This window comes from Ixodes scapularis, unplaced genomic scaffold (assembly GCF_016920785.2).
Source record: "Ixodes scapularis isolate PalLabHiFi unplaced genomic scaffold, ASM1692078v2 PGA_scaffold7__128_contigs__length_106722199, whole genome shotgun sequence".
Classification (NCBI taxonomy): Eukaryota; Metazoa; Arthropoda; class Arachnida; order Ixodida; family Ixodidae; genus Ixodes; species Ixodes scapularis.
In genome coordinates, this window is record NW_024609882.1 from 25,035,757 (window position 1) to 25,107,491 (window position 71,735).

The 71,735-nt window shown below is 44.6% G+C and overlaps 3 protein-coding genes across 10 annotated transcripts in view; all 3 read right to left on the reverse strand.

Annotated features, from left to right (window-relative positions):
- Positions 1-14,831: 14,831 nt before the first annotated feature.
- On the reverse strand, positions 14,832-23,133 carry LOC120838380 (putative inorganic phosphate cotransporter). 2 transcript variants are annotated; one of them, XM_040208276.1, is made up of 7 exons: positions 22,976-23,133; positions 22,316-22,446; positions 22,071-22,211; positions 20,779-20,911; positions 19,465-19,620; positions 17,927-18,012; positions 14,958-15,359 (listed from the first exon to the last, which is right to left on the reverse strand). In XM_040208276.1, the coding sequence occupies exons 1-7, from the start codon at positions 23,130-23,132 to the stop codon at positions 15,042-15,044; spliced, it is 1,122 nt and encodes a 373-aa protein (XP_040064210.1). In that variant the 5' UTR covers position 23,133; the 3' UTR covers positions 14,958-15,041. The 2 variants fall into 2 exon arrangements, with proteins under 2 accessions (XP_040064209.1, XP_040064210.1); XM_040208275.1 differs by lacking the exon at positions 17,927-18,012 and having other exon boundaries at positions 14,832-15,359; positions 22,334-22,446.
- A 7,014-nt stretch (positions 23,134-30,147) lies between these two features.
- On the reverse strand, positions 30,148-43,985 carry LOC120838381 (sialin-like). Its single transcript, XM_040208277.1, has 4 exons — positions 43,835-43,985; positions 35,822-35,891; positions 31,142-31,323; positions 30,148-30,411 (listed from the first exon to the last, which is right to left on the reverse strand). Exons 2-4 carry the CDS (start codon positions 35,844-35,846, stop codon positions 30,148-30,150), a joined length of 471 nt encoding a protein of 156 aa, XP_040064211.1. The 5' UTR covers positions 35,847-35,891; positions 43,835-43,985.
- A 5,490-nt stretch (positions 43,986-49,475) lies between these two features.
- LOC8024749 (sialin) overlaps positions 49,476-71,735 on the reverse strand; it is a 57,922-nt gene continuing 35,662 nt past the window's right edge. For all 7 annotated transcript variants that reach the window (XM_040208270.3, XM_029969484.3, XM_040208274.3 and 4 more), the window contains exons 5-11: positions 71,093-71,276; positions 68,277-68,407; positions 66,597-66,746; positions 56,478-56,610; positions 53,970-54,125; positions 52,761-52,846; positions 49,476-51,523 (exon numbers count right to left, since the gene is read on the reverse strand). In XM_040208270.3, coding sequence (XP_040064204.1) covers positions 51,326-51,523; positions 52,761-52,846; positions 53,970-54,125; positions 56,478-56,610; positions 66,597-66,746; positions 68,277-68,407; positions 71,093-71,276 — 1,038 coding nt within the window. In that variant the 3' untranslated portion in view covers positions 49,476-51,325. The remainder of the gene's footprint in view (positions 51,524-52,760; positions 52,847-53,969; positions 54,126-56,477; positions 56,611-66,596; positions 66,747-68,276; positions 68,408-71,092; positions 71,277-71,735) is intronic.

The window sequence follows — 71,735 nt, forward strand, 5'->3', positions numbered from 1 at the left end:
TACGAACTGTCTTTCGACGAACGGCCCGTAGCCCGACGAAACGGCTCAACTACGAAAATGTCGTAGAAAAACTTAACGAAATTCCTGACCAGACAGAAGTACACCAAGGTTAACGACAGATAGCGTGGAGGCAGTTTATCGCATCCCAACCAAAGGAAAGAATGCGCCAGGGGCGATTGTGCGTTTTTTAGTCGCCACAAACACAACGCGTGGCTTGAAAACAAACAAAAGTCGTGGAACGGCACAGATGCCCCCCCCCCCCCCCCCCCCCCACCCCCACAACGTCTATCTACAAGAAAACTAGACCGCGTCGAACCGAAAGTTATTTTTTGATGAGATAGCAAAATCTAAACACTTCAAATACAAGTTTGTGTAGCACTAAGAAGAGTGCTCATTAATGAAAAAAGAAAAAAAAGAAAAGGCGAACCCACTATTAATTTCAAGACGAAAGTGACCTTGAAAAACTTAAATAAAGACAGATCTGCTAGTTGCTGTTCCTACCTGGTTTGTCATGAACTGAAAACAAACGTACTCTTCTTTTGAGAAGTGGTGGGAAAGTCTAGAACATACTGTAAACGAGTTTCGTTTTGTTTTCCTGCACACCAATGTTCGCAGTCTTAGAAAACATTTCAATGACATAAACAGCTTTGGTAATAATCCGTACTAGGGTAATATAGACGTAATTGTATTTTCGGAAACTAATATTAAACCAGATGAAAAAACCTTCTTTTTAAAAAAGAATTTCAAGATGTTTTTACGTAATAATGATGAGAGGATAGGAAAATGAATCATGATTATAATGTACTGCATATGGTAGATAACCAAAAACAATAAAATTAAGTTTTGTTCAACAGGGGCTCTTCATATTGAAATTGAATATGATAATGAAGAAACTTCTATACTGAGCATACACAGAGGACCTCATGGTAATGTAAATGAATTTCTAGATGATATCAAAAACTGGTTAAATAAAACAAAAACTCTGACATGATAGTTGTACGGCACATTAACATAGACACCAAGAAACTGTGTTTACTGACCAATAAATACCTAGATGACACGGCACATACGGGATTGGAATCGGTAATACATCAGTTTACAAGAAATGAAATGGCAGGAGGGAAACTAACACAATCGTGTATAAATCATATAGACATACTATCTTGAGAGGGTAAGTCAAAAGGGCACGTCACTTCCGGAAAAAGTCACCGATCACAACTTCCTAGCAGCAACTACTGCAGATTTTTTTTAAAGATACAAAGAAAAAAATATTTATCGCTCATTTTTTAACAATAGGAAAGTTGATCTATACATTGAAGGAATAGATTGGAACGAAGGTGCTAAAGAACATAACCCAGAAAAATTATACAATATTTTTGTTAATATATTCAATGGTCTTTATGCAAAATCAACTCGAATATGCATAACGACAAAGCGTAAACAAGAAACCAGTGGGTGACTAAAGAAATTGATTCATTGATTAAAGAAAAAAAATCGAAACCTTGGCAATTACTTCAGCATTTTTCTAACAATGACAACTATAAAGAAAACACAGAAAAATTAGGAACCAAGCAACAGCACTGATACGATCCACAAAAATAAACTTTTATTGGACTAAGTTTTTTGAGACAAGGGATACTGCACTACGCTGGACACTAATAAACTGTTAAAAAGATTGAGGACACACTGCATACAAATTTGGACCAGAACAAGACTTACAAGTACTGGCAAACAGCTCCAATACTGAATATGTACAATCAATCAAAACCCTCGATTGCATGATAATAAAAAAAAACAAAAAAAAAGGAATAAAAAATAGGAATTCAGTATTTTTCCCGATATGAATGACGGTGATCTGGTTGAAATTGTTAAACATCTAAGACTAATAAAGCAGTGGGCTTGGACCAAATAAGAGCTCGAGATATTAAATGCCATATTATATTTAAACCTGCACTAGTACAATTATACAATAGTATATTTTCTAGTGGCAATATTCCTAAGAAACTTAAATCATCCATTAATTCGAAAACTACTGGGCAAGCGCCCACTCAAAGTTTAGAGATAATTGCGAAAAAATGGGGGATGTGCGCTTGTCCTGTCATCAATTTTACATATCAATGTACTGTGCATATTTTCTCAGATCTTACAAATTTGCGTATAGGTGCTTAGTGTGGTACGGGCGGATGCGCTGTATTCTACGGTATGTAAATGAAAATGTGGGCAAAAGGTAAATATGTTCTAGCTTTATTCATTTTCTTTAGTAGGGCCTTTGAAACAATAAACCATAATAAATAACTAGATATATTTCACAGTATTGATATTCGGAGACAGATGCATGACTTATTCCAGAATTATCTTAATGACCGGTATCATATAGTGCGACTAGGTTCAATATATACCAGAGAAATCATAGTCAAACAGGGAGTACCGCAAGGTACAGTACTCGGTCCACTATTTTTTTTTTATTTATACGTTAACGAGATAGCTCACGTGAAATGAAAAAGTGAGCTCTTTCAATTCACAGACGATACAGTAATTGTATATGCACGCGAAAATTACGAAGTAGCTGTAACTACCATACAAGACGACATTTATAAATTACCAGAATGCTACCGAAAAAATAAAGATGTTATAAACGTTTCTAAAACACAAGTAATATGCTCCATGGACTTGAGAAAATGGAATTATCAATAAATGTGTAAGAGAAGAATTGCAATAATTTCTCATGCGTTCCGCTGAAATACGCTGATAATATCAAATGTCTAGAGATACACATAGACAGACATATTAAATGGAATATTCTTGTAGAACAAATTCGTAAATAATTAAGGATATTAACGGCACAGATGTGTCACATACAAGATCTGGTCCCTCGATCCATACTAAGAATGATATCAAATTCACTGTGCAAGTCCACACTTCAGTATGGAATAACAGTCTACTCTGCCAAATAAGTACAACTAAAAATAGATTCGACCCAAAAAAGGATAGCCAAAAATACAGGTTACCAAAAAGAAGAAACTGATCTGCAAAATTATGCATAAAGAACTAGGAATGCTGCATTTTAGACACAAGATGAAGTGTGATTTTATAATATAAATTTTTTTGAACTCCAAACATAAGTGGAAAATGCCGAAGGAAGATCGTTGAAACCGAATAGAAAATTTATTTAACCATTTATTTATGCCAAATATGGTGAGCTCACAAGAGATTATTGTGTACCCAAGATTTTCAATGAATTACTTGAAGAATTACTGAAGATAAAATCCCCCACCCCCGCCAAAAAAAAAAAGCCGTTATAAACATGGATGCTTGAATAGAGTAAACAACACCCCCAGAAAATTGGTTCGCTTCGATAACTTGGATTGTAACTAACGACGTGACGTAAGTAATGGCAAAATCCAACATATCTTATACATTAACGCTGTTCAATGGATTAGTGAAATAGACTGTAACTATATAGTTACGGAGATAAAAAAAGCTTCATTTATTTTGCAATGTCGAGCTCCAATGCAAGTTACATGATTCTCTAATTAAAAAAAAAAATACAGAGGAATTTGTCGCGTTCCACGCACAAGCCAGTATCGGCTTTTGTGGGATTTACATTTGAACCGTATTCTAAGAAGCAAATAAAGATTTAATTGGATTGCAGTGTATTAAGAAATAAAGAAAAGTTGAGTTTGCAATCAAATTGAGCAAACTCAATAAACTTTAAACTGAGTGTAGTGCAGTCTTAAAAAGTACGTGAGTCCATTTTCCTGCAGAACACGGAGACAGTCCTTCACGACAAACACAGCAGGATCCCAGGTAATAAAACAGCTCAAAATACGACAATACAAAAAAAAAAAGCTGTCTTAAAAAAGTACGTGAGATCACTTTCCTGGAGAACACGGAGGCAGTCCTTCACGACAAACAACAGCAGGATCCCAGGTAATAACAAAACTCAGAATATGACGTTACAAAAAAAAAAAAATTACAACAAAAATAACGTGCTATATGCTTAGGGACCTTGAGCCTGAATTTCACTTGCTCATTGTCCTTGTGCACATCGCATTTTTCAGATCTAAACATAATCTCAGCTTCGTTATTCGCTACGATCCTTCCGCACCCGCAGCCATATTTTTTTTTTTTCTTTTTGAGGGAGGAGTTGCCAAAGTTACGGAGTTGCCAGTCGGGAGTTGCAATGATTCTGGAATCATTCGGAACTTTCGCGACACCGGAATGGAATGGGAATGAAATGGGCTCAGTTCTTACGCGAGCTGTGTTGATTTTCATCCAGGGCCTACGGGCTGATAGCGCAATTCACTAGCGCATGGTAAGTGGCTCTTGAAACAGTAACATTTCACTGGAGGTGACTGACGGGTTGTCTCCTGGCTTATGCTCCTTCGAGGAAAAAAATGGAGAGCCCTCGGCGAAGCAACCAAAACTGAGTAGTTGCAGACAGACAAGGTGTTGTTCCCGGCGCCGCGAGACGTGACAAATCTGCATTTGTAATCATGCGCGATGAGCATGTAGCTTTTAACCAGAGTGTTTAACCGAACCCGAACAGGTAACCGGAGCAAAATTGTTATTTTTAACTGAACCGGAACAAAACTGTAACCGAACTTAAAAATTTAACATTAAACCCAAATAGGAACGGACCCGTAATCTCATGTTGCGGTTACCGGTTCATTGGAAAGGGTTCGGCATAACGAAATGTGACCCGTGTCTTCTTGCAGGCGGCGGCGTTAAGTCAACTAAACAATCGCGACGGTGGCGTCAGCGGCACAGTTTTGACTAAACAAACGGCAGCGACGACATAGAGACGGCTCAATAATACTGAAGCAAAAAGGTACATTTCATTTATATGTGCAGCACGAATTGGCGTCGGCAAGTCGGCGTGGAGAGGCACACTCGAAGTTGACTTTGCCGATAGGCTAAAGAGCTACTCTTTCTGTGTGTTTGTGTGTGTTTTCTTTTCATGCTACTAGCCATGTACCTCAAGAAAGGAGATAACTTAAATATCAAAATAAAAACAAAAAGTTGACGGCTGTCGGCGCGTTCGATCCGCGGTGGCGAAATCAGGTGCCCCACGGCGTCACCAAGTGAAATTAAGGGACCGAGACAACGCCGTCTGCTGGGATTGGTCAGCGGCGTGGCGCTGACCAATTGCAGCAAACGACGTTGTCCCGGGTCCCTTGGTCCAGAGCCGTGTATTGAGAGAGTTTGGTCCATGGGAGGCGCGGGCGGAGCCAGAACGTGCACCAGACGCAGAAAGTGGGTTTGACATGCTCTCTTGGCCAACCAGAAGCCTAAAAGGATCCCCCTAGCGGAGGTAGCGAGAAACTGTTATATGGTTTTAATAAGCACGTAAGAGTGAAGTGCAGTAACCCTTCACGGTTGAAAATAGGGTGCACGTGATGGTTCGATCATGATCATGCAGAAAGATGTAAGAAACGAATGTGCAGCTCAACTCTGTTCTGCTCGGACCAACATTACTAAAACGCTCAGTTGGGAAACTCACCCTGGAGACCTAGACCTGCGGTGTCCACCGAGACCGAGCTAAACACGATAACAGCGCCACACTTTAGCGCTGAGTTGAAACATGAAAGCTGCTTTATATAGCTACTGCGAGGTGCACCTGCGAGATGGCACCACCGGCCCTTACCCGACTCGACCTGAACCAGTACGTGCAGCCGTGCAGTTCCCGGAGTGGACGCTGAGGGAGAAATGGCGGCGTTGCGATCGCCATTAGCTGGGTTCTCGTGTACGGATAGGAGCCACTATTTCAAAGCATGCTCTATGGCAGTTTCCCAACTGAGTGGTTCCGTTCGCTCGGACAGAGTGTGACCGCTCGGTTGGCAGATTCCCGGCCCTCGGCTCTTGACGTACGGATTATGTCGATCGTTCCGGTAGTTGCGCTCTTCCACGACGATTTTGGATGACCGAGATTGAAAAATCACGTGCACCATATTTTCAGTCACCGAGAGTTACTCCGACGCATTTACCAAGTTTGTTTCCCTCGACCACCGCCAGGGTATTTCCGGCTTCTGGTTGGCCACATTCGAATTTGTCAAGACGCCCTGGAACACGCCCAGCCCGATTTCGGCCAATGGCTCCTCCTCATTTGTCTCCTATACTTCCCAACGAATGGCAAAAATCTACATATACGGCTCTGCCTTGGTCCCGCTTGTGGTCCTGCTGTGTAGTATAGGGCCCCTGGAGGCTCCAAGGGGCGTTGCCGCGACGAGTGCGAGACTGCGGCGCCGGTCGCGGGGACGGCAGTCGTCCAGTGCCCTGGACGCCGTGGACGCTGCTTGAACAAACGTTTTTTTGTGTTTGCGTTTTGTAGAAACAGCAAGTCGCCCTTTGTCTTTTTTTATGTCATTTTTTGTTGTTGTTTTAATTGACTTTAAACCGGCATCGCTGACTTTCTCCTCGTTAACTCGGTCGTTCGAGCAAGTCGTTCGTGCGTGCGGTGTGGGTATAGCTTGCGGTTTCAATCTGGATGAGCGATCGCACTGGCATGCGGTCGTGTATCAGTATCCTGTACTGCGTGATACCCGTTAAAGATCCCAGGCTGTCAGTACACTTCACTGGCAAAATTTGTATTTACAGTGGATAAAAATATCGCGATAATCTGGCAGACAATACTCCTGCTGTCTAAACAATACTCCTGCTGTGTAAACAACTAACGACAATTTTTTTTTTGTGGGTATACTTTGCGAGTACGGTGCGTGCTAGCGTCACGGTGTCACGGTGCGTGCTGGCTGATTGCCTCCACATGTGAGTGCTATACTTAGGTACGGTATCCAAGCGCCCGTATAACCACGTAATTTTCATACAACGGTGTTTGCGTAATAAATTCAAGATTGAAAGAATAAATTAGGCATATATTTGTTTTGCTGTCCTTGTTTCCTGAGCACGGCTTCTGATGATTTCTTGAATGTAGATGATGTCGAGTTGAAATCGCCTTTTCTTGACGACTGGAAGCTGTGGAATTGTTTTTTCTTGAAGAACCGGTTTGAACTGGGTTGCGCTTGGTGGAACCGGTAACTGAACCGTTATTTCAAAATCATCACTGAACCAGAACCGAACGGGAATAAAATGCAAAGCCTGAACCCAATCCCAGCCGATCTTTTAGTGTTTGTGTGGAACACGAATAAAGAATTGGATTGAATATGCTAAGAAATCGCAAGCCCTGTACAGCAAACGTAGAAGTTTATTTTTTAAGGCAAGTTCCAAAGTATGGTGCTATAGTCCCTTTTTGCTGTCGCCGTGTATTGATACCCTTTGTCAGCGGTTTTCTATACTTACTGCAGTGCATGGTGATATTGGGGCTGGTGCAGGTAAAGGTGCAGGCGGCGTCGCACCTAACAGCGGACAAAGGGCGTTGTTGTGAAAGCATTCGAAGCGGAAGGATTGAATATCTTAAGAAATCGCAAGAACCGTACAGCAAACGTCAAAGTTTACTTTTCAAGGCAGTTCCATAATATGGTGCCACAGTCTTCGCGGTATATATCGTTTGCACCTGTCAGCTGTTTTCTGTACTTGCCGCAGTGAATGCGGATTTTGGACCAGGTATACGCGGCGTCGCCCCCCCCCCCCCCCCCCCCCTTCCCCTCCGTCCTAGCTACGGGCTTTAATTCTTCTGTCGTTCCCCGTGATTGTCTGAGTGTTCTGAAGGAAAGTAAAATTGAAGACTTCTGCTACAGTGTTTGTTCCATTTAAAATGAATGAATAAAAATCGGTGCCCTTCAACAACACAGACCAAGTGTATTGATCAGCTCCCTGGATGCAGTCGTAAATGCGTTATACCCCATTTTACAATGCAAAGTGCAAGTTCGTCTGTTTCGTTGCAGGAGTGGTGATGACGTCAGAACGCCTAGTTCTGATTGACTGCGATAGAAGGGTAGTGGGTAGACCTCACCCTTAGCGAAAACTAATACGTTTGAAATATACCACATTCTAATTTGAGTGTATTTGAAATACAGTTCATAATTTTAAGTACACGAAAAATAGGCCGAAAATATAAACTTCTTTTTTTTCACTTAGTACTAAAATATACTTCTAAAAATCATTTTAAAATACCTTTACTTAAACTACATTTGAAGTTCCCTTCATGCGCTTTGAAATATGTAAATACTAAATTAATAGGCACAAAATACCTTTCACGTATATTTCTTGAAATATTTATTTAATTCATGCAAAATATACTCCAACCCTAAAAAAACGGAGCAATCAAAAATACGTGCAGAATACTCTTAACATACCTGAAAATCGTAAATACTGTTGTGTTATACTCTAAGTACCTTTTGACTGCAATACTTTGGTAGTTTGACTTAAACTACCAAAATATTGAAAAGCAATTGCCCTTCTAGAAGTTCACTTCAAGCAGATATGGAGTACACTGAAGCGCCTAAATACAACATTTGATTAGTTTGTCAACTGAATTGCGGAGCATCGCACTGATAAATCAGCCCAGTTTATGTTATTGTTTCCTTTTTTCTATCAAGAACACACCTGATCAGTTCCTTGCACACCAATCACAAACGGGGTTCGGGGAACTACAACCACAACATTTGCTGATGCTGGAAAGCTTCAGCAGGTGCTGTGAACAGATACGTTTGGCGTGGTTTTGTTAGCACAATGTTAGTTCACTGAACGTGTATACTCACCATTGTACGTGATGCGAATAGTGACTTTAATATAGTGATATTAACTACCACATTAAATAGTCAACTACTAAAATGGAAAGGCAAAACAACTACTGTAAAATATTTTTTTTTTCGCGGGCTCAATATTTTGCGATTTAGGTCAAAGTTGGAGTTTTGGCATAATTCGCAAATTCTAATTTTCGCGAAGCGCTGGGATCGCAATATAGATTTTAATGTTTTTACATTTTGCCGGAATTGTTCACGGGACCTATTTTTCGGAATTGTAGGCGATTCGCGAACTTTGCGAGAATTAGGTCCTCACGAAAATAAAGTCGTTTACAGTATTTTAAAGTGAAGATACTGCCTTGATTCGCTTCGTCCTGAGTGGTGCTACGCAGAGAAGCAATAACATGTATTTTATGAGCCGTTTGTGTGGATATTGTTTTAAGGACTGCGCCGAATTGTTATTAGTTGTACCAATGCCTTTTACTAAGAGATATCGTCCACGAACTTCAAAACACTGTTTCCCCTTGGACAGACTCCCGAGGAGAAGATCGAATACTTGGAACCTTAATAAGCGCAGAGGTGGTCACCTAAAAAATGATTACCTTCAATATGTAGGCTATATAAGGCTCTAGAGCAGTCAACGGGACTGTGAATGAGCTGTTCAGTGCGTCATGGTGTTTGTGTTTGTGTTCGTTTCTAATGTACCTTTGTCAGATGTATTTAGTAGTGCCTTCAAATACCACAGGGACACCATTTGCTGACAAAATTGAAAATAAAAAAAAATTGTGTAACTGGTTTTTAATGCACAAATGGCATCTTGAGTGTGAAGGGATAATATTTTTGGTATATTTAAAATATTTTTTGATACATATTTATAATGTATTTTGAATACCTTACGCGCGTATTTCGAATGCGGCCAAAATAATACAGAATAAATACAAAATGAATATTCGTACTAAATATATTTCAACTTCGTTTCAAGTACGGCCTCTTTTTGCTAAGGGCAAGGCAGCTTGCTTTGAGGTCTACCCACTATCCTTCAATTAGAGCCAATCAGAGCTCGGAGTTGTGACGTCATCACCACTCCTGCAAAAGAAGCAGACGAACTCAACACGCGTCACTGACGTCACGCAGCTGCGGTGGCGCTGTCGACGGCACTGCGCATGCGCAGAAGCTTCAGTTCACTCGAATTTGGTTTCTGCGCATGCGCAGTGCCCACACCCGGTGTGGGCAAACGCGGGCTTGTTTGTAAACAGCGTGTCGGTGAGGCGACGTTCAAGAAGCGAGCGCCCGAATTGCCTCGTCATGGCGCTCGTTTCTTTCTGTGTTTATGTATCACCGACTTACCCAATCACGCAAAAAAAAAAAAAAAATAACGCAGGATCGCGACGTATGCGAAGAGCAAATCGTCTGCTTTTTGCGTAGGAGTTGCAGTGACGTCAGAACAAAACCGAGCTCTTATTGGCTTTGTTTGAAAGAATAGTGGGCAGACCTCAATGCTAGATGCCTCAAGGTATACCTTTTTTTTTTTAACGATTGGCCAATAAGAGCTTGGCGTTCTGATATCATCGCACCCCGTGTGCAAGAAGCACACGAACTTGCGCTCCACATTCACTGGGCGTGGTTGGATTTAGTCAGCAAACGCACAAAGAGAAACGAGCTCCGTGACAAGGTAATTTCGGCGCCTTCTTCTTGATTGGCTCTATTGGATGGTAACGTTAGCCGTGGTCCAACCTATAGTGAAACGGAGAGTAGTTGGGAAAACTTAATGAAACGACAGTTTTCTCACGGGATAAGTGCAACGCGTGGAGCAGGGAAACGTTGCCCGACCAGACTGTGCTCGGGAAGTATACTTGCCGCGGCGTCATCGACCCGCGCAGTGTGCGTCGTCTCGCCGCCGTCCCAAGTACGTGACTCGCGTTTTTCATCGTCGAAAAAAAACAAACAAAGAAACTCAGGATTGAGCGCGTTTTTTTTTTTTTGTTTTGTTTTTTGCTTCCTGCTTTCGGTGAGATTTTCGGTCGCACAGAGACCCAGCGATGCAGTGCACTTTTTGGCAGGAGCAGCGCAGTGAACGAGGGTCTTTATTATGTTCTAGCGTACGTTAGCGCCGCTTTCCGGATGGCTGTGTGTCAGAAGTATGCGCTCGATTGGTTCGTTGGCTCGCTCCGACCACACCGGTCGTTTGGTCAAATTACTGTGGGCGGTCCTCTGCCGATTTAATCTGGGCGCTTTTTTGGCGTTCCCGGGACTTTTGCACGCTTGACGGATCGGTCTAACCTTAATTTGCGAGGGTGTGGAGGAGCATTGTCTGCTGCCGGTGCGGCACCGTTGTCCCTGGTGCCTGGGAGGAAACATGATTTGGGCTGAAGTTGGCCGTTGCCACTTCAACGCGTCCGAAGTCTCTCAGCTGTGGAAAAAAAGCAATTCTCTTCTTTTTCTGAATCTTAACCTTTTCTCCGTCTAATTGAAAGCGGAGTTACGTCAACTTGTCTTGTTTCTTTTTTTGCTACTGCGCATCCGACAACTGCGCATAACTTGCTGTTATCGCACTGCCATAGTAGCTTCGTTCGATTTACGGGCACCTTCCGCACCTGTGCAGAAAGGCGTAGGGCGGTGAACTTCCGGTCGTATCTCAATGCGCATACCGGAAGTACAATACACTTTTGTGCATCTGTGCAGGAGCCAGAAAATCGAGTAGTATTGTTGACTTTGAAATGCAGAATGAGCTGATCGAGTGGGCCGAAGATATGCGAGTACAATTGTGCGCTCGAACTCGGGGTATTCTGAATTTTGACTTAAAATGTAACTACAGACGTATTTTGTTTCTTCAAAGGTACTATAGAATTATATGAGCTCAATTTTTACAGTCTTACAGAAGATTACGAACTTGAAAGTGTTACAGGTGATCTGCAACGTCACTCTACTGATCCAGAAGCTTTATTCTCCCTTTGAAGATAGAATAACGGAAGCGAAGTAGGTCTTCACTTTGAGAACGAAAGCTTGGGCGTGTTGGTAAGGCATGATTATTTAAAACGCACAGCGAAACAGAAGGGACGGAAGAAAGAAGACAAACAAATGCTGAACTTACAACTTAAAATGACGACAGCATGCACGATTATTGTGCGGGTTTCAGTGGGGTGTTATTGGCTTTGTGTGTTTCCCTTTGTTTGATCGTATATATAGGCTGCGCCTTGACGATTAAAACTTCAGTTGTAAGTTCAGCGGTTGTTTGTCTCCTTTCTTCCGTCCGGTCTGTTTCGCTGTAAGTTTTAAATAATCTTCACTTTGTTTGGAGGGAGGGGAAGGTAGGGGGGTATTCCTTGGTGCTACATACAGTCTCTCAGTGTACTAAGACAGTTTCAGTCTTATATTTGCAACTAGAACACTTGGCGAGCGATCATTACAGTCTGCGAAAGAAATTGGGCGAATTCGGAGACCGAAAAAAATGCTTCGAGCTATGGGCTGATCGCTCGTCGCTCCAGTCGTTTGTATTATGTAGTAGAGGGCTGTGGTGTTTGAACAATGTGTTTCCTTCAAGCTGGTTATGGTTCGGATGGTATCCAATCACGACCGGCATCACTTTGAGACGAGTGACGTCGTATTGGCGTACTCGATCGCTCGTCGCACAGTGCTCCTATTCTGTTTTATATAGAACTCAAGTAAACGCCACACGGATTACCATTCGTCGTAAAGTACTACGTTTTATTACTTGAGTAGACTTCTCTCAAAGAGGCGACGAAGATCGAAACGTAGACATGAGCGATCATGTCAGCTATGCGATCACGCTCTTCTTAGACCACGACTATTCCTTTCCCGTGCGCCCCGACCTGCTGTGATAGCAGGAAACTCGACGCACACCAAAGAAGCCTTTGACGGCGGTGACTCGTCCGTGCTGCGAAAAGATTGAGCGTGCACGGCGCCTCCTTTCTCGCCCTTCCGGGTGAATGCTTATCGAAAAAGCAGAAGGACGTGCCGCGCAACGCAACTTTTGACATACGCTGATTGGCTCACATCAAACGAAACGCTTCGCCTGGCGAAAACAATCGGTCCCGGACCGATCCAGACTTTCCGCGAGCGGCGAGCGAATTTCGCCTCTCGGCTCCAATTTCTGCTCGTGGCCGGCGCGGATCCGCCCGTAAATTCGCAGGCGTAGACGCACCATGAAGAACGGATGTCTGCTGCGTAACATACGACAACGCTTGGTCAACGCCTCCTGATTGCAAGGCCGTAGCGCTGAACCTTCGGCTTCACCCAAAAGAGGAGAACGGGGGCACAGATCCGGCACAAGCGCTGCGTCAGAGTTCGGCTGAGACTCGGGTACAATCCGTGAGGACACGAGCCCTAGCCGAATGATGACGCAGTGCTCGTGTCCAATCGCTGTCCTGCGCTATCCTGTTTGAGGTGAGGCCGAAAATTCATCACCGACTTGGTCCCGTCGCTTCTTTTTTCAGTCTAGTTTTTACCCACCGGATTTTAACGTGGTTATAAGAACTGCAGGGGATAATCCCTCTACCCCCCCCCCCCCCCCCCTCTTTGTCTCCTGACATTTAAAAGTAAATTAATAAAACATCATGTTTTACTTATTTTATACTGTTGTACTCAATGTGCTGCGGAAAACGGAGCGTTGAGAGTAGTTTTATTTTCGTAAACACAAATGTAGAAAACGACACACTGCTTTTTTGCCACGAAGTAAAAAAAAAAAAATGTGTGCAGTTTCGTTTTTCTTGACTGTATTTGGACCGCAGCCTTTGGAAATTTGTTTTTTTTCTGCTTACGAACGTGGATAATATTCTGCACCAGAAACTTCACTGTGGTCGACAATAAACACCGTTCCCGTCTAAAGTATTTTGCTCCCCTAATTTTTTATTGTTTAGTAACTGCGAATTTTTGTACGTCGTGCTACGCATATTACATCTGCTATCTCCATGAAACAACAAACAAAGGAATAATAAAAAAAAATATTATTTACATTATATGACACTGACACGCTAAAGTACGAGTTCGTATCATACTCCCTCACGTGTCCAATGCCTGCACACTTTCAATTACATCAAAACCGCATAAAAACTCTGAAATACAGTTCTGCCGGCATTGACGTGACGACCTTGTCAAACAATAGACAGCCGCCGCGAAAGTCCCGCGTCAGAAGCAGAACGAATGGCCGTATCTGCTAAAAACCCATCAAGATCACGCGTTACCCGGATCACAAGGAACCGTTGCCCCTGGTACACTCTTAAGCGATGTCACGGCCATTTTGCTTGTAGGTACTGCTCCTCCCTCGGCTCCCCTGCTCTCCCAGTCACGTGACCTAGAATTCCCTCTTCTAGGGACAATAGTTAACTTTAACCCACGGTTCGCGTTTGAGAAAACGGGCCCAGGTGGGAAGTTAAGTGGGACGTTACGTTAAACACCGTTGTGGAATCTGACCTTAATCTCGAAGCTGATTTCCTTGCAAAAAGTTTCGTTTAACCCGGGTGAACCGTGTTCTACGCGTTTCCTCGTTTATACAGAGAGTACGTGTTTCAGGTATCTGATAATCATAAACAATAAATGTGAAAAAGAACAATCCACGGGAAATCTTAGCCTTAGCAGATTGGCCCTTACTAATAGGGTTAGTAGAACGACAATCCACGTAGCCCCTACCTGTTCTCAATAAAAAAAAAAGGCAACAACAACAACAATGAAGCGAACTGGCGTTCCACATATAATTCTCAACTTTAAGCCGAATTGACCCGTCGGCCGAATAAACACTTCAGCCCGAATCGATATGTCACCATAATTGCCTATCTTCATAAAAATTGTGACTTGTTCTGTAAATAATATGTGGAACGCTAATTTAAGTGGAACCCAGTGGCGTAGCCAGAAATTTGTTTTCGGGGGGGGGGGGGGAGGGGGGGAGGGAAGGCTCAGGTGGCTGGAAGGTCTATGACTTATAGACCTTCTCTGTGTACTCTCGTCTCCAGCCACCTAATAGGCGTATCCGGTATGGGCGACGAAAAAATATCAAAACGTTTCAACCTGCAAATAGTAAAAAAATAAAGGGGAAGAAAAACGAGAATCTGTGACGTTTGCGTTTAAGTCCTAAATGCCTTCTATTGGCGTGGCAAAGGCAAAACAATGTTTTCGCCCATACTGGAAGTGACGTCAATTCAAGATGGCGGCGCACTTGCAGAAAAGGTCTATAGGGTGCGGAAAGTGGAAGGGGTGCTCAAAATTCATGTGTATATTACAGGGTCCGCTGGATTCCGTGAGGGAGGGAGGGAAGTGTGTGTGTGTGTTGGGGGGGGGGGGGGGTTGAAACCTTATAAAACTCCCCCCTGGCTACGCCACTGGTGCAACCTATATGTGGAACACAAATTAAGAGTGTACGCATTTTGCCTTCGTAACGCCGTACATCTACTGCGCTGGCCTTGATGAATATTGTCCCGAATAATTTCGTGAGACCTCGTAGATGGGCACGTTCATCGTCGACGACGTAGAATATCCCGACGCGGTGTAAGACGATTCCATCGGACATCCCGTCACGGTGTCGGGCGACGCCATTGGAAGTCCCGACACAGTGTAGGAAGAAGACGTATCGCCTTCCCTCGGCGTGTGGGCTTGGTTGGCCCACTCCTGAGGTTCGGCCGAGCCGAATGCTATAAACAGAACGGCGCCGAGTGTGTAAACGGTGGCCGTTATGTAGAAGACGAGCCTCCAGTTGTCCACGTTGTTCTGCGAGCAGAGATAGCGAAAGCAATGCTTTGCGGTGGCTTGGAGGTATTCTCCCTCGCTAGTCACCAATAACTAGAAAAAAGAATCTCTAAATTTTGCACTTGCTAAGTGAATGAATGCGCATGGCTGAACCATTGGCATAAGGCGGCGGCTAGCGGATATTTTGCGCCATACCCGCCAACTACTAGATACACTCGAGCAAGTCACAATGAAAGGGTATTCACAGGCGTTCCAGTGCACCGAAACTTTGGTCTTTTTCTATGCGCACTTGACATGGCGATTTTGTGAGGAGCCAAAACGAAAGTCATTGCGCGTGTCCGTATGCGGGATCATTACTGGCGCAGTAAGATTCAGCTAATGTCCCAGAGAGAAACGAGTAGAAGTGAAATGCATTAAATGTCAATCTGGGCCTCCGGCATGCCATTTTGTTTTGTTTTGTATTTTGAATGTAAGGATTTGCAACTAAAATCGGGGAAGGGAGGGGGGTGGGGGTGCTCGAAGTACGTATACACCAACTCATGTTTACAAACAAACCGGAGCGCCCGGAGCGCCCCTAGCGGACGCCACTGGCGCCGCGCATGCGCGATAGGGGTGTGGGCATGAAGCTCGCCGTCGCCCATAAACAAACCATTGAAATGCGATGTTCTCGGCGTCGGTGTGAGCCCCCGCGCTCTTTTTGGCGTTGGAATTGTTGATTCTACGTCCTCCTAACGATGTCTGACTACTTGAGCGGCGTCAGCGAAATTATCGAGGCTCGCTACACCGCAAAACTTCGCGTGAATCATCTGACAAGCGGCGATTCATTCCGCGTGGACGCCGCAGAATGTACGCTAAAGCCTGATTCACATGATGAGATTTCGCTCGCAATTTTCAATAACGACGTCGCTCGGACTGCAAAAGTGTGAACCGTAGCTGAGATGTCGACGTCGATACTGAAAATCGCAAGCAGAATCTAACCAAGTGAATGAGGCATAACAAGTCGGTGATGGCCACTGGTAACAATGATCAACATCTCCTTGTATCAACTGTTTACGTCCAGCTTGCTTACGAACCTTCAAACTTAAGTCTTTTGAGGCCTGCACTTACTGCTTATCGCAAGTACCGGGCCCACGTTTGGTCTACGTGGCCGGTGTCCTCTAAAAGAGCAGACGACAAGCAGAAACGTTTGAAAGAGCAGACGACAGTTCGAACGATCAGGCGGCCGTTTGAACTTGAAGACGCACTAAGCGTAGTCCGCAGGTGGTCCGTACAACTTGACGATTTTCCGGCGCTCATTTTGGAACAAAACAAATAAATTTAATGACCAGAAGTATCCGTGAATTCAAGCTAAAATGCTTCCCGCCCAAGCAATCGTGGTCCGACGGCGTCTGGTTTTCCCTTTTCACGGCACATATCCACGTTCTCGGACGAACCGAGCGCATGAAAATTGACCTTCAAGTCTTTCTCGACACTTTTTGGTACAGGCCCAGTCGCAGCATTTTGACGAGAAAGCAGGTTTTTGTCTGGTTCCTTTCAAAACAACGCAGGAATACACGTCTCACATGGGCACTTCCGCCCAGCCCCGGACCGGAAGTGCGTCCGACGCGCCACCACCGCGGCGTGACGTAACAGAGATGAGTTCGTGTATAGCGGCCGAAATAGTCATAATTGGTAAGATATTTTTACTATTTTACGATGACCGACAAGAGGAAAGCTTGCCAATCATCCTATGCTTTACAAAGTGGCCCTGACCATTACTTTGTGTTAGCAGAGTTTTGTTGCGTTTGTTGCATTATTACTCTATTATAAAAACAAAACGCGATATTAAAGAGCTCGTAATACTGAATTATACACGAGAATCATACATAAGACCCTCTCCTACTGTTGTCTTTTTATTCGGCTTGCAAGTTTCTTAATTGTTTCCTCACCAATCTGAAGGGAAACATTAGGATTAAGTATCACGTGCTCACCAGCACACTCACTTATTTCATAATACTGGTCTCGCCTGAACAATATTATTGGTCTTTTATTATATCGGCATGGACGGGTGTCCGTTGGCGATATTTGTAGCTGTTACAAAACTGCGATGTGTTTTCGGAACTTCATATTTTGAGCGGCAAAGTATTACATTTTGATGCTGCCACAAAGAGGGCCTTTCCTGCTTCTTGAGGTAGATATTGACATATAATTCTGCTTTGCCTGGCACACCGCCGGGCAAGGACTCGTTTCTGTGCCAGTAAATAACTTATCATTTTTCACTTATCTCAGACCACAACAAAATTTTACAGCTCGTGGTGGCCAAAGCATAAAGCTAAACGTTCGGGTCATAAAACGAAAATTCCCCACGAGTCTATAATATCGACCTAGTTCCATCGAGGACACCCACATTTGTCCTAACTATCATTCTTTGTTTCTGAGCCACAAAACAATTAAGAGAATTCTATAGCACTTCTACAAAACATCGCCATGGCGCGTATCTCAAACAACATCATAAAAGTCCGCTGGTCTCAAAGCGAGAATAGCACAATAAACATGGATGTATGACAAAACCAAACTCAGCTACTCCTACTTCGAGCAAATCAACTCACATGAGTCTCCGTCAGAAAGCCCACGACTTGCGGCGCAATTATTCCCGTCGTATTTCCTATGCAATTCGTGATTCCAAATAGAGTGCCTGGAAGGAAACGTGACCGGAACACCAATATATGTAGAGGCTCATCATAATTGTTGTAATTATCTTAAATCCTAATCGACGCAACCGTTGGCCTTCACGTAGCTTTCTTTGTCATCTGACAGCCTACAATTAGTTATGCAAACAGGCCTTTATATGAGGCTAAATAACGTGCTCCGTGATGCGCAGTCCGTTCCGTCGAGCTTCGTGATGTACCGCAGGAAAGTCTCCAAGCGCGAGCTCCTTGCTTTGGTGCAGATCTCGGCGGCACTAGCTCTCGTGCACGAAAGGCAGCTGCAAAAGCTGCGAGCTCGCGCATCTAGCCTTCGCTGCGGTACAACATAAGGTGGAACAAAGTATAGCTGTTGCATTATTAAAGCGATAGCTTAAAGAGCTCGTGTTGCAGAAAAGATGGTGCCGGCGTCGGTGGCGACGCAGCCAAATGACCTCGCGCGGAAATTTCAAACAACCCACTAACGCTCACGTGACACGTGACGTCATGCATGTAATGAAAGTGAGGAAAACATGAAATGTAACGCGAATCAAAGGTCGCCACATGTCTCAAGGGATTCAACTTTATAAAGTGATTCATTTGCCTAAAGAAAAACAAATTGAAGAATTTTGGCCGAAGGCGGGATTCGAACCTACTACCACACGCTACCGACCAGGCCAAGTTGCGCGGGTTGGGAACGAGCGGAAATTTATATGTTGAGCTACCGCGTTCAACTCTTAAATGCGAAGTTTCAGCGTCCTCCTGTAATATTGAATTTATTTTTGCGGGGGTTCATACATTCCTGCCGTTGTGGTTAGCGGAATATTTCTTGCCCTCGGCAACCTTGAAGAGCTGTTTTTCACAATTTTAGGGTCGAACATTTAACCTACCGCTAATGCCACTTAATTGTTCATGGAACGGTTTCCTTAAAATCGTTACCTCATCGTGGCCGACGCACAAAGCTGATCGCTCGCTGCGAGCATAACGGCAATCTCTGCTGGCCACATCACAGTACGTAAAAAGAACAATCCGCTCGCTGACTACTTGAAAGAAAACGTTTGGGTATGTCCGAAGATCAGTATCGCGAGAGCGAGGGATCTATGCGTCAAACGAAAAAAACTCTGCCTTCTCCAGTTGGGCATGAAGAGACGGTGGGGTGGGGGGTTCGAGGAACGTCAGTGTATACTCATGGCATAGTTCCCGAGATTTTAAGAAACTCCAGGCGTGGCTCATAGTATCCGCGCTTCTCGCGCCATGATTCGTTCCTCGACGCTTTTATCGGCAAATGACTGCAATCTCATGGGCTCTTGGGTAATAATGAGATGCATCCTGCAGTTCTTAACCTCTCGGTGACCATAATAACAGTGCCAGAATCGGTACGCGTAATGCGAGAGCCATCGCGATTACAGAAGAAAAAACAACAGTTATTTAACGATATTGCTCGCAGTTCAAGGTGGCGTCACCTGCGAACGCGGGCGCCATGTCGACGTGGGTGCAGTTGAATCCCGAGTTGGCGAATGAGATGAGAGCTATCGCCAGCCAGAACCAGAAGACTGCCAGGGTGCGCTCGCACGGCGTCGCCGTCACCGCCATCAGGCAGAGCGCAGGTCCAAAAGCCGCTGCGGGCAAAAAACATGGCCCCGCAGATGTGCAAAAGGAGTGCCATAGGAAGTCAATAAAAAGATGACAGCGTCAAAGTGTTATCGAAGGTTCGAAACTTGCGCTGGAGCAACACCACCTAGAATATTCAAAGACTCTGCATCGCCTCTTCTCCCTTCATGAAGCGTCATTACAGTCGGATCGCGCTACATCGGCAATTGGACCCGAGTCCGAACTTGGACGCGCTGATTGGACACGAGCCCCGGCCGAACGCTGACGTAGTATTCGTGCCCAATCTCAGGTCTCTGGCGATCTGACTGTAATGACGGTGCGGAGGTCTTCTGCTTTTATAGGTGGCGTTGGATGGAAGCGTTACAACTGCGAGACCTCCGTGCCGTATATTCAACCTGTCAGTGGTTAAAATAAAAACATGTTTAAAGAGAACTCCTCGGCTTTCTGTTTTTCGAACCTTCTGATTGGTTATATGTTTATATTTGTTTTTTCGAATTTGGATGTGTGTTTTGTTTTGTGTGTTTATTGTCTCGCAACGAGAACCCTAAATTCGAGGGAAAGAATAAACACAAAAAACTGAAAACCTAGTTATAGAAAGCGCAAATGTTAAGGTTTTGTTCTCACATTAGTAGAACATTTTTTTCAATGATCAATTTAGACACTTCGCTAAGAAAATAAAGACAAAAAAAGAGGGTCGTACGATGCCTGAATAAAATTTATCTAACAAAAATTAAGAGCATTAAACAAAGTCTGCATAGAATTTTGTCAGGGGTAAAACTTCTTAGGAAGAAACATATAATAAAAAAAAATGAAAAAGCCTTTCACGCACACCGTTATCGTCCGCTATTGCGGTTTAACTATTTTCTTATTGTAATTTCACTGTAGCTTTTTTGCTGACTCGAAAAAAATAACTGAGTACATTGAAATACGTTCCTAAAACAAAATATGAAATGCTAAATAAAGGAACAGATATTCGGACGCTTAACAACTCTTCTAGGATAAAGTTTTCTTAGAGTACCAGGTGAGCGAGCTGCACATCTATCTTTACATCGCTGTGGGTGCACCGACTGCATTTTTATCAACACAACTGAAGATCCGAAAACAACATTGGTGAACACCGCAGGAAAACAGTTTTGGCGATAGTAGACATAAAAAAGAAAGCTTACAGACAGAATCGCAGAATTTTCTTATTGTGGTCGCCGTGGCAATGTTGCGTCGCCTGACAAGGTCTGCAGCCCAGCCGACAAGAAGTGAAAACACGGACAGCATGAGGTATGGCACTCCGCTCAGGAGCCCATTCTGCCGTCCAATCAGCGGAGACAAAACACTGTTACACAAACCCATCTTTGATTTGCAAATGAAACATACAACTGCACACCAGGACGAAGGATTTCAACACCAACCAATACGAGACGAACCGAATGCGAATTAGAATTGGCAAACGCAGTAACGATGCAGCGTTGGGAGATAAGGACACATCTTCAGCATTGGATAAACTTATAATGAGTGTCCATAGAGGTCACTATTTTTGAGACGTCATTGGCCACGGGACTGAACGTTGCGTCCTATTGGGCGTCGAATGAATCCAGCAAGACGAAACACGGCGGATGTAACGAAGTGCCTCATATAACATCACCTGGCATGTCGCCCCGCTGATTTCTAGTTGGCTTGACTGGTATACAAAAAACTCAAGGTACTAAAAAAAAAAATGCAGGCTTTTTACACTCTTCTGAAAATGGATTGTGTCGAAACCCGTGGTGTAGTGCACTTTGCCGCACTCAACCCCTGCATGTGTGTTCATGCTTGTTTTACAAGTGGCGTAAAATGTGCCCATGCCCAAGACCCGTGCCCCGACTGGTCCATGAAAGCAAAGGGCGGCGAAACACTAAAAAACTCTTACTTTAGAAGAAAATGGCAGCGCAGCACTCGTGGCAACACAGTGGTGTCACAATTTAACGTGACTCTGATCCCTTGTTAAACTAAGCCGGAAGCGTTCCCCACTCAATTTAGCCGACCACGGTCACAAAGCACTAAACACATTGCGGGATCCGTCGCGTAACCTCGTTAACCGTGTCAATGCCGACTGTCGCTGTAAAAAAAAAAAAAAAAAAAAAATATATATATATATATATATATATATATATATATATATATATATATATATATATATATATATATATATATATATATATATATATATATATATATATATATATATATATTTTTTTTTAGAGTTGTTTGCACATACTGACCACAATGTACGCGTAACTATTTATTTTCTGTGCATTGTGGCAAGATTTAGGCATGTAATATTGTAGTAGCTGAAACAAATACGTAAACTTCATAAAGGCGGTCTATCCCTAAAACGAGAAAAAAAATCAGCTGCAAAAAGAAAAAAAAAAAAGAGCACATACATCTAATTGCGCCTCGTACGCTTAAGCAGTGTTGGCGATCTCACCTGTGTGAGTCCAAACCCGAGGATGTTCTTGAGGTAGTTGGGAAGCTCTGTCATCAGCGTGTAAGACCCGTACGTGTGGGCCCACTGAGTCGCTGTCAGGGACCATACTGCCGGCGAAGTGAGGATGGCACACCACGGAATCTGTACGTGTTGAGATACACGTGCTCACGCTTCGTCCCCGCAATAGACCAGTTTACAGGTGTTCGCGGAAATGTGCACGGCAGTAGGAGTCAAGCATTAATCACCAGCGCTGGCTTGCGTACCACGTTCCCACCGGAGAGCTTGCTGGCCGAAAACCCAGGTGAGTCGGGATGTTCAGTCGGTTTGTTTTGGATGTAAGTGAACCAGACGATGCACCAGACACAACCCGAGAAACCTGAAACACGACGTCGCTGGCTTGTTTTCAGCAGAACGGCGATTCTCCGATCAGATAAAATTGCGAAAAGACAACAACGCTTCTGCCAGGTTTGAAGTGCCAGTATCGTAAAGAACATCTCGTTGAAGATTTTAATAACAAATTAATGTAAATGTTTGGACAGAGACCATGGTGATATTCGGTGCCATAATGAATCAGAATGACCGCTCTTTCTCTTTGCTACTGCTTGAAAGGTATCTTTTAGTTGAGAATACATAAAACAGCGCAAAACTAAAACAAAGACAAGGTGAAGACACATGCAATCCTTCAAGTAGCCTTGTGTTTATATGATTTATGAAAACTCTGCGTGCGAATTTGTTGCGGTCTAACTGAAAAAGAGCGTCTTTTTGCACTTTTCGGGCAGTGGCTGTTTTTATACCACGATTGTCCACAAAGCCTGAGTCTCTGTTAATCGTCGTATACTCCAACGACCCGAGAAACCTAAGCCATTTCGGTCTTCGTCAGTTCTAAAGGCTTTTTGTGCACTCACCAAAGACGTAGAAGGCAGACTGCCAGCCCCCTAGGAATTCCGAGTCACTCATCACTCCCGTGGCCGTCATGGCTATCACTGTTCCGGTGAAGGATCCCGTGAAAACCATGCTGGAAATAACGGTGCGCTGTGCTTTGGGCACCCACTGGGCGAGCATCGCCTGCATGGCCGGAAAACAGCATCCCTGCGAGAGGTAGGCAGTCCCCGTTAAGACTAGGTGTCTTCACTGAGAATTAAGCCTCAGGGAACTATCAGTAATAGAATAACTGACGTGACTCAATTGAACATCATGTTTGAAGCTCTAAAAAGTTAAGGTGAATTCAATAAACAGTTTCTTCAAGAGCGACAGTGAGCTCGAAATTCAACTGCTTTGTGAATTGAGAGCTTAAAAACGAAACCTGGATTGCTTCTTGGATTTAAAAGAGTCGTGTCTTTATAAATTGTACACAAAAAATAATCTACCTACAAAAAAAAAAAAAAAAAGGAAAAAAGAAAAACGAAACTGTTAAGACAACACGGCTATACATAATTTAGTCATAGGCCCTGGTGAAGTGGAATATACGTATATGACACAATATCTTTCATTGAAGAACACTTTCACGGCTCGAGCATGAATTGACAATTAAGAAACGCATACTGAGATAACTTTACTGCTGGGACCCACTGTATACGTTCCTATATTTCTGATAAGTTTGTTTTGCAAATAGCGCGATAGTTTCGCGGACAAATCGATTTATATGCGTGACCCGCAGAATCATCTCATTCGGGAAGGCCGCCATATTTGTTGTGTCGGTGACGTCATTCGCCCAAGGCGCAGCGTCCCCTTGCCACGCACCTACAAACTTGCCTCTCCTCTAGGTGTCTCGTTCTTCAGCTTCCTCGTTTGCCTTCCGCGTTCCGAGCATGCGGTTCCCGACGATTACGACTACGGCATCGCTCGCTTTGTCGGAGTCTTTGACATAGATCGCAGCAGCGATAGGGGTGTTGGAAGCTGGTTATTCTGACTGCGACCCGCGGCGCTGGCGACCAGCTCAAGCGACGATGAGATGGTCACGGACGAACTTGCCGGGGTTATCACCGTCCGCGACTACGATATCTCGCACGTTCATGCAGGGTGGAAGTTCAAAGGTCCGGGAGCGAGAGCGAAAGTAGCGTTGGAGTATAATCCAGTTGCGTGAGAGGTTTTGGTCGTACCGTGTGAGGGAGAGCTTGGGCACCATTAATGCTATTACTAGAGCTCTAGAAATCACAAAACTTGGTGTATTTACTAAGTAGCCCATGATAATTCTTTTTCAAGAATAATTAACCCCTTTTATTTTTGTGTCCTAAGCCCTTTAAAGCGGTACTCAAGTGATTTTTTTTTTATGGTCGCTGATTTGCACCAAAAGTGGCTCAACACACCGGTAGACAGGGCTATCAGTCCCCCAAATATTGTGTCACAATTATTTTGCGACGCAATTGCATTTTTTAATGTCGTTCTCATTGTGTTCGTCAAACCGAGAGCCCCACTGGCAACACTAAAGTGTGACGACAGAAAAGGTACAAAGTGGGTAGTAAACAACGTTTCCAACTGATCACAATACGTTTGATAGTAAGAAAAGAATGCTTGCCAAGCATTCTTTTCTTACTATCAAACGTATTGTGATCAGTTGCAAACGTTGGCTCAATCACTGAGAAGTACGAAAACGTACGAAAACGAAGGGAACGCACAACATAATCTGTTTCGGACTACATGTGCGACCTGAAATTCTGTACCATTTGTGACGTCTACAACTGGAGAGCGCGCAGAAATTTTAAGTGGGTTTTCGCATTATCTTCATTTACGATCTTCTCTATAGCTATTTTAAAATTCTAGACAATACATAACATACCATGAGGACTAAAGTCCGGGTATTAAGAAAATGCATTTAGTTAGCTTAATTGGGTAGCTCTGAAAACGCCCGGAGTACCCTTTTTAGCAGAGACTGCAACCAGTGCCGCCGTACGAGAACAGGAGATCGTGAATTTGAATAATTCTTTGTCAGAACAAGCACTTGCGCTACACTCCTCCAGCGCGAGCTCGCTGGCTTCCGCAGTGCATTGGCTGCACGTGCCTGCGCGTTCACACTTGTGTTAGCAAGGGCACAAGGCTCGCGCTGAAGGCGGAGCTTCTAGTCTCAGCTTAAAACGGAGTATAGAAAGTCACGTCTCAAAGCCAAAAGCGCGGGCTAGCTCGCGTTTGTAGTTTTGACTGAAGTCACAGTTTCAAGGCGAACGGAGCACCTTTCTGCTCTTACCGCTCATTCATACTGGAAGCGGATCCGCGTTCGCAAAGTGGTTGCGAACGCGGTTGTATAAAGATCCAGTACAATAGACCGATCCCACCAAGCGTTCCACGCATGCGTGACGCCGCCATAACTGTAGTTCCTACGACGCAGACGCAAAGTTCACGAGATAGCTCATGCCGCCTCGTGCTCTGCTCGCGCAGACCACCAGCAGGGTTGTCGCGCGTGCAGAAAGACTACGGCTTCCACGATGCATGTCGGCAGCGGTGGCGTACTCAAACTAGCTGTGAGATCGGTCTATAGGGAGTATTCACTGGCGGCCATAGCTGTGTGCGCGAATGCTGAGCGCGTGCTGAGAGCGAGCTTCCACAGTTCTTTTCCAACGTGCATTCCGCACCGTCAAGAGTGCCGGTCTTAGCAGCCTATTGATGTGAGCTCGTTCTGAGCATGCGCACTAAACCGCACCCACAAATATGGCGTCCAGTGAATACTCCCTATTGCACGCGCACTCGATGTCATCGAGTGCGCGTGCAATTGTACCGGATCTTTATACAACCGCGTTTGCAACCGCTTTGCGAACGCGGATCCGCTTTTATTGTGAATGAGCGGTTAGAGTTGTCTCGCGTGTACCGCAAACGAGCTCTTCAAGGACTTTTTTAGCCTCACCACATATGTAGTTCAGAAAGAATTATAACTTTCCTCGCGGTGACATCAAGCAAACAAATGTCAGCTTGACGTCATGTTAAGACACCCTAAAGCGGGGAACACACGTAAGAAAGAACAAAACTATAAAAATCAATCAAAATTATAAAAAGAAATGTTTTGTTATAAATTATACTTTGTTGGTTAAATAAAATTGATTTAATTTAAATCGAATTAAATCGGTCTAAATCTGTAGCCAGAACAAATAGTCATTACTTATCACTATATGCATTTTAAAACATGTAAGATAGATCCGTTCGATTACTGAGAGTGATAACAATGCGGAAGAAATAATTACTGTAAATTAAGAGTACACTTTGATTGACAGCTCATTCTTGATCTACAGCCTGTCATCCTAGAACAAAACAGCTTAATTTCTTAGATTAAGATACTTTTTTTTTGCGTTTTATTTAGCGTTTTCATTTGCTCGCAGTAGAACATTACTTTTCTATTTTTTTACATTTTTGTTTTGCGGTTTGATTTGCTTGTAATAGGGCATTACGTAACTGAGTAACGAAGAAAAAAGTAAAAAGGAATCTCAACGCTTCCTTTCTACGCAGAAGAGGCCTTCTGTTTACTCGTGTTCAGGCCTAAATAAATCTCCTTTGCTTGATGACTCTTCGATTTAAATAAGACATCGATGGACAAAAAAGCATCATATGATGGCAAAACGGTAAATAGAAACATATTTTTGAGATTGTTTTTGCGGGAAAAGTTAGATTTAAGTTATCCGTAATAACCTTATACATTTTTTGAAAAAAAAAAAAAAAAAAAAAAAAACGAGTTAGAGGTGAATTTAGGCGTATTTTGATCCCGTGAATCTGAATATCACGTTCGCTTTCTCCGAAGATGTAACTAAATTCGAGAGAACGCGAAAACCTCCGACCAGTCGTCACGTGATACTAGGATCTTTCGGGGCGCCAGGCGCATGTCGCTCATGTGGGCAGCGCGCGCAATTGCAAGCTTGCCAAGTGTACTCACCCGCACTGACACCAGTCGTGACGTATCTTTCTGATTTTTTCTTTTTTTTTTTAATATAGGAAGAGTGCGCGTGCATAGGCCAAATGAAGGCGATATAAATGTTTTTCCTCAAATACAGAACCGCTTCAGTTTCCCTCGAAATCATGATTGAAGCCACAATTTAAACTCTCTTGTTTTACATTTTCCACCATGGCGATAACTGAGTGGCGCCGCGTCGATGAGCGGCGTAACCATGGCAACCGCCGCCGGCATCGGTGCCAAGTGGTGGAACGATGCCACGCCCAACGTATCAAACCGAGCTAGATATTAGGGAGTTCAATAGATCGTTTTCAAAGGCCCGCTACCGTATAAGCCCTTAGCGAAAACTAATACATTTGAAATATACCACATTCTAATTTGAGTGTATTTGAAATACAGTTCATAATTTTAAGTACACGAAAAATAGACCCAAAATATAAACTTCTTTTTTTTTACTTAGTACTAAAATATACTTCTAAAAATCATTTTAAAATACCTTTGCTTAAACTACATTTGAAGTTCCCTTCGTGCGTTTTGAAATATGTAAATACTAAATTAATAGGCACAAAATACCTTTCACGTATATTTCTTGAAATATTTATTTAATTCATGCAAAATATACTCCAACCCTAAAAAAATGGAGCAATCAAAAATACGTGCAGAATACTCTTAAAATACCTGAAAATCGTAAATACTGTTGTGTTATACTCTAAGTACCTTTTGACTGCAATACTTTGGTAGTTTGACTTAAACTACCAACATATTGAAAAGCTCCCCTTCTAGAAGTTCACTTCAAGTAGATATGGAGTACACTGAAGCGCCTAAATACAACATTTGATTAGTTTGTCAACTGAATTGCGGAGCATCGCACTGATAAATCAGCCCAGTTTATGTTATTGTTTCCTTTTTTCTATCAAGGACACACCTGATCAGTTCCTTGCACACCAATCACAAACGGGGTTCGGGAACTACAACTACAACATTTGCTGATGCTGGAAAGCTTCAGCAGGTGCTGTGAACAGATACGTTTGGAGTGGTTTTGTTAGCACAATGTTAGTTCACTGAACGTGTATACTCACCATTGTACGTGATGTGAATAGTGACTTTAATATAGTGATATTAACTACCATATTAAATAGTCAACTACTAAAATGGAAAGGCAAAACAACTACTGTAAAATATTTATTTTTCGCTGGCTCAATATTTCGCGATTTAGGTCAAAGTTGGAGTTTTGGAATAATTCGCAAATTCTAATTTTCGCGACGCGCTGGGATCGCAATATAGATTTTAATATTTTTGCATTTTGCCGGAATTGTTCACGGGACCTATTTTTCGGAATTGTAGGCGATTCGCGAACTTTGCGAGAATTAGGTCCTCACGAAAATAAAGTCGTTTACAGTATTTTAAAGTGAAGATACTGCCTTGATTCGCTTCGTCCTGAGTGGTGCTACGCAGAGAAGCAATAACATGTATTTTATGAGCCGTTTGTGTGGATATTGTTTTAATGACTGCGCCGAATTGTTATTAGTTGTACCATTGCCTTTTACTAAGAGATATCGTCCACGAACTTCAAAACACTGTTTCCCCTTTGACAGACTCCCGAGGAGAAGATCGAATACTTGGAACCTTAATAAGCGCAGAGGTGGTCACCGAAAACATTATTACCTTCAATATGTAGGCTATATAAGGCTCTAGAGCAGTCAACGGGACTGTGAATGAGCTGTTCAGTGCACTCATGGTGTTTGTGTTTGTGTTCGTTTCTAATGTAGCTTTGTGAGATGTATTATAGTAGTGCCTTCAAATACCACAGGGACACCATTTGCTGACACAATCGAAAATAAAAAAAAAATTCTGTAACCGGTTTTTAATGCACAAATGGCATCTTGAGTGTGAAGGGATAATATTTTTGGTATATCTAAAATATTTTTTTATTCATATTTATAATGTATTTTGAATACATTACGCGCGTATTTCGAATGCGGCCAAAATAATACAGAATAAATACAAAATGAATATTCGTACTAAATATATTTCAACTTCGTTTGAAGTACGGCCTCTTTTTACTAAGGGAAGGGTGTGTGCTTCAGAGCATGCATCGAAGTGGCAGCGCGAGCTCCCGCTACAAATAGCGTGACCTGAAAACACGATCTACTAAAACTCTCCATTTTCACACAGCGGAGCGACGGCATGAGAGACAAAATGACATGGCGCCCCTTAGTTTACTAGACGAGTGGGGTGCACGTAGCTCGCATTCGAAGGCGTGATGCTTTCTGAAAAGGTTAACTGAGCGAGCGCTGCGCGTGACAGATGTGCATGTTCCATGATATCAACACCCGTGCCCCGATGACACCTGCTACGACTTCCGATGTGGTTCTGTTGCCAGGTGATAGGATTGCCGCCCTGCCTCCACGTTTTCTTGAAATAATGCCATTTTCTTCTCGTCAAAGAGTTCTTATATAGCCGAGAGAATTATTCATTGTTAGACCATGAAGCCGCTTGGTTCCATATGCCCTCTGGCTGTTAAAAAGTGCGTCTGCACGAACGCCTGCGATGAAACTTTGTGCACACTTCTCTACACAAACTTTGCAACAAAATTATTTGGCTCCTTTGCCGACCGAGGAATCACAAGCGTTTAATATAGCAGCTCCATGCATGTATCTACGTGATTCTGCAGTCATTCAATTCAGTTTCTTCATCTTTTAATTTTATATTAAAACAAAAAAAAGGCTTCTTTTGTCGTGTACCCCCCTCTTGTTTTTGCCTAAAAAAGACACTACATATGGATAATAAAGATAGTGTAAGCTTTCCTTCAAGGTAAATTATCAAAGTTCATATTCATACATGGGCTCCGTGTATTATTTGGATGGACGTTAACTGACTTACTTCAAACTTTATCAAGACGCTATTCAATTGTGGTTAAACAATCATGTGCATCGCGAGCGGTGACAAGCGGTGCGATGGACTGCACGTGTCTTCCTCCGCGATGTTCCGCGCGCGATGCATCGCTCGGCGGCGCGACATCCCTCGACTTGCGTGCATTGCTGCTGGGCGGGTGCTGACAGGAAGCATTCACTGCGTTTGATCTCTACGCACCATCAACGATGCGGATTTTGGCAGACTAAAATTCGATTTACCCACAACTCGTGATGATCACCACAAGATAAAGTCTGGGAGAACACAGTCAAAGAGGCCGTTTTTTTTTTCTTCTTAAAGAACTGAAGCTGTGAGTGTCCTTACCGCAGCGACGCCCATGAAGAATCGGACGGCCATGAGCGCCCCGTAGTGGATCCTTGCCGCGAATGGCGTGATGAGCGTCATGGCCGAAGAGACGAGGATTCCGGCCCCGAGGGGGTATTTGCCGCCAACCCTGTCGGCTAGTCGACCTCCCGGAAGCTGTAGCAGTATGTAGCCGTAGAAGAAGGACGCGAGGATCATGCTCTGGACTTGCTCGTCCCAGTCGAAGTCGCCCTCCTGCAACAAGTTCAGGACCGGAAGAAAACCATCTACCGTCATGCACAGCAACGTCGCGAACTCCGACATGGCAAGTCGCCAGTAATCAGCCAGGTCTTAAGGGGCGTTGCCAAATACACGTGGAAAGGCTCTAAATAGGGAAGGCGTCTAGCAGGTATTTTTGTGCGTGATGCTTTACAAGCCAACTACAGGTTCATCCTTTATTGATGCTTGCTGCGGTGTAGATTGTATGGTGCCTACAAAGCATTGTGCTGCCGAAGCGCGGTGGCAGCTGAAGTAAGCAGTAACGGTGTTGTGCTTGACACATGCATACATTTAGTCGTCATTATGTTTTTTTTTTATTTGACCCTGTACGCAAACGAACACTTCTATAGTAGTTTCGTCAAGAAAGCAATCGTTTCCTATCGTGCTCTCTTTTGTTCTTAAATAAAATATAGTCTGTGGCACCACAAGATACCATCTTGGTTAGCGCGGCCAAAAAGACTTATCCGCCGTAATGGCAAGCCAAATTGAAAACATGATATACAGAGTGCCACAATTACGCAAGATAAACAACTTGGAGTGCCGGGTTATGACCATATTCAGCGTTTTGCGTACCTCGTGTTCTTATGGCAGCCACTGCTCAAGCCTGCTATACTTACGGAGAATCTTTGCAAGAGTGCGCGACAAAATTCAGCGTTTGCACATGCAAGAAAGTTTCTGCGCAAGGCAGAAACGGGCGGTCGCCTACCAGCTCCATAGACGTGGCGTTCCTCGCACCGAAGTCGCAGCCAGTCTCGACGGATGTGTTGGCGATCTTCTTCATTCGCACCATGGCAACAATGGCAACGCTCAGGTTGAGCCGCTGCACGTAGAGCTGCACGAGGCCGAAGAACCCGGCCACGGCGAAGGCGTACCGCGCGATGAGAACGTCTGCGAGAATTACACTCGATTATGACGGGAGTCGGCGGGTGTTGGTATCTGGGATCCTCCAACATTCGCAGTCTGACAGGTTTGGTGTCTTCTTCCTGAAGGATGGGTGGATGACTGCATATGGATTCGTGAATTGGGCGGCGGATCGCGCCATCTACGCCTTAAAAATTCAGTTCGTCTGCATTTCCGCCAAACGCATGGGAGGGTCAATCGCTGCACAATATACTAAGAGAGCTTGGCGAATGACGAGGCTGAAAATAGGTTTAGACACAAAAAAAGTCTGCGTTGTGTAACGCTCAACATGACGCAAATACGCAGACCAACCAAAGCTGGTGCAGTCTGGTGACGAAAGCGCGAAACAAAAGAACAATAATAATAATTATATATAAAAAAATGTAGGTGTTACAAGCATGTGCACAAAACACCGAAAGTGTAGGCTTAATAATTTATTGCTTTATTTATTAAAAAAAAATTGCCTTGCATTATTAGAAAAGGAAAAGAAAAAGAGGTTAGAGGATGTTTGATGCGAGGTATGTAAAGAGAATAATACAAAAGTATGAAATAAAAATACAGTTATGACAGGCGTGCGTCGAGTATTTTACAGACAGGCAGAAAACACAAACTTCATCATGTGGAAATAATATAGGTAAGTACGATTCAAGTAGGGTTTCGTGTTTTCGGATAAATCTAAAAAAACACCGAAAAACACCGCCGTTAAAATTTTGGAGAATTCGAATTTACCCAATACACTCAAAATTTCGATATACAACTCCTCTCTCTTTCGAAAAAAAAACGGTATTTTATTTCTTATAATTAAGTTTGATCAGCGCACAGTGGGAATGGTACTCAAAAAAAAAAATGCCACCACAGTTATTTTTTTAAATCTCGGACTATTGTCAAAAGGGATCTTACCGCTCATCCCGTCAGGGTACATTCAGGACATCAGGTCGGGTCACGACAAAAGCCCCGTTTTGGCTTCCAGTCTGGGCCATACTAATTGTTGCTTTTTAGAGGAAGACAAGATGGTGTTTTTGTAACAGTGAAAGCCATGAACCATAGAGATTGCATAAAATAAGGAAGAAAGGGGGTGGGGGCCCCAGTTGAAGCTTCACTATTACATCCTTTATCACTCCACCTCAAGCGACCGCTGCTGAATAGGTTGATGGAATAGGATGGGATGAATACGAGCTTCCTGGCGGCGACTCCTCCAGGAGTTTATTGATTTTAATGTATCGACGTTTCTTGAAGCAACACTTGTGTGCAACTTTTGTAGTGGGGCAAATAGTATTGCAATGGCAATTGCACCAATGCCAAATCCACCTGAAGAAATAATAATTGATACAATCGCGTTTCTTTTAGCTCGAGTTTACACCCGGATATTATTTTTATTTATATATATATATATATATATATAAGAAACTGCAAAATTAAACTCCGAATTTCGGAGAATTGGGAATCAAATAAAAATAAACTTCGATAAACTACGAATTTTTGGCAAAAAATAAACCTAGAAAAACACCCTCCGAATTTTACGAAAAATGAACTCCGAAAACACGGAATCCTATATATATATATATATAAGCTGCCAATGTTGTCTGTGACCATGTGTAATAGATTTCTTTTTTGCTTGGTCTTACTGATAATTTAATTCTGCAGTTTTTTTATTTCAGGTTGCAAAGAACCTTTCAGTCATGTCTGCTAACTGCATTCGTGCTTGTTCCAAAGCCGACTTTGATTGTTTTCACCATGAACTATGGAATTGGATGGACTCGTGCCTTCAGGATTATTTTACTGAGAACCGTTGAAGCGTACTAGGCCCTGTTCAAAGATAAAGTTTCGTGACTGACCTCCAAGTACATTCCTCTTCGCGTTGCTAAATTAAACTTAAAATCACCTTGGTACAATACTACTCAAAAAGACTGTCAAATGAAATAAAATAGTACTTGTTCAAAGCAGCTAGGGCATAGTTGTTCCACAAACGCTGGCAGGTATATAATCGTGAGGCTGATGAATTTAAAATAGCTATCAATGAGTCTAAATAGATATTTTTTCCAGATCAAAATTACCACCCATGTTTATAAACAATCCTAAGCAGTTCTATAGAACATTATCAATCCTGATTATGAGCATAAAATTGAGTGAAGAAATGATGAATGAGAACTATATTTAGGTGAAAATTCTTTTATTCTTCTGAATGAATGTTTTGTGAATGCATTCAGTGATGTACTAAACACATTATTCTGTACTTCCTCATTCAGATTTGTTGCTGATGTTTCCCATTGTATTTGACCCCGCCGGTATAGTTAAGATAATACATAACCAAATTTACAAAGCTGGTGACTGTTTCTCCCCTACAAATTATAGTCCAATCTCACTCAGCAGCATACTCTGTAAAATCAGGGAGAATGTAACTTGATCAAGGCTCTCAATTTTTAACAATTAAACTCCTTGTTTAATCTTCATGGGTATAAATTCCGGAAATTATTCTTCTGTGATACGCAGCTTTCAATTTTCACCCATAACATCCATTCAACCATTCATAAAGTCAATCTGAGATCGGACATATCAGACTGACCGTATCTTCTTGGAATTCTCAAAGGCATTCGATAAAGGTGTCCCACAAACTTCTAGTATACAAGCTCATTGCTCCCAATATTGATCCTAATATTTCATCTTGGTTAGAGCGTTGCCTCACTAACCGATTCCAATTTGTAACGGTAAATTGCAATAACTGTTCATTTCTCACTGTTCATACCGGTTTGCCAGGACTCAGTCCTTGGTCTTCTCTTATTCCTGATCTATATACACGACTTACCAACTCAAGTTTCCTCTTCTATAGACCTATTTGCTGATGACTGCGTCATTTATCATAAAATTACTAAAATTTATGACGTTCACATATTTCAATCAGACTTTCAGGCTATTGTCTCGTGGTGTGATTCTTTGCAAATGAAATCGAACCTAGCAAATGCAAGGCAATGCGAATCTCTCGTAAAATCACAGCCTGTCCTTTTTACCACCTGTCAGATAGTCGTCTTGAAATTGGACCATTTTATAAATACTTAGGTGCCCACATTGCATCTAACTTATCATGGTAAAATTCTACCGAACATGCCATAAACAATAGTAATCGCAAGCTTGATTACATAAGACGGACTTTTTCTTGAACCCCATCTTTTTTTTTAAGTATTACTTTACACATATTTAGTACAAAGTAAATTCGAATATGCATGCTAGTCTGGGATCCTGGTACAGAAGTATCGCATATCAGCTCCTGAAGCCGCTCAAAATCTGTAAGCTCGTTTCATACTCGCTAACTACCATCGTACGTCAAGTGTCACGTCAGTGAAATGTACTCTCATAACCCGTCTTTTCATCCGACGTATAATCTCTCGTTTATGTCGATTTTATAAAATATAATTCCAATCTAAAAGCTCAACTAATTAATAATCCCATCTTCAAATTTTTTTGCCCAGACATAACTGCACAATAGGCATACACACATGTAACACCACTTCTTTCTACAGTTCTTTCGTCGTCAAAACCTGTTGTGGTTGGACCCGTCTCTCCCTTTTATAGCAGATATTTGTGGTTTCAATAGCTTTAAAGCTGCACTAGCTAAATATCATTTTTGTTCTGAGCCTCTATAACAACTTTTCATACGTTTGAATTCCCCGAATCCCCTCCCCTTTCTAAGGCTTCGGCACTGAAGATAAGATAAATAAATAGATAAATAAATAAGGTGAAGCCCTATACAGCATAATTATGACGTTCAAGTATATGTGGCAGTTACAGGGTCGTAGGACAAAACATAGGGATTCATATTCTTGATGGAATACGCACAAACGTCTACAACACTTTAACCATCCTTCCTTTCACTGAATAAGTGGAGACTAGGGTGCCTCAACGTCCTTCTGTTTAGGGTGATGCCATATCCTTTTTAGTACCCGATGCCGACAGCACGCGCTCACTGGAAAAATTCAAAGAAATCGTCGAGAACAAAATGACGCCGTAGCACAGGTCACGCAACGAGCGCGTACAGGGACACGAACTTTCACGCGCTTCCCAACAAAGCGTAAAACTAAGCGTTCGGAACAAAATGGCCAGATGTCATCACCCTAAGCAGAGCGCACATGAAGACACCACCCTAGTCTAGACGTACACGTATAGTACTGGAACTGGAACCATTCATATTTAAGTTGAGCTTTCAGCAACATGCAACTGCACACGATTAACTGAAGTATATCTGTTCAGAGACGGGGGAATTGTCCTCATAGACACTCGACCATAATGGTTATCAGAAACCTATATAACCATTATAGAAAACCATAATGGTTATCAGAAAGTCAGCGGGCGATGGCGCTCGCTGGCGAACAGCAAAATGTGTTCAGTGCATTAATAAAAATCGCTAGAGAGAAATCAAATAGGGAGCGTCGACAACACCGAGTGATTCTCCAGTCCACTACTCTCTCTCTTTCTAAGTAGCAATGCAACTTACCCCTCGCGTTTGCCAAATCGGACATGCCGATTGGAGAAGGGCACCCAGGAAGGCAGAGCTGCGTGTTTCGCTTGAGCGGAGAAAATGAGACGCGATTACACGTTGCTTGAAGAAGGTTAACGATTAGAATTGCAATTACTCGTGACAAAACGCCCCGAGACCGCGGGTAAAAGCGACACATATATTTAGAGGACTTATTAGTGTATATATCGTTTTTTTCCCGCAGACTGGGAAGGTTCTGATGCTTTATATTCACCAGCTCGTTTGCCCCTTTAAATTCAGTTCGTGCAATTACTCTCGCTTAAAAAGTGCTGAATTATATAAATTGGATCATTACTTGAGACGAAAAGTATTTGGCCGTTACTTGCAAAATGTAACCGTTACTGCTCCGCTTACTTGAGATTTTCTAAAGGAGAGAGTCAATTATTGAATTAAATCATCGATTTACGATCTTCTTATTTACTACTTTTGGTAAACCATCCTCCTATCGGAGACTTTGTTTGATGATTCCTTGGTAGGGAACCCTGTACTCTGTTGCCTGGAGCGCGTCTTCGACTGGTGTGCTTAGGCACCCATGCTGCTCATACATCAAAAGTGGTCTTGAAGTGGCAACGAATGACGTTAAAGAAGCCGAAGTGTCATGCTGTAGCCTGTCGCGATCCTGGCGGTTGGTCGTGGAAATGCTCACGAGAAGCTGCGAGTAGCACAACCGAACGCGAGTGTCGCTCTCGTAGCGGCGTCCCAAGTTCTGGCTGCCAAAGCTTCCGCGGACTGCCACACTGGAGAGGGAGCTGCAGCGGGACAGGCGTTTGCCACATGCACCACAGCTGTTGGGACGCCGCCAGGATCGCGACTGGCGACTGCGTGACACTTCTATGTCGCCATCGAACGGAAATCGTGGGATAAATTTTTTTTTGGACGCGGTAAACAGACCAGACGGAGACGCGTTCCGGGCACCATTCATGTAAGAACAAAGGGAACCGTTAGAAAGGGGTTGTGTTTCGCGTTTCATTCTCAAAGTTTCGTAGATTAATGCTCCTTCTTAAGCAATGCCAGCTAAGGAAAAAAAGAAAAAAAATCTACATAGAGGATTGCTTTAACTCGTTGTCCGCGATGATATATTCCTGTATTTTCTTTAATTTGTTTCGTAGCTATTTTGTTTTGTGCCTACCGATTTTCACCGACATATTGCTCTCAGAGCCTATACGAGGCCTGGTGGTGGGCTTGCCCAAGAGAAACAACATTTTTCAAAAGGTTTTAAGTTTTCGACAAAAACACCAAGCCACGCAGGACCGTATGGACAAAAATATCATTATAGACCAACATTCCAAAAAAAAAAAAAAGACTTAGGCGCATGCCGCAACTGTTCCCCAATGTAAAAAAAAAATAATAAAAAAGAGGGACGCTTGTGCTGATTGGCGGCATTTATTTTGCTTTTGTGATTTTGTCACCGGAGCCTCTCATGGGAATCTCATGTTTCATACTCCGTTTCACATTATAGGTCCGACCGCAACCGACGCTACGATTCGATAAGCCAATCAAAAAGCGCCAAATGTGCGTCGTCAGAGATTTTGTCGTTTGTGCGTCACAATCAAGCCGCCAAATGTGCGTTCGCTATCGCCGTTTAAACCAATCACGTAGAGCAAAAAGTGCAGGATTGCGTGGCGTTCACTGCGCTCGGCTGGTGTAGACGGAAACATTATACGTACAAAGAAGACGAGCGAGCGTCGTGACAATTCACCATTGGCCCGGTTTGATTGGCATCCTCAGATGGTATCCCGTTGGCGGCGGTTGGACTTTGTGTGAAACGGAGTTCTTCCAATACTGTAATCGCCTACTGGGCGCTGTCATCCTTGTCTACTGGTCTGTGGAATGCGTTCTCAGCGTTCGCGTAGCTCTCTTCCACGAAAGTATGAGACACCGCGCATGTGCGGTCCCAGCCGAGTGACTCAGCATTTTTCCCCTGGGTGATAAGCGCTGGAAAGGTCTATAGAACGTAAACTAAGTGGATAGGCAAGCTGCTTAAAGGGGCACTGACACATCAAAATCGTAATTTATTTTATTATCCGAAACGATTGAAAACGATGCCGGGACATTACCCTCAAAATTCGAAACTTGGGAATTCAGTATTTGTGAATTAAAAAAACAATTTCCAAATGCCGAATTTGAAGTTCCCGCGCGATCCGCGCCAGCGCAGTGAGTCAAATTTTGCGGTCTCCTGCGACTCGACTTTCTTTCGGACCTCCGCACCACGCTGTGAAGCGAAGCGCCGTTGCTACCGCGACCCGAAGAGAGGAGGAGATGAGCAGGCGGGATACAAGGGAGCCGACGCGGGGAAAAACCGGTCTTCCCCGACTCGGCGATAAGCCTCTGCTCGAGCGCCGCCAAGGTTTCCGAGGGAGAACAAAAATTCAGGAAGCGACATCACACCGAAATCTGATTTTTGGTATTTCAAAAAGAAAGGCCGTAGTGCGTTCGTCATTGCGTTAAAAAACATGTTTTACGATTGCCGTTATTAAATGTTATAGAAATGTCGCCTACAAAGCTTCTAAATTTCCTGATTTTTGACGTCACCGATCAAAAGAAGCAAGGAGGTTAGCGCGGGAAATATAAACGCCAAAAATAAAAAGGCGCGCGCGCGCGCGGGAAAATTTTTTTTCGCGATGCGGTTTTTTTTGCGTGTCTATGACTACAACCTGCATCGTTTTAGACAATAAAAAAGAATACGACCTTTGGGGTGTCAGTGCCCCTTTAAGGATAGATATAGTAACCCTAGAGCCAGGGGACAAAAAGAAAAAGGACGGAGAGACGCGAAACTCCAAGTTTCTTGACTGTCCGTCCTTTTCTTTTCTTTGTGCCCTCGCTCGAGGGTTACTATGTGTATAGAACACATACATTGAACGAACGTGACATCGTTCGATGCCCATATAGATAACTAGGACGGCCATACTATACGCACTCGAGCCTTATCACTGTATGCTCCTGAGCGCCTTCTGAGAGGGGGCTTCTGTTTTCGCAACGCGCATTTCACGATTATCGAGATTTGTCTATTCCAGCAGCCGATAAGGGACTGCCGTTGTCAGCAAGCGCTTTCCGACACCAAATGTGTGCGCTTGTGAGTATTATTTACTCGCGTCTGTAGTTACGAGGCACACGAGGAGCAGAATGATGTACGCAATACACCATTTCAATATCTACGAGTCCTCAGCCCAGTGTGCGATCTCCTCATCAGCCAGCACGCGCTTGTTCGTCGCTTCGGAAAGCGGGCAAATCATGCTGCATACGCACGAACACTGAACATGGAACTGGTTATGAGCCCTTTTTGAGAAAGGTCTATTGGCGGCGAGATGTTTTAATGGCGCCCACCTATGGTTCCCTCTTGTGACGTCATTATCTTGCGAACAACAAGTTAGATGATGTTTGAAATGAGCGTGGTGGAAGCTTAAAATCATTGGGCTCTAAAACCAGCACTTCCAAAACATAAAAATTTAAAGTTCTGACTTCACTTTTACATCCATTGATGGGAAATCGATTGCTGAGGTTTTCGGCCATTCGTGGAAAACCGATCACACCGATGCTTTTGATTGCTCACGTCGCCATACGCGTGCAACCTCATGCAGCGAGCGTGTGAACATAGCCTCGACAAGCTTGTACTTGCACGGGCTTTTCCGCACGAGCAGAGACGTGGCGGCGGCCGGTCGCCACGCTTGTTTTCACCCACGTCCTTTCGTCCACCATTTTGTTGTTATGTATAGTCTGGCGCGCGCAGAAAACGAGCACTCCGAAGATTCACATCACCCCCTCAAAATGATAGTGTACAAAAGGTTATGTTTTGTCACGCTGACATCTAAAAACAATATGGCGCACTGACGTCATATGAACACATCCAATTCGCGACTCCAACGGTTTATAGGTGGCGCCACTCGATTTTCCAAAATGGCGGTTATAGTGAGGGTCGGAGACGCGTGCTGGTGGTATACCGGTTGCTGAGCCTCTCTAGTGTGGTAGTTTTACTAAGCGACACAAATGATTCCCGCTTATCCGAGGAAGAGCGACGTGCACGATCAAAAGCGTCGCTGTGGTCGGCCTTCCACGATTCGTCGAATGCTGGCTATGACGTCAGCAAAGGTTTTGTCATATACGGAAATAAGAGTTATGTAAGAACTTCCACTTTGAAGGTGTTGGCAGTGTTGGTTTCAGAGCGCTGTGATTCCAAGCTTCCACCGTGCTCATTACAAACACCATCGAACTTGTTGTTGGCAAGGTAATGACGTCACGAGAGGGAACCACACGGGGCCCCACCGAACATCTCGCCGCTAATGGGGTATCCACACGAAGGAGAAATCTGCCCCTTTGCTCCACGGAGCGCGCATCACGTGAGACATACGTCATCCCTTTTGGCGCTTCGCGGCGCCGTTCTCCTCCGTGGTGGAGGCGCGGAGGCTTCGTGCTGTCAGCACGAAAGCTCCCCAGGTGCACGCGGCGGAGCCGTGGACGGAGTTTCCCGGGTTGTTGACGTCACGACATCCGTCCGCGGAGTTCTCCTTCGTGTGGATACCGCTTTAAGGGGTATCCACTCGAAGGAGAAATCCGCCCCTTTCCTCCGCGGAGCGCGCATCACGTGAGACATACGTCATCCCTTTCTGGTATCCACACGAAGGAGAACTCCGCGGACGGATGTCGTGACGTCAACAATCCGGGAAACTCCGTCCCCGGCTCCGCCGCGTGCACCTGCGGAGCTTTCGTGCTGACAGCACGAAGCCTCCGCGCCTCCGCCACGGAGGAGAACGGCGCCGCGAGTCGTCAAAAAGGGATGACGTATGTCTCACGTGATGGGCGCTCCGCGGAGGAAAGAAGCGGATTTCTCCTTCGTGTAGATACCCCATAATACGCGCAGGTCACCTCTTTATTCTTAGAACAAAAACAATGTTTAGCATAGAAAGCCTGATTCACATGATGTGATTTTACTTGCGATTTCGCTGTTGAGACGCCGCTCGTGCGACAAAAAAGAACGTGCGGGAGGCTGCGGTGCTCAACGCCGCAGCTGCAAAACCGCAAGAAAATTCGCACCACGTGATTCCGCCTTTACGCCACTAGGCACGTTTTTAACCTCTATTGTTTTATTTAATTTTCTCGATATAGGTGTTAATTTGGGTTTGCATAATTCATGGTGTATCTGACAGCGTAATTATTGACCTAAAGAAATTGTTCGAGGAAACTTTATTTTATGACATACGCGTCTGATCAGGGCACATCATAATATTGTGGAGCGTTCAGCGTCCCTTTAAAGACAGGGTCTTTATACACTTTGAAGGTAAAAGAATAATATAGTGTTGGTTGAAAAAATCAACGCTGATATTTGTGTGGTCTTGCTGCTTTTTCTTACTCAGATAATTGTCATGTGAAATAATGAACTGCGGGCCCTTTAATGGGTTCTTGGGCATTTACATAATAAATTGCTTTAGCGTTATTCCCAGCACAATAATAACAAAACAAATCAAAATTTTACGAACTATCACCACGGGTCATGGTCTTAGAATATGTTTACTAAAGGTATAAATTAAGAAACGCTACAGAAAAAAAAGGAATCCAAGTAAGACAACAGAAGTCTGTATTTTTAAGGCAACCGGTTACACATCTTATATTGCATTCAGTGTTTATGTGTATCTTGATAACGATATTAGAGCTTTTCATATGCTAAAGAGAAAACAAGACGAGGCCTCTTTGTAAAGACTATTGGTTAAATGGCGCATTTTTGTAATTGCGGCGTTTATCGGGGGTCTAATCACAGCAATTTGTATTACTAATAATAATAAAATTAAAATATTTTGTTACGAAGTTTTCTCAGCTCTCATTTAATTTGTTGCTAATAATCTAAGTTCAAACGGGCTGACGAATATGGCACTCTAAAGTTGGCAAATTATCGTCACTGGTGCCAATTTCAGCTTTTGTAAATAACATGTTATAGAATAAACACAGTCTAAAATCAATTAAAACATTCTAGCTAGTCTGAAAATCCATGTAAAATTACATTAATCGTGGGGAAAACATGATGCCATTAAAGTCTCGACTTTTGGCAATCGTGAAACATTCCAAATTCGCCTCCAGTCCATCCAGTACAAGATGCACCCCCCCGGCACCCCTAAAAAAAAAAAAAAAAAAAAAAAAAAAAACAATAAAGTAATTTTTTTTTTTGTTTTAACAAAACTTTTTAGAACATTTGATATCTTTTAATGTCAACGCGCCGTCGTTTTGCCAATCTCAGCTTTTCCAGTTCGAAGGAACTCACTGCAGTACTCTTCGTTGGCGTTGGAAAACCAGTGTAACAGTACTGTGTTTTAGTATTGCGTATTCGAGCGAACGCAAGCACTTTGCATTTCCGTTAGCGTTGCGCGTTCCACACTACGCGTGCGCGGAGCCCAAAATTCCGGTTATGGATTGGACCACGGTGAAGACTCGCGTACGCAGCGTGGAGCACGCAACTTTAATTCAAACGCATAGCGCTCGCGTTTGCTTCTGTACGCAATACTAAAACTTTCAAGTAAGGTGCAAGTCTGCACCTTACTTGAAAGGTAGCCCGCCCTCCTTGCTTTGAGACATGCATTTCTAGCCCGAACGCTCGTTCTGCAGGAGAACGCGTCAAGGCAGCGACCTCGAGCCCTCGTGCTTGTGGCATTGACAGCAGTCTCAGCTTTAAGTCGGGGTCACATGCTCATACATGGTGTAAAAGACACTCTGCACACACTAGTCACCGAAATATCCGTGGTTTGAATGCCGCTTGAGAAAGTTTTCTCCTTGAACTCATTGCCATGCGGCATTCGAAGCACGGATCTCCCGGCGACTCGCGTTCCAATCTGTGTGCAGACTGTCTTTTGTATGATGTAGCAGTGTGGCCCCGGCTTAAGAGTGGACAGAGTATACATTGGCAAGGTGAAGCGTGTTGTTTGCATTCAGAAATGATACGAGCTATGATCGCGAGCAGTTCCGCCGTGTCCGATGAGCAGTAGTAGTTGGGAACCTCCACTAGAGAGCGTCCCACTTCCGCCGTTAGAGGGCGAGCAACGAACTATACTCCGTTTCACCTTCAGTCCGAGCGCAGCGGACACTAGGAGTAATCCCAGCCAATCCAGCGTGGGGAGAGTGTCATGTGACCTTGAGCTCCCTGTGTCCCTCTGCCCAACCGGCAGGTCACGCGATTTTCTCCCGGCGCTGGATCGGCTGGGATGGCCTGTGGCGTTCACTGCGCTCAGACTGAAGGTGGAACGGAGTATAGTGACATTTATTGCTTCTGGGCGCGTGCTGACAACGAGCTTTAACAAAGCTTTCAAAATGTGCGCTTCTTGGCAGACAATAACCTGTGATAACGCGCAGAGTACGCGCTTTGCAACAGTTGACCGATCGATGACCACCAAGCAGATATACCAACTATACTTCGTTTCCAGACACAGCCGACGCTACGGCTGACGGGACCAATCAGAGGGCGTCAAAACCGCACCATCATGATGCTCGCTATGTTTACGTGCGTCTTCTATCATCGCTGGACCAATCATGTATACATTGCTTGCAAGTGTCGCCATTGCTGGGTACTGACGGTAATCTCTTCTTACTGGTTACTTCGGACTACAATCTCTGCGGTGTTAAACTAACACGGTGAACCTAACGCTCGCGGCGCGTAAGATGCTGGCATGACCGCGAATGACGTCACATGTAAACTATGTACAGGGAAGGCCTAGCGACTTTTGACGCTGATTGGTGCCATTAGTCCTATGGCGTCGTCTGTGTCTGAACTTCAGCAGAAATGAAGTATAGCTGCCTTAGTATCGGCTGCATTAGGTCGGATTAAACATGCAGCAGCAGTGTGTTTTGTGACGCGGCCTATCACCTCTATACCCCTATCAGGCCTTTCTTACTTCAGAACGATTTCATATTTCGGTATAATGAATCTAGATGATTGCAACATATGGACGGCTGTAGCTTTCGCGAACAAAGTAACGTCTCCTCATCTGCGCTCACCTGATGCGATGTGACCTTCACGACTGTTGTTGTTGCGTTTATGAAGCTGTGTCGAGCGTGGCATACGTCTTCCGCGGCATAGAACGATTCATAACGTTTTCTTCTAACACGTGCCTGAGGGTCACGAGAGGCCTATTAATGAAACAAAGATCGCTGTAGTTCTTAAGAACACTTTTAAATAATATAAAAACGCACATTTTTTATTCTATACAGTCTCATTCAAATATCAGTGTTGAAAAAGGAATTTCCTGGATGGCTGCACCCCAGACAAAGAAGAAAAAAGTGTTCGGCGGCTGACCACGCCGAACACACGAAAAGATCAGACTTCTTTCTAGCGAACTCCAGCGAAATAGACCCCTTTCGGAAGTCACGCGCCGATTATTAGAGTGTCATGGCCATTTCACTGTGGCGGAACACCTGGCATCGTGAAACGTGCAACTTATTCCATAAGGTAGCGAACGTCAGAGCGCGCCCAACGCTAGACTGCTAGGAGCCGACAAGCCGAGACGTTGAGGTCTTAATCCGCCATTGTGCAGGGATTCCACAGCTGCCAACAGAGGCAGTCTTTCGAAAGGGGTCTTGTAGAACCTTCTCGAAATTCAGTCTGGCCACTTTGATTACTATCATCATCTGAGGGATGGCATCCTCGGAGATTTTCTCACACTGGCTGCGCTTCTCAGGCGGTAGAGACTTCGCGCGGTAGAGACTGTTACTGCGGGGTGCTTGGTGGCGCTTGCAACCAAACCGAAAAAAAAAACAAGAAAAAATAAGAGTCAAAACGCAGGCGAGCTGGTGAACAATCACAATTAAGAAATAATACCTTGAGACAAGGAAACAAAAAGGGACATACACACCACCGTCTCAAAACCAGCACAGCATACAGCTGTCATTTACTTCCATTTACTTAATTTACTCTTAAAGGGACCATGAAATGACTTTTTTACTTTTTCCAGATAAGTTTTACAATAAACCGTCAATGTTCACTGAATGCCGAACAGGCATCCGTTTTCGTTTCGGTTTATTAACTTCTACACAAAAAATTAATGAAATATCGACTTTTTCTTGACCGCAAAACAAGCCGTGACGTACGCTGTTTCCGGAACCGGAAGTTCTCTCGGCAGTAGGAGATGGGAGCGTTAGCGAGTTGGGGTGCGCCGGTGGGTTTTACTGCGCCGATGTCACCGACGTATTTCTGAATCGGCGCCTCTCATCGCCGCATCGCAGCTGAGCGAAATTCAATGAGATACGTTGCGCTACAGCGACAGCATGGGACTAGTCCCATACGCCGGTATGCCTGTTGGGAAGTGCAGATGGAAACAAATTGCCGCGGCGTTTTTCGCGGTCTCGGAGATGCAGGAGCAAGCCGACGTTAAAAAAGATACGTTTGAACTACGAGTGTCAGCAAGAGCCACGTAAATACCTGTTCACACTCGGAGCGGACGCGCGCGTTTGATGAAGTGCTGTATTCGCGCTGTTGGTAAGCGCTTCGGGACCGATCTTTTACGATTGCAACTCGATACTGACGCGACACTCGGCAAAGAAAGTTTGGACCGGTATTGCACGTATACCTCCCACGAACTGTTACAGCTCGACAGTGACGTGCAGTCTGTCAGAATAAAAATGGCATACCAATAACAAAGTGTACATACCGTGCTACGAAGGTAATCCATACAGAGTTTATTTGAGCTCTATATCACACAAAACAAGGAGAGAATCGACGAGGGTCCCTTTTCGACGAGAGTTCGTCAACGCTGCCTCGGAAAACAAGGGGAAGAGATTGACCTTATACCTCTTAACCTAAAACTGAGGTCAGCGATCAAACTATAATACGGAAGGGTCCACAAGGGTAGCGCGGGCATATTCCATTCAGTACGCCAGCCGGTCGTAGGCAGACAGACGGTCTTGCGACGAAGCAACGCTGCGCCGAGTCGTAGTGCCTGCTAGGCCTATATTCTGAGAGCTTCGTCGGAGCGGGATTCGCGGCTGTTGTCGCTCTTCTCGGGTGTTTGTGGATCCAGCGTTCTTGTTCGTCGTGGTTTGTTTTAAGTACATTTTTTTCTTGATGCTTGAAGTTGGCACGCGCGAGATGAACACGTAGAAAAATAAACGTTCAGTCAGTCAGAGTTCTGAGAGGAAGGAGACGAAAGGAAATAACCGTTCTGAAGTCGGCCCTGCCCTACTGCGCGCGCGAAGTAGTTGCTTCGTTTACCACACGATAGATGGCGCTTGGCTCTCAGCATTATCAAATTTGGCAATTTTCGCCACACATCTCTAATTATGCTACAAAATGTGGATCTGAATATTATTTAACAAAACTTTTAGGAAACATTCGCCGGCTATTTATTGTTTACGATCGCGGTGCTGGTGAGGTAGGCTCTTACCCAATAGGCGATGTGGATTCGGCTGACGTGCACCGTTTCTGCGGATGCATCGTAGTGAAAAGGCAGAGCTTTCGAAGGAAAGAAGTCGCAAAAGAGTCCAGTTTTCTTTTAAAAGTTCTATAGCAAATAATTTTTTTTGGCTCCCTAGTTTTGTGTTTTTGTGTTTCTTTTCACACCTTTTACGACGTGCGGTGGATGAAATTCGATTTTAAAATCATTTCATGGTCCCTTTAAATTGTCATTTACTACCATTTACTTTATTTACTAATTGTTGAATTGTCATTTACTGTCATTTACTTCATTTGCTGCTGAATCTGTATAATTAGGATGGACGTTGGCAAAGAAGAAGACTGTTCTGGAAGTAAATGAGAGCAGTACGCTGGGCTGGTTTTGAGACGGTGATGTGTAAGTCCCTTTTTGTTTCCATGTCTCAAGGTTTTATTTCTTAATTATGACAAAAATAGACTCGAATTATCATCATCACCAATGACGTCGGTCTACGAAACTTTAGAGCAGCGCGAAATCTGCTCCCCGCATCCCACTGCAACACACAGACCTTTGGCAAGGAAGGAGTTCACCGAAATTTGAAGGCGCATCTTTTAGAAGCGCGAAAGGTGTAGAAAAAAATGCCCACGATATTGTGTTTAAATAAACTGCGCGTCTGATAATTTCAGTAAACAACAGGAAGTTGAGTCCATCAAAATTAGGAAGGCGAGTCGAAGATTAGGCACCCATGACAGTGCACCCATACTACGAGACCACGACCACGCACCCACGACCACAAGAAAGGCGAACACGAGGTCGTGTTCGCGCCACTGATCATAGTGATCAGTGATTCGCTCTAAATAGTGATAGTGATAGTGATTTATTTCGACTCAGGAGTGCCGCGGCGCCGCAGAAAGGCAAGTCGTCCATACCGTAAAGACCCACTGCGCCGCGTCCAACGACGATGAGATGGTATTGCACAGGTGAATTTTTACAAGAAATGGTGATGATGGTTTAAATGGAGCTTGTGGACGAGGGTGAAGGGTTGATGTTGCGGTGAAAGAGGGTAAGGAGCGTTAGGTTTGCAGCGATCCTCTTGACAATGGTCTCCATAAGGCTGCTCACTCCTAGCAGGCCGGTCTCGAACCCCCGGCGAGCACTCCTGCATGCCCGGCTCGCAGACGAGCCACCCGAATTTCCGACGACGCAGCTAGTCCGGCACCCCCGTGGTGGGCCTCCAGGGATTGACGCCGGTGTTGGCCGGGCGGTCTTTGCGAAAGCGGACTCTGAAATCTCCCAGCTTGCGGTCGAACTTGTAACCGAGCAGTGTGACCACCCTGTCGATTGAAGAGATGGTGTATGCCACTGGTTCGGCTGGCTCTCTCACGATAAAAAAAAAAAAAAAACACGCCTTACGCCCAGCTGGCTTCCTATTTGTTCGATCTTTCATTCTGAGCTATCAACCAGCGAAACGGCGCAAAGACCGGAGCAGCGAATAAAAAATACGATCCAACAGAGATCGACTCACCTTTCCCTATTCTGATGATGAGAACAATGAAGATACAAGCGCTTCATGCCGCGGGCTATTGCCGCGGGCTCACGGCTTTGGCTGTAGAGTTCCGGGTAGCGGAGGGGCTTAGCGGAGGGGGAAACACGGTCTACTAAAACTCGCTACTACTGCGTGGTGCGCGTTAAAGACCCCAGGCTAGCGGTTCTACCGCACTGGCTATATTGCTTATCTACAGCTGGGAGACAAGTCGCCCATTGAGGCAGACTAAGTTCTAGGCTGTATAAACATGCGCACACCCCAATTTTTTTCTTAAACGAATTAGGCTAAAAAAAATTCCGAAGACACTTAAGCACTTCTTATGAGTTGTGAATTCGAAAGCATGAATGTCGTTCTTCCGCTCTCTTACTTCATCTGCGGTGCACTGGCGTGGACGGCCACGTCTCGCTACTGCCGAGGTTGCGGTCGGCGGCCAATGGCCCAGCGCGCGCTCTCGTGAAGCGGCCGCCAATGGCTATTTAGGAGCCGTTTTGCTCAGCCAATAGGAGGATGGGCATCTTTTGTGTGTGTTTTTTTTTTCGGTTACAGACGCCCCCGGCTCCGCTCAATGGGATAGTTAATGCTCTCGCATTAAAACACGCGATGAAAAGCGCCATTCCCTTCCATGTCTCATCACCACGGTCCCACAGTTCAGCACTCGCGTGCACATGGCTCGAAGAAGCGAGCAAAGCACACGCTGTATGCACGAACGCTGAAAATGGCACAGGTCAGAAACTTTTTTTTTTAAGTAACCTATACTCGTGGACACTTTCTGTGACATTTCGAAAGAAGTAAAGAGTGTGTGTGCATCGCTCTGATGGGCGCTACAAGTGCTCAAGGGCCCGTTGTCCTTTGACTGCATAGCCACGAAAAAAGCTGTCCACGAGTATAGTGTATGCAGCCACTGATGCAGCACTAGGAAAAGCACGGGTGCGAAAACGTATACTTTTATTTGATACGGTATGAGTTCAGTGCCGGTTAAACCTTTCTTTCCCATCTGTATGTTCCGGGTCTAGTCCCGGAACTTCGGCAGGGGTAACTATATTGAGGTAGCATTATGCTAACTTTCTTTAATGGATACTGCGAGATGAACGCTAAAGAGAACAGATAAACACACGCACGGCCCTGCCTAAAATCGCACCGGCATCTCGTGGGCTTCGTGTGTGCACACGGAGCCAAAGTATACGTGCGATGAAGGGCAACAGTTGCTGGAGGTCGGGAGTCTGAAAGAAACGCCGTCTTGTCCTCATCCTTTGAGTTACTCATGTCAGTGATTTGTCGACAAGTTTAGCACCTCCAACAATGTGTTTAGGCGTAAAATAAATTACCACCTATTTACTGCTACTGAATAGGTGCCGCGCCGTTGAGCGGTTCTGAGTGGCCATCACTTGCAGACTTATCGCGACTCCAGAATTGAAGTTTCAGCTTAGCATCGTAGCAAACAGAATAAAACTTTTTATAAAAGACTATGCTACGTGCCATTTGAAAGTTGTAGCAGATTGTGCTTTTGCAGAACAATGCCGGTAACTGAAGTTGTTGCTGCCATTATGGAACATACGGTTCGAAGCGCGATCGAGCTCCGAATCATCTTACTACAGTCGTTAACGCTTAATATAAAGCTCAGAGACGACTACTTACTACTCATTACTTCTAAGTAATAATGTTTTCACGCTTTCAGTGAATCATCGACATGTCTTCGTGTAGACTACGCGCAACAAAATAAAGTAGAAGGTCAACAAAAAAATTATTTTATTTTAGGTATGTACTCAAGAAAACAACATTGGAGCCGATAGATAAATTTGTTATAATATTTAACAACAATATATTACCAATATATCTAACCACATCGTAACATCTCCCTACGAACATTACGGACAACGTATCTAAACACTCAGCAAAAATTGAAATGACAAGCGAATTGTACAAGCGTTGGAAAAATATTCGAAATAAGAAAATATACATCTACGCGTATGTACAATGTCATGGGCTGTGTATACTTGTCCCACGCGAACATATCTGTACACGATGATTGGTCAGCAGAGCAACCTTATCACAAAACACGACGAAATTCTAAAAGCATAAATGTATATCCCGAAGTAACAAGTCTGGCTTCCGGCTCAACTCCTAGCCAACAAGATGCTTACTAGAACAACCCAAGCCTTCTTCTTTCGCAGTCTAAACACTTACACTTACAGGTGTCGGTACTGACACTACGGACACTTGCAGGTGACCGTAAACTTTTACCCAAAAATAATAGCCTAATACATGCTATAATATCTGTACTACACTGATAAATGGTATAGATATCGAAGAGTTAACTGCACAATGTGATACATATTACAAAAGAAACCTGTAATCATTCATTCTGTTAAGTTCATTGATCTGGGTATGAGGTTAATTTGTGCACAGGAACTTATGAATCCGTGATACTCAAATTTGTGAAACTGAGATCGGGTGACAATTTGAACAAGCAGAACACATTTAGACTTTGATTTGCATTTTTTGACATCAGTGTCCCCTACCAGGGTCTCGGTATAATTCTTTCCAAAAACCAATGTAAAGTTGTCCGAACGCCCACACAAATATTTGCTACACAATCTGCACAATGACACAGAAGATAGTCACTGAAACAAGTAAACGTTACAAGTTACCGTTCCGCTGTCCCTTGCGTGTGGTCGGGAAAATAAAACCTATTTGGGCAAATTCGAAACATAAATACCGACATTTCTAAAAAGATTCAAAACACATCTGCGATAGCTACTTTTGTATGAAACCTCAGGCGCAGCTTTTAAGGCTCAAGAATTATCTGATCGTGAGCACTGATGAGACGAAGCTTACAATGCTTTCTTGTTCTTTTTAATGCTTCGTAGATATTAAAGACAAAGCGCTATCGAAAGTTAAGGACGATGCACTATATCGCCGCGTAAAATGATATTTAAATCATTTTCGAGACTTTTGGGATAAGCTTAGCAGACAGTTAATCTCCTTACGTCGAGCAGACACCATTTCTTTTTCAAATCTTTCCTTCAAGACTGAGAAGGGTAGTGATGGAACGCCATCGACAGCTTACTAAACGGTTCCCTAAACGTTCTTATCGTAACTTATCGTAAGGATTATTAGAAAAAGAGTTTGCTGTCCCCTCAGAAGTATCCTTTTCGTGCGATGCTAGAGGGAAGGCAAGCACAACGCAAGATTTCTAAGCTGCTGAGCTTTCTTCCCATTCGTTGTTTCGGCGAAGCCTACACATGCTCAACTCAGACGTATTCTTTGGGAATGTAACCGCCAAAAACCGGTCTAGCGGTCTTCGTCCACTGCCAGGGTAAGAAAGACGGGGCGTCGTCTCCTTCGAATGCCCGGCGTTCAGCTCGCGGTCGTTGCTTTCCGTCGTGCTTCGGCTGCGCGTCCACGCTCGAGGCTCGCGAGGCGCCCAAGTGTCAACAAAGGTGACACTTTGATAATAACACTTTGGCGGGACAACTAAACAACCTCTCTGCCGTTCTCACCCTGCCAGAAACTATGGGTGCTGCTATCAATACCAACGTTGGTTGATCTATACAGCCGAGTGCGCGCGACATCCGTTTAGAGCCGGGACACGCGCACGTCGTCGAAGGACTTGCGCTTCTCTTCTGGAGTTGCTGGCTTCTTTTCCTCTTTTTCCCCGGGAGTGGATCCCCAAGGCTGCAGCTCGGCGGTGCCGAAGATTACGAACGCCGCAGCGCAAAATACGCCGACTGCGCATGCGATGTAGTAGAAGTAGCTCCACGTCCGGATGGAGTTCTGAAACGAATCCACGTGCTTCAGGCTCAGAAGGTGACTCTGACTCCGTTAGTTACTAGAATTCGTTAACTCACTATCTCACTTGAGTCGTCAACATAACTGCTACGAATTACGCCGATGACGCCCGGAAAACGATCTCGTGACATAGTAATGCAAGTAGCAAGTGTCCGAAAAAGCGTATTTTGCATCATTGGAACGCAAGGAAAGCACGGTGAAGAGAACACCAAGTGTGCGACGTCATCGGCTGAGGCCCAGGGGGGGGGGGGGGGGAGCGGGGGGGGGGGGGGGGACAAAAGCACGCGCGCACATCCGGAGAGTAGACAAACGCACGAGATGCGTAAAGAGCACGCCAACTTGCACACCGTAGAGCGACGATCGCTGATGCTGGCGTCGATTATTATAATGATGTTCGTTGTGATGACGACGATTATCATGGTAAGGACCAGTGCAAAGGCAGCCGGAGTGGCAACGTCGACGATACTGCTGACGCTGCCTACAATCGCAGTGGTGTCGACAATAATGGCCAGTCTAAATGAATGTTCATCAGAGTGATCCACGTGCTTCTATTACGTGATTAAAGTCGGTGACAGGTTAGGAGCCCGATAGAGGGCCCAACCTTCAGCAGGCGCGATCGTTGCTTTCCTCCATGGCTAGCGCTGGAGACCGAACATCGACCGAGATCTTAACCTGTCACTGATTATGATAGTCACTATACAAACCGAATATTCACGCAGGCTACAATATCGATCTCTAAAGCCGCGGTCATACTGACATCGTGCAAACGACAGCCTGCAGCAGACACCTGTCCGATGCACGTTTCTTCCTTGCATGAAGATTATGTCATATCACCCATAAAACTGAAAACCGTTTTGCAGACATGTGCGAAGCACACATATGTATGCAGCCGACGTGCTTCGAAGATGCACATAAGTCTGCCATCGTGTCTGCAGGTTACATCATGTCCTTTGTATGATGTATACGAGCGGTTTGATTGCGTCTCAAGGAATGGACTCCGTGGGGCGAATACGCGACGACAAAAAACGGACGAACTTTGCCAGGCGGCATAGGTTTGCTCTGCGCGCAGCACCCAATAGCAGCCGCTCTTCTCACTTAACGCGCCGAGAGAACGCTGCGGGGCAAAATTTGCTGCGTCATGGGGGTCTGCGTCATAAGGGGACGACGTCAAAAAAAAACAAAAAAAACATTCAAACTTCGTCAGCGGTATACCGTCACGCACCTCTTCCTGGGTGAGGACGCCCGCAACGTAGGGCATCAGAAACCCGGGCAGATTGCCGATCGTGTTCGTCACCCCGAGCAGAGTACCTGGAAAAAGAGTTTGCTCGCATTAGAAGGCGGGCAAAACGCCGAAATGCATTATCGTAGAGAGGCCGCCGTCGTCGTCGTCTCTGCTTACGGTCGAACAAAACTGTGTTTTTTATCGACGAATGAAGTTCGGAAAAACAAGCAAAGGACCTTTCGATCGCTCACGAATAGTGGAGTAAGCCTGCTTTGAAAATTTAATGCTGGACGCCAGAATACACTGAAAGACATTGATTTCAAAAGAAGACATGTGTAACGACCCGTGATAATCGTAGCAATATTCGTATCCTCCGTCTTCGCATAAATGCTTAATAACTACTGCTTCGGAAAAAAAAAAGTCTAGACTTTAGTTTGGAAGGATCTGTCTTATAATATTCACAAGCTTTTTGTCTGAATATATAAGCAAGCAACTATTAACTGAAATGAAATAAAAACATTTCGACCATTAAAGAAAGCATCTGTGGGCGTATACGTTCCTCCTATAAATTATCTGAGTCTCAAATTTTACACAAAAAAACAAACAAACAATAAAAACAACAAAAAACTAGTTTCAGTATGTGACCTCACTTTTGTCACCTTTTTTTTTTCTCTTATATCTCCAAACCTCGGAGTATATGAGCAATAAATCACAAAAACGTTCACACATTTCCGTTTACCAATATAAGTAGAGTAACATAGCCAAGGGGATGACTCAAGTAACGCCAGTGTATCCCAAAAATGGACCCCTATCGTTTTAAATATGTTGGTGCCTCACATGAAACAATATACGCTACTCGCGTTTTTTTTTCTTTTTCAATCACGTTCAATAACGTCATATAACACACGCGAGCAGCGTATTCTTCGTCGCATAGTCACCCACATTGAAATTCCTATGATGCTCGTGCGTCACTTGAACCATCCCTGTGGTAACTGTCCCCTCGGCGACCACACTTAGCAACACTCGGACGAGAAAAAAAGTTGCTACAATAGGGGAAGTCAGCCGCCTGTTTGCGGCACACATCTGAGTAGCCTCGTTTCGCCCTCTGATTCGCTCAAGGGCCAATGCACACAGATGGCGACTGTCCCAGGAGGAACAAGCGGAAGCGCATCGATCAAAAAGGACGGCTCAAGTGACGCCGATACTTACCGGCGAAATCGGGTGACATGTCGATGTGGGTGACCATGAAGCCCACTTCACGGACCCCGAGCGCGGCCCCGGCCAAGCTGAGAAGGGCTACGGACCAGACGCGGTCGCAGCCGGCGAAGGGCATGCCGATCAGAAGAGCAGCGGGAATCACGGCCGCTGGAAGGAGGTCGTTCGTCTTCAGTTCATCGCAAGTTCGCAACCCAGTATTAAGCCCGCGTACGCGTAGGTTGTTAGAGAGCTTTAGAACATGTGGCCCCGATGCTCTTGGGTCCCCTGAGGAGTATGGGTAATCGCACTGCGCAGGCGCACAAGTTATGCGCGTGCTCAGTGCAACACTCAAGCTCCTCGAGGCCCCTATTCTAAAACTTTGTATTTTCAGACGCACCCCCCACACTTATCATGCTGGGTTAGTGTCAGTCCACATGGTATACGCTTCTAAGTGACGACACTTCATTCGTAATGCTGCTTAAAACAGTTATTGCCAGTTGTTTGGTACTCCACAGGAAACCCTTTTCCGTACCTCAGAAAAGTTGAAAAAAGTTCACCACAAGGCAAAACAAAAATGCCTCAGTTTTTTCATGCTGTGTCAGAAGCTTATGAAGTCGCATTTTCGATTTGTAAGGCGCCGTTCACGCACTTGCAACCGAATAGGACGGAGAGAGACAAGCTCGGTTTTTAATCCTCTTCCGACTGCGCAGGACCAGATGCGCTGCTGCGGAGCAGGTCCTACGCCGTTGCAAGAGGCATTAAAACCGGTCTCGTCTCTCTTAGTCCTACTCGGTTGCAAGTGTGTGAACGGAGCTTAATGGTCGGCAATCGTACCCGCAATTGCCCCACACTCAGTACAAAATTGCGGCACACGCAAGAGTATCGCGGAATAGAGTTTTTCTGCGATGCAATCTGTCACGATACACGTGATCACTTGTTTCGCTAGCAATCGCAGTGACAGGAAATGTATCATGTCTTGAGAACAAAATCCCTTGAAGAATCAGGGTACCAGCGCACGCACATGGGCATGGACATGGTCAAGATAGCCATCTGATTAGCCGATTCTTTAACTAATCGACGAATCAGTATTAGGTCGTTCCGAAGCCCTTTCAAGTGTTCGTGGAACAGGAGTGCGCACTGAACTTTCGAAGGCGTTCAGATCTGAAGGCCATTTTAAAATCTGCGAGCAAGTGCTCTAACAACCCCCTTTGGTGCATCGGAATGCAAGGAGGGCCACACCAATCAGAGGCACGCGGGCGTACTTGGGAGGAAGGGGGGGGGGGGGGGGGGGGGGGAGGGGGGGGGGGTAAACAAACGCACGTGGTGCGCAAGGGGCACACAAACTTTATAGACCCTTTTGCTGTTTACAAATTTGAAGTACCGCTTGTGTCCCAAGCGACTTCCAGTCGCACCGTCTTGCGAGCCTGTTGAGCTTGCTTATGTCATCAGTGCTAGAAAGCGTAAATGCTACACGGACAACAAAGCTGGATATTTAACGAGAGCCTTCGGCTGTACGATATTACTTCTTGGAGGAGGCAAGTTGGTTTACAAGAATACTCGAAACGTTTTAACAGATCTCGCATTCCGAATTCGTTCTTTTGGCGTTCAGCTGGAGAATCGGTGGTTCAACGCTTCATCTACATTTCAAGCAGCGTGGCTAGGTGGCCCTTGTTCATTCTTTTATATATAAACCGGAAGTTCTCTGGGACGTCAAAGACTGGAGCACCACCTGGTGGCATTTGCCCTAAAAAGGGTCTACATTGTGATTCAAGGAGAGGCCAGGCTCCTTAAATCGGCCGCAAAATTCGGTTTCTTAACCTATCGCGCTACGACTTTGTGCAACCTTGCCCACAGATGGTGCTTTTTTTTTTTGTGAAATTTGCAAAGAGCAAACTTACCTGAGGAAAAAGTAAAGAAATAAAAAGGCTTAGTTCCTATGGAAACGCAGCAAAGCCACCGGTCTTGAAACAACACGGCGCCGTTTCGCACGGGAGACAAGAGATGGCGCAAGCGGTCGCGACGCCAACTGCCGCCAACGAGCGAGCATACGACGCCGAGAGCCGGCGTCTTTAGCAGACAAAGAACTGCAGTTCCTTGTTACCGCGCCTGTTTTTGTTTCTGCGACTGTCGCCGCCTGCGGAACGTGCGCCGCTTTTGAGTCGAAAAGATCGTCTGCTAAAGACGCCGGCTCTCGGCGCCGTATGCTCGTTCGTTGGGGGCGTTCGTTGCGCAATCTCTTATCTCCCGTGCGAAACGGCGCCGTGTTGTTTGAAGACCGGTGGCGTCGCTGCGTTTCCATAGGAGGCCTTTTTCTTTCTTTACTTTTTCCTCGGGTAAATTCGCTCTTTGCAATATTTACAAAAAAAAAAAAAAAAAAAAAGCACCATCTGTGGGCAACGCTGCACAAAGTCGTAGCGCGATTGGTTAAGAAACCGAATTTTGCGGTCGATTTAAAGAGCCTGGCCTCTCCTTGAATCACCCTGTATATTAGATCGCTCGTTAGAACCCGCGTTTTCTCACCGGCCGTGTTGAACAGCTTGCGAATGGCGCTGGTGCTCATGATGTTGCGCTTCCGCAAGACGTCGGCGTAAACGCTGGCCAAGCAGCTTGTGATTGTGGTGAGCAGGTAGGGCAGCGAAGACAGCAGCCCGTTCTGCGGGACATAACGAGTGGCTCGTTAATTCACTTCTCGAAAGGAACGCAGTGCATGACTAAGGTCTCGGTAACCTTGTTCATACACCGCCCAAAAGGTACGGTGTTCTCTTCAGAAATGATGGCGGCATTACCTGCGAACACAACTCGAGCATATGTTCGAAGTAGGTTCGTTTCAGATACTATTTCAATGCTTCGAACATTTGTCCTCAGACAGTTCCTGTATAATCGATGTTACAGGACCGCCATACAGGGAAGAAACGCGCGTCAGACAGCAGACAGCTTTAGGGAACCGTGTATGCACATCTATACGGTATACGATGGGCCCTCCGGTACGAACTGTGCATGCGGTACCCTACCACCGAAGACTCGCGTATGCACAGTTCATAACGGAGGGCCCATCGTACCATATCGGATGTGCAAAATCGGTTCCCTAACACTCTATGTTGTCTTCAGACTGCGTTTTGTGTTGTGTATTTTCAGTGCGAAGGCAGCACTACTAGTCGACTGACGTCGTTGGTGAAGGTTGTGACATTTCGATGGATACGAGTTATTGCAGTGTTTCATTAAACAAAGTGCGGGAAAGGTTCCTCTTTTTTTTCTTTTTGTAATCGGAAACATACAAAACACGTTTTGATAGACGTAATTATTTTCGATTCTTTCTTCAATTCTGTAACTGTACCAACGCCATATATATATATATTTTTTACATTCGTGTGGTCTTGAATAGTGTGGCTGAAGTTTTCAGCAATTAGAAGGAAACTAAATTCTGAAACTGTTGCAGAGCGATGTTTTAAGGAAGTTAAAACCCCTACAGTAGGCGCAAATGACGTTGAAGTGAAAGATCACGGAGTGTTTATATACACGTTTGCAAGAAAGGCTCCTGTGCGCTGCCATTTTGAGCGATGCTGGCGCCCCGTACCGTTTCCGCCATGCTGGGGTGCGCCAGGGGCACGTCAGTGGGGTGCGCGATGACAAGATGGTGCCGTTTGCTGCATCGCCGATGGCTAACGTTAGCGGCACACCTACTGTCTCGGAACGCAGGAGGAGGTATCCACACAGAATCGTAGCGTCACATATTGTAGGACGGGGCATCTTTAAGGGTTGGAGCTGACTCTATAACGATCGCAGCCTCTGTTCCCGCATGTTGTGGAAGCCAGAGCTGCCTCGAGCGCAGCCATCGTTGATGCAACCCATACAAAAATGATCTATGGACGTCTATAGAAAATCCTATGGTGAGCTATCACCTTCTATGGCCCTCTATGGTCAGCCATTAGAAACCATAAAACACGCTATAGCCACCTATAGGAAAATGTATGTCTTCAAAGCTTTAGAATCTCGACCATTCCGATTTCTATACCTGGCTATAGAATAATTTATGACTACGCAGTTATAGACTCGCGACTATTCAATATTCTTTAGCGAGCTATAGAAATATGTATGTCCTTGATGCTATAGATTCGCGACTATTGAATGTGCTTTAGTCGGCTATAGAGTGGTGTATGTCCCTAAATCTATAGAATCGCGACCATTGAATTTTCTTTAGCCTACTCTATAGCGTTTTATGTCACCAAAGCTATAGGCCTTTGACCTTTCAATGTTCTTTAGCCGGCTATAGAGTGGTGTATGTCCTTAAATCTATAGACTCGCGACCATCGAACTTTCTTTAGCCGTCTTTATAGCGTTTTATGTCACCAAAGCTATAGGCCTCCGACCATTCAATGTGCTTTAGCCGACTATAGAGTGGTGTATGTCCCTAAATCTATAGAATCGCGACCATTGAATTTTCTTTAGCCGACTCAAAAGTGTTCTATGTCACCAATGCTATAGCCTCCGACCTTACAATGTACTTTAGCCGGCTATAGAGGGATGTATGTCTCCCGAGCTATAGACTCGCGACCATCCAATTTTTTCAGTCGGCTCACTGGTTTGCTTAGGCTATAAGCCCGCGACCCTCTCTTTTTTTTTTTTTTTTTTTTTTTTTTTTACTGCAGGTGTACGAAAGTGGAAGAGAGTCATTCATGCGCTCGATCGGGGCGCATGCCAGGTTAACAGGTTATACGCCCGCGATTACAAAAGCGTCCATAGCTGCCTATAGGGCTATTGCAGTTTTGCCGGCTGCTTTCCCTGCGCATTGCCTTATTTCGGCGTTGACGTCATCTCAATCTTCCGTTTTTTAGCTCTAATTATCTGTCGTTTCCAGTGTATTTTGTAAGTATATGTATTTCGTAGCGCGCCTTCTACGTTGTCCGTGTCCCTGCCATGTTTGTATTTCTTTCTGCCTGCTGTGTTAAATATATTTAATGTTTTTTTTTTTTTTGTGTATATTTCGTCGTTCTCGACGCGGCGTCAAGAACGCTGCTTACGCCACTACAGAGGTGAGCTTTACTCTTGTCACGACGGTTTATCGCGCTATAAAGCCGTCTATTGGACTCGTATAAAGTCTCGAGAGGGCGGTTTCGAATGCCGGTGCACATGTCATCGGTGTAGGCAGAGCAACGACGTAGCAATCGCGACGCGAGTGGTGACTGCGCCTCGATCTGGCCGGCCGCGCTCGCTCTGTGGAAATGTAAGCTTGGGACTCTCGAGCCCCGTTAGCTTACTGAAAATGCAAGACACTACTTGGTCGTCGCGAATCCTTTGCCCTTCGAATGGCTTCGAAGCCGTTCTAGCGCCCGGCGTATACCCTACGCAGCGTCCTCCAACAACCGTTCGCACAGCATCGGAACCCTCCGTCTGCGAGCGCCGGCGGTTCGCCGTCGCGGGGACTATGTTCGCGGGAGTTCATGTTCGGGGTGTTTCATGTTCACCGCAGGAGTTCATAAAATGCTTCCATTCAAGTTGCAACGATAAATCGTCAGCGCTCGCAGACTGCCAGTAGGCTCCAGAAAGGTTGCGATGCTGCGCGGGCGGTCGCTGATAGGCGCTGCTGCCTAGGGTACGCCGAGCACTGGAACGTTTTCGCCGGCGTTCGCAGGACAAAGAATCTCAACGACAAAGCAGCGCCCTGCATCATCAGGAAGTTAACGATGCTCGAGAATCCCACGCTCGAGAGTCCCACGCAGTCGTCTCTCATTTCGCGATTGCTGCGTCGTTGCTCTGACTAAGCAATTCACAGTTCTCCCGAGACTTCATGAGCGTTAAATCGACGCGCCTATAGCGCGATAGAGTGTCGTGACAACAAAACAGCTTACCCTGGCAGGGGCGTAAGCAGCGGTGCAATGTCTGTCAACGCCCATGTCGAGAACGGCGAAATATACAAAAATAACAGCCGAAAGAAAAAAATTAATATCATTAGGCACGCGCTACCCTAGGTGCGTCCTATTATCTTTCTGTTCTGCGAATTCAACAAATCAGCAAGCGCTGTGGCTAATTTTTCTTCTTTTTCTTTAAATTATGAGACATTAAACTCATTGGAGCTTCTTGGAGCACACATCCCCACCATGAGTCATCATGGTGCTCAGAGATTGTAATTGATGGCAGTGATATAGACTGAACTCACGGATGAAAAACGTATTACGGCACAAATTTCTTAAACCACTCAATCATAGATGCCACTACGATGCAAAGATTCCCAAAATTGACGTTTAAAAATGCGAACCTAACAGTGTACACATAATTCAAAAGTGCTTGGTAAAAAAAAAAAAAAAAAAAAAAAAAAAATATATATATATATATATATATATATATTTATTTATTTATTTGTTTGTGGACATCCTGCGCAAAGAGAAAGTATTCGCCATTAATTATTCATTATGAATTAGCATGTGGGCTAAAAGGCGTAAAATATGATATCTTCAAACATGCCTCGTTTTGGGTCACTTCTGGGAAGTGCAGCTTTAGAAAGAAGTCCAAAAGCTGGGGGGCCTTCATGGAGCTGTCCTGTTCACTCGGTAGTGACAGCAGAGTAGACGCTATGCGTGTTTGAGGCCAATCATGTCTCCGGTTAGGGTCCCGTGACAACTGTCTCGAAGCTGGTGATAACGCTGGACACGGCACCTGCCTTAAGCCCAAGGCCACACATAGCATCCACTGCACTATCAACCTTGGCTCGAACTGTCAACAGGATATAAGTGACACATTCTCTCGCTGTGTTCATTGTTGGTATGCCCCTGAGGATTAGTCTTTGTGATCGCACCCCCGTTCTGGCCTTGAAGGAGCTCTGCTTTTCAATTTTTCTGTTTTCTCTCTCTCCCTAAGCTAAAAGCATTGCAGAAGGTGCGTACTCGGCAAACCAATCAACCGTAGACTTTCTATTGCTTCACTCTGCTCTCTGTGCGCATGTAACGGAAGGAGCGTGATCACGTGGTTTGACGGATGACGTAATAGCCGCTGCCAATCCCGGAATGAGGCTGCTTGCGGACCTAGTTTCGCGTGTCGTGCGGTCCGCGGGGCTGCTGTGGATTTCGCTTCTATGTTAAAAGGTATCCCGATCGAAAAGTCCTACCCGTATGTCGGCAACAAGCGATTTCTTCAAAGAAGCCCAAGACATTCTTGTGATGCGTTCAGTGTTCGGTTCGGCAAATGACAGCTTGTGCTACATCGTGGTGAATCTTCACGGATCCCTTCCTTCTCGGTTTTGTGTTTGAGTGGTTGGTCTGCAGTGCCCGTGTCGACGTATATTTCGCATTACATCTTTCAAGTCCGGTATTTTGAACGTAAGTGCGCTGCAACCTACTCGGCGACAATTGACCGTTCTGTAGTGTCTATCTCCTGGCAGTGCCTATCTTCTGACAGCTGGGAGAATAACTTCCCCGTAATTCTACCGCAGTCGCCTGCCATTAGCTCTCTGAAATCATGTGAAAATTGTAGTTAGAATACTGACATTCTATTCTCTCTGCGTTTTGTGAAAAGACGTTTCATGGACACCTTTTCGTGGATAGACGCTTCATGGACACACGTTTAGTCGGCACTCGTTACGCGAATTGCACGCTGCAGGGACATTTCGTCGCGCCTGTATTCCTGAGGCGCGTGCTCACCGACTCAGCCCACCCGTTCACGCCACTTCTTGGCAAATCATTACAAAAAAAACAAAAAAAAAACATATTTTGAGTTGTTTATAAACGTCACGTGTTGATGAAACGATCTCGATGAAACGTCTTTTGATAAACTGATTGCATCGCCAATGAGTGGCGACTGGCATTAGAATTTCGGGGGGAAAGGGGGGGGGGGGGGGGGGAATTCGGCCGGCTGCCGGGGGACTAGACATTACCCAGGAATTGCCTTTGGTTCTTGTTTGCTTTACAATATTCTCAGTTGTATAACAGCTCAGTAGTACCTCTTCACATAGTAGAGATTGCTTAGTGTGTGCTTGTCTACAGAATGGGCTGTGTGTAATAAACTTCTAGGAGATTTGAAAACAATACCTTGTGTCTGTTTACCTGTGCTTTTGCAAACACCTGAGTGAGTGCATTTGTTTTTTGTTGTTGTTTTGTTGAAATGTTAGCTCTTTGTTTTAGATGGGGCTATGAAGTTCGGCACGTCTCACAAGGTTTTTTTTAAAGATGTCCAGTGACAACAAATAATTTGTTTCACATTTCTTACGATTGCGGTAAAAAGAAAAACTACAGGCAGCTATGGCACGATGGTAAAGAGACTCATAAGACGAGATATAGAAGAAGCTATAGCAAACCATACAGAGAGCAATAGGCAGATAAAGAAATCATAGAAAAAGTCATAGGCAGCTATTGCACGGTGTCTAAAAAGATCCATAGAGTAAGGCATAGAGATTTCTACAGCACACCATATAAGATGCTATAGGCGGCTAAAGGAACCATGGAAAATTCTATAGGCAGCTGTAGCACGGTGGGTATAGAGAACCATAAGACGAACTTTAGAATGAGCTATAGCGGACCATACAAAGAGCAATAGGCGGCTAAAGAAACCATAGGAAAAGCCACAGGCAGCTATAGCACGGTGTCTAAAAAGATCCATAGAGTGAGCCATAGAGATCTCTATAGCAAACCATACAATATGCTATAGGCGGCTAAAGGGACCATATGAAATGCTATAGAAAGCTGTAGCACGATGGGTATAGAGAACCATAAGGCGAGCTATAGAATGAGCTATAGCGGACCATACAAAGGGCAATAGACGGCTAAAGAAACCGTAGGAAAAGCCATAGGCAGCTATAGCACGGTGTCTAAAAAGATCCATAGAGTAAGCCATAGAAATCTCTATAGCAAACCATACAATATGCTATAGGCGGCTAAAGGAACCATAGAAAATTCTATAGGCAGCTGTAGCACGATGGGTATAGAGAACCATAAGACGAGCTATAGAATGAGCTATAGCGGACCATACAAAGGGCAATAGACGGCTAAAGAAACCGTAGGAAAAGCCATAGGCAGCTATAGCACGGTGTCTAAAAAGATCCATAGAGTAAGCCATAGAGATCTCTATAGCAGACCATACAAAATGCTGTAGGCGGCTAAAGAAACCAAAAGAAAAGCCATAGGCGGCTATAGCATCCTTTCTAAAGAGACCCATAGACTAAACCATACCGAATTCGATAGCGAAATTTCCATTGAAAAAGCTATAGACAACTATAGGGGAGACCATAGGGAAAGCTATAGACAGCCATAGAAACGGCTATAGCTAATTGGGCCAATTTGCTATAGCCGGCCATACAAAGGATTTTCTATAGCCGACCATAGACCATTTTTGTATGGGAAAGGCCATGCGACTTGTGGCGGATTCTGAAGAGCGCCTTAAGACTTTAGATCTTTTTTGAAATGTTTCTATTTGTTACCGGTTTAGGCATTTTATTTAATTATCCGTGCTCTTTCGCGGTCGAAGACGACACGTGTACGTTTTATAGTTATTTTTTAAATTTCTTTCTGCGCTCAGTGGTGTGCGCTTCGGCGAGAGACGCTTGGCAACATTGTACGACAACCAGCGAACGTCCTGGCTGGAGAGTAGGTCCGCCTCACCTTGGCGCGCGGTTCGAGGTTAAGCCAGGATCCCACTTGCAAAGGTGTATATTAAGCAATATGAAGAATAACGCTAAGCGATCATATGTTGTTCGTAAATGAACTAAACAAACTACCACCTTTGGCAGTCGTCATTCTAATAGTATACTAATTTTTTTTTTGTAACGAATACATGAACTGGAATATAGACACAGAATTTATTGTCGCTATAACAATATTAGCAACGTTCCAAGTGCCAAGCCTGCACACCGGAATGCGCTGCAGTGTCGTACGCGAGATTTAATCGAGATCCATAAACAAAAAGAAACATAAAACAACGTCTCTTCTTGTGTTTTCTTTTTATGCCTATTTCTGATCTTCGGTGTGTCTTCATTCTTGAAAAAAAAAAAAAAAAAAAAAAAAAAAAAACGTGGCAAAAAACAAACGAGCAAACAAAAACGTTTTGAAATTTGTTTTTCGAATGTTTAAACGACAAACAAGTCCAAGGTTGTTCCGAAATTTCTGTATTACACGTTGACAGGTGGACGATAATTAAGCCCCGCGGTTTTCACCGCAAGCGCTTATATTGGCAACGTCTACATGTACGTTATCTGGCGAACAGGTTAACTGCGACGCAGCCGGAATAACAAACAAAACGTCAGCAGGAAACTAACGCCGTTTATTTTTTTTTTGTTCTTTCTCTGGTTTTATTTATCTACGTCTGTTGTGCTAAACCAGGTGGGCGCTGAAACGTAGTCCAGATATTCTAGGTACTACCTCAGGATATACCAGAAATTATATCTGCTCTTGGAAATTTGCAAACCGATTTTCTAAAAAAGAGAGAAAAAAAAAGGGTCGATATTTAACTTACACCTGGGTTTCAGTTTCAGTGAAGGAAGCAAGCGCTTATCTGTCTTATATTAAACGACCATACATATACAGTCTCTTATTGTTTTATTCTGTCCCGCCAAATACCCCGGCATCTACATTCATTATTGTTCTGTTATGAAGAAATATATCAAAACGACGAACATAAAGATGATACGACTGATGCCACGTTCAGACTGCGGACGCAGCTTGCATAGCGCTCCACCGGAAATGGAGAGGTCCCCGGTTCGATACCCGGACCAGACGGATTTTTTTGTCGCGCACCAGTCACCTAGCTGTGCTTGGAGATTTGTGTTTGTCCTTTGTCCCTCTTGTTCCCCTTCTCCGGGGATTACTTTCGTAATTCTCGTCCAGCTCGCTTGCACCTTTGCATTTAAGTGCTTTATGATCATAAATAGCTTATTTCCCCCGACTATCATAACGGCTGTAATTTAGGCTTACGGCGACAGTTAATTACCACGTAAGTTAAGTCTTTCACGACAGTTTAATCCGAATGCAAGGCGCACAACTGACATGTCTAGAGACAGATGCCACCACGGGCTAGCAAAAGGAGCGTGGCGAAAACCCCACGAGCTCAAATCCATACGCTTTGCACGCCAACGTCCCCCAAAAGATTGCTGGCCAATCGGTAGGACCGTTACCCTGATGCGGTGGCTGGAACGGGTCTTTCACCGGTATGTTTAGCGCCCCATCCCTGCCACAGTAATCCCGACATGGCAACAAATGACGTCACACAAGCCGGCCTGTCAAGTTGTCGGATGTAGCGACCCTGCCGGTTGGTGCTAGAAGTTTCGACAAAAAGCGCGAGCGAATTCCCTATACATCAGGGAGTTTTAGTAGACCGTGTTTCCCGTTCCGCTAGCCCTCCGCTACGAAGAAACCGCCACTGCGCCTGCGCGCCGATGGCCTTGGCTGTAGAGTTCCGGGTAGCGGAGGGGCTTAGCGGAGCGGGAAACACGGTCTACTAAAACTCGCTATCAATTCACCTTAGGTCCGAGCGCGGCCGATGTTATGAACCGAAAGGCCAATCAAACAGCTTAAAAAGCGCAACGTCATGGCGTGCTCTCTGCGCTTGATAGGACTAGCCGGCGGAGGAGCACGCACAGAGAGACGGCGAATGCCGGCTGGTCCTATCAACTGCACGGAGCTCGCCATGACGTTGTGCCTCTTTCGCCGTGTGATTGGCCCGTCGGCCGCGCTCGGACCGAAGCTGAAACTAAGTATAGTGTGGCTGTCGTGGAGGCGCCTTTAGGCGTCCTAACTGCAGACTGCTGAAGCCTCCGTGGTCTGTCACACCGGAGAGTAACCTGCAGCAGAACTGGCGTCTGCCACTCCACCACAGTTGCTGGGACGCCGCCAGGATCGCGACCGGCGGCAGTGCGACACGTATATGACGTCATCAGGTGGAAATGGGGGGACCACTTTTTTGGGGCGCGGTAGTCCCGTGACCGGTAGAAAAGCAAAACGGGATCTCGTCGCGCATTGGCTAAGACGTATCGGCCGCATTGTTAAAGAGAATCTTCGACGAAATTCTTTGAGGGTCGCTAATTTGCCTCAACCAACCCACCCATGGGCACGTCTGAAATCTAGATCACCAAAATTATACGTCAACATAAGTTTTCATTCACTAAGTGGTTGAATTCTCAAATTCGGTCCCCACCGTGATTTTTTTTTTAATTTAAAGTATTTATTTTTTTACTACACTGAAAACGTGACGACCGATGTAATTTGGGCAACACAACCTGCTACCAACGTATTACGAGAAATTTGATGGTGTGGAGTGAATGCTGAAAAATTTCACGCCAGCAGACAAACAAGAAATGCCCGACATTTTATGTATTTTTACTAGTCTGCCTGCACGACCTATAAGTTTTTTTCGACATATGACGTCAACCCACTGGAAAATCCAGGACAATTTTAAAGTTCGTTCTGTCATTACCTTCATTTGATTTTTTCTCAAAAACAATCTCGAATTTATAAATAACAAATAGCATGCAAAAAAAAAAAAAGAGAAGAAATCCGGGGTACTAAAAAGAAAAAAGGTTGTACAAGAGCTAAATGCGGAACTAATTTTAAGATTTGCACGCAGTCTGATCAAAATTGATACGCTTGCTCCGCTTATACGCTAGTGGGTTTTAAGAAAGATCGGAGCGTTGCATTCGTAGTGTGAACATAGCTTGAGGTGTACCTTCTTGATGTCGAACATGAGCACGGTGGCCAGGTAGGTCGGAATAACCGTCAGGAACGTGTAGTAGATCCAGTTGGAGCCGAAATGCGCCAGGGACAGCGCCCAGAGTCCCTTGGACGAAAGAATGGACTTCCACGGGATCTTGGCGTTCTGAAAACAATCCAAGTTGGCGTTAAGACCCAGAGATATTCTGTCAAGACCGCAGCTGGATGCAGATTTTGCTGACAGGGGTAGCTGTTAGTGCTCCTTCCTGGTGAAATCCTGCGTCCGTAGGCAATAACAGGCGTGATCGCGGGGAGAAAGTTATAGTGCCGCCGGGATATAGCCCATATGCATAATTCTTGCAGGCTATCATCATCATTCCATCGAGAGCCGCCATACTGTTTTTTTTTTCACATTTTCCAGTTGTAAACAAGGCGCGTCTTCATTTAAATCAGTTTTCATGATATTAGGGCAATGCATTTGTGAACTGAATATGCTGCTGTTTAGTTCTGGTTCAAAGAAGAAATGAAAGACGGCCGCAAAATTGTGGGGAAAAAAATTGTCATCAACCATGTCGCAAAATCGTCACTTAAGCAGTGAACTGGGCCATCCAGGTCAGCAGAAGGTCTTTATCGAAAATGTTATGGGAAGGATTCGTACTGGACTTGAAGCACGTGGTTCTATTTTAGATCCACGACTCCCACGCTGTTGGGACCACTGTCTCTCGGGTGACACTTTCGCCCCCCCGCCTCGATATGGCGGAAATTCGATCATTGATCTCGAGTACACTAGATGGCGCTTTTCTTTTTGCTTACCCTTCCCCCCTCACCGTCACCTTTCGCACAGCCACGCCATGTACTGCAAGACACAGCTCCCCCCTCTCTCTCTCTCCCTCCCCCCCCGCCCCTCCTCTTCCTTGCCGCCGCCTGATTGGGGTTCTGGAAGCATCTCTAGCGCGCACAGAAAAAAGGCGCGGTCCAGGGCGGCGCTCGCTCAATTCTCCCTTCTATCCCTCAAGACATGGTTGGGCCGCGCAAGATTCGCTTTTTCCCCTTCTCCAATGATTATTTTCGTCATTCGATTTCCGTCCGCGGGGCGGGAATGGCAATCACGCCGCACTGAGCAGCGCACACAGAGAGCCACAGCGGCAAGAGACACGGCAAGGGGATGCGTGAGCGCCTTTCACTTGCCTCCTAGAGCACACCCTCCATAGATATTCTACTAGAAGCAAAGTTCATAAAGCAAATATCCTAAAGCAAATAAACTAAAAGCTGATATCCAAACACACATCTTTCAACAAGGCAACAGCTGCCGCTGTAGCCGCAGCATACTTTGTGTGGTAGTTTTCAATTTGTTCAGTCTGAATTTGTTTAAAAAAGAAAACAAATTTTGTGCAGAATAAACAGTGGCATATCAAGACCAACGGCAAGATCACATTCGGTGACTTTAAGGAACTCGAACAAATAAAAAAAGCACAAATAAAGTTAAAGAACGGACGCAGTCGAGTTGCTTTTCAACTCGAGAGAAAGACCGAAGAGTAAACCCAACAAGTATTCTGGAGAGTCGCGTTGTTATGCCCCCTTCTGTCCTCGGTCACGCACTCCGGGATTATGACGTCTATTCAAATACGTACCTTTGTACAAACATTCACTAAGCAAATTAAACCTTCGTCGTTTTATTAGGTGTGGTTTTCCCTACCTTGTTCACTTTCTCGTCTCCCTGATTGAGCAGGATGTAGTCGTACTCCTCTTGCGTGATCCTTGGGTGTTCCTCCGGACTGTCATAGACCAAGTAAAGCCAGAAGCCAAACCAGATGCAGCCTAGGAAACCTGCAGCAAAACGCAACACCCGACATACATCCTGAACAAAAATGGAGTGCTGTCAATACTCGGTGACGGAGTAGAAACTGAGGGAGCGGCCATATTGGAAAACAAATTTTCATCTAAATATGGATTTTAGGGCACTTCAAGGCCCATAAACGTGAAATTTGAAGCTCTTTTAAGCGCCAAAAATATCACCTTACAAGGTACATTTTGAACATGCAGTTACAAAATATTATGATCACCTCAATTTAGTTGAAATAATTTTTAAATTTGCAAATGTCCAAGTATTCTTCTTTTTTTTTTTTGCTGTCGACAGTTTAGGCTACTTTGTCATGTTAATCTCCTTGACGAAACATTTATCTTTTTTTACAAATCCAATGTGAGGACTTACTAAACAGATATTTACCGTCTAGAAAACGTTGACACAACTGTTGATGCAACTTACTGTGCATTGTTTATTATGAACAAAAATACCTCTCAAAGGACCGTCCCTTAAATAATTGTGTAGCTTTTCGTTTATGTCTGCCAGCTCAGCCTTATCCACGGAAAGGTTTGCGTTTGTCTGAGAAAGAAGAACCTGCCCCGGTTGGCAGCATGGCCGCTAGTTGTCCTTCAATTTACCGCGCGGCTCAGGTTGCGCGTGGCTAGGATAGGTGGCGCAAGTCGCTGCCTAATTTGGCCGGCATCGCAATTTTGGCTCGATTTGGAGAAATATGGCGGGGGTTTGTCAGGATGGCGCAGTAAGTTGCCTCTGGAGCAAAACGGTGCCTTCGGCACAGGAGTGAAATCAAAGATATTATATTACCGCTTCTCACTCAGCGATTCGTTCCCCGTCTAATGCCGTAACCCGACTCACTAACGAGCGATAAAAAGACGGGCACGACTAGACGCACGTGCACCTTCGAAGATGATTGTGATTGTAAAAAAAATCATGCTGTCTGGAAGTTATCAATATAATATTTTAGATGTAACTGTAGACGCATTATGATAACCTTGAAGCAAAGTCGCAAAGTGCTGAAGCAATGTGTTTTTTTTTTTTTTCAATGTTATGTCGTGTAGTAAATTCTAAGCCACGCTCAACATAAGCTAGAACAAATACAAACACAATTTAACGAAGATTAATGCGAAGAAAGTAAACAACAATCCCAGTCACGCCCCCTCAAATTAAATTTGCTCTGAGCTGGGGTTGGAAGCGGAAACGCAAAATGAGTATATATCGGTTTCAGAGCACTTAGTTGTAATCACTAGCAGCAGGCAATTTGCTCACAGTCGCTGTACATTTCGTGTTGTGGCCGTGGTAGAGTGGCGCGCTTTCCGCGATCGAGTTGTACCATCTATTCAAATGTAATGTTGTTCTTGGCACCACTTATTGAGCGCACGTTGTCTACTCGTGGCACATTCTAGCACGTGACGCTAACTTTCATAAATAAAGTATGAAGAGCATGCGATCTAAGCATTTTTCCTCAAACTCCTGAAGCATATATTTTATTTCATTCAAGCTAAACACACGCACACACACTTACAAAAATAGAATTGTTTCAAAACAAGCTTTTAAACTAAAAAAAGGGGGAAAAAAAGAAAGCGCTTTCTGTGTAAATGTTTAACTCTCGCCTAAATAAAATATATTTCATTTGCGGAAGAAAGAAAAAAATACATGACAAGAGCCGTTTAATGAACTTCTTAATAACCGAATGTCGGAAGCAGTTGTGCAGCGTTTGTTTGGACGGGATGAAACTTGAAACATTAAGGGTGCGTTACGCACGGGTTAAGCAGCAATACACGTCCGCACTTAAGAGATGTGTACAGCACGCACGCGCAGAATCTCGCTGTACAGCAACATAGGCGGGTCTATGCGCACTTGGTAGTACACGACTTCGGAAGCGAGCACGAGATGCGGTAGTATATTCACCCACTTTCATATTCATATGAACGAGATAACGTTCACTACCTACATACGAAGACGATTAAAACCAGGGTCCGACTGCTCATACGTCATACAAAGAACAGTCTCGCGTAACTCGCGTTTGAATCTGTATGCAGACTTTTTTTTTGCATGATGTAATAGGAGTGTGACCCTACCTTAAGGAAACAGGCGGTCAGACAAGCAGTTTTTTTGCTTTTTTCACGAGCGCTTAGACACTGTCTTTTACAATGTTATTTTGTAATGTTCATTATTGAATTAGGATCACCGAATAATAAGCTGCTTACTTTTGCAATCCACAAATTTTATTAAACCATACTCCGAAAAAACGTGGTTCGAGGATTCCTTGGCGCCATTAGGAAGGGAAGGAGAATATCGTAACCGTTATATATGTTATATTATTACCTGCAAAAGTAACGACATTACTCTCGTGATTACTTTCTAATAAATCTATTCACATAATTACAAGATTATGTCAAAAACGAATAGATTACAAGTAATCGTACAAATCTGCGCAACTGAACAATGTATTACTCCTTGCTCAATTCGCAAGACGTGACTTGAACAACGAAATAAACCGCGCTTAAGAGTAACGACGTTCCAGTCATCTTGTTACTTAAAACCATCGTTGCCAGTTATTCAAAGCTTGCCATTAAATCGCAGGATACCCTTTTCCACCAGTCGAAGACCCGCGTTCCGGGCTCAGTATTCTAGGTGGCGCTGGCTCAGCTGAGATTATGCTGCGTGGACGTGAAGGCTGCGGAACTCACCGAAGACGTAGAACACCGCCGGCCACCCGCCCAGGAAATTTGAAGACGCCAGGAACCCGGAGAAAGTGAGCGCGGCCATGGCTCCCACGTGAGCGCCGGCGTGCACGAGAGCTGTGGCGGTGGACCGCTCGAACTTGGGAGTCCAGTACGCCAGCATGGTGTGCATGGCCGGGTACGTCACACCCTGTACGGAGACCGATCAGTCCAGCAGCTGTGTCACGCGTGTAACTTTTTTTTTTTAATTATTGCGTGTATATATACATTGCGCGACGCAATTAGTGCGAACACTACATAGGCACTGCAGGTTCGCAATTTACTCAAAAAGGGTATTAGTTAGCACTAAAGTTTATTTCTCCGATTGCTGTCTCGCGATAACACTTTCCGCCACACTGGTAGTTGTATTATTTCAGCTTCTAAAACAAAAGAAACAACAAAATCAAAGATCGACGATTGCTTTTTCGCACTAACAGTGTCGCTCTCTGTACGTACGTACGGTCCCCCGAAATATGAAAGACCGATTCGCCGAAGCAGTTTGTGTGGTGTTGCTAAAAAAACATTGACCAGATGCCCTTGATTTTTACAGAGAGAATAGAAGGAATGTTCATTTACTTCCTCACCCCAAGCAACATGGGCCTAGTCAAAG

Excerpts from the sequence above, each read along its gene's own strand:
- LOC120838380 (XM_040208275.1), bottom strand. The coding sequence starts at position 23,132 with ATGCTCGCCCAGTGGGTGCCCAAAGCACAGCGCACCGTTATTTCCAGC. Across the intron at positions 20,912-22,070 it reads TCGGGTTTGGACTCACACAG|AATGGGCTCCTGAGCGGAGT; the intron begins GTGAGATCGCCA and ends ATTGGACGGCAG. Across the intron at positions 19,621-20,778 it reads AAAATTCTGCGATTCTGTCT|CGGCTTTTGGACCTGCGCTC; the intron begins GTAAGCTTTCTT and ends TTTTGCCCGCAG.
- LOC120838381 (XM_040208277.1), bottom strand. The coding sequence starts at position 35,846 with ATGTCCGATTTGGCAAACGCGAGGG. Across the intron at positions 31,324-35,821 it reads CGATTTGGCAAACGCGAGGG|ACGTTCTCATCGCGCGGTAC; the intron begins GTAAGTTGCATT and ends TAATTCTCGCAG. Across the intron at positions 30,412-31,141 it reads ACGCCACGTCTATGGAGCTG|GAGGGCGACTTCGACTGGGA; the intron begins GTAGGCGACCGC and ends AACTTGTTGCAG.